General features: G+C 39.4%; 2 protein-coding genes, 1 long non-coding RNA gene and 2 pseudogenes across 4 annotated transcripts in view; 3 read left to right on the plus strand and 2 right to left on the minus strand.

Annotated features, from left to right (window-relative positions):
* Positions 1-214: 214 nt before the first annotated feature.
* On the minus strand, positions 215-26,198 carry LOC146463750 (glycine dehydrogenase (decarboxylating), mitochondrial-like). Its single transcript, XM_085084047.1, has 28 exons — positions 25,818-26,198; positions 25,615-25,693; positions 23,177-23,312; positions 22,535-22,699; positions 21,737-21,814; positions 20,015-20,177; positions 19,388-19,499; positions 18,275-18,365; positions 17,333-17,429; positions 16,661-16,766; positions 16,337-16,392; positions 16,163-16,249; positions 15,979-16,059; positions 15,270-15,455; positions 14,495-14,536; positions 12,533-12,675; positions 11,749-11,824; positions 10,774-10,899; positions 9,953-10,032; positions 9,334-9,403; positions 8,867-8,979; positions 7,870-8,053; positions 6,433-6,508; positions 5,592-5,687; positions 4,501-4,608; positions 3,358-3,422; positions 1,687-1,767; positions 215-1,016 (listed from the first exon to the last, which is right to left on the minus strand). Exons 1-28 carry the CDS (start codon positions 26,058-26,060, stop codon positions 882-884), a joined length of 3,075 nt encoding a protein of 1,024 aa, XP_084940173.1. The 5' UTR covers positions 26,061-26,198; the 3' UTR covers positions 215-881.
* On the plus strand, positions 13,229-14,313 carry LOC146463751 (uncharacterized). The gene is made up of 2 exons (XR_014856857.1): positions 13,229-13,304; positions 13,794-14,313. It is a non-coding gene; the product is annotated as an uncharacterized LOC146463751 (long non-coding RNA).
* Positions 26,199-29,574: 3,376 nt separating the features above from the next.
* Positions 29,575-34,071, minus strand: LOC146463752 (DNA polymerase epsilon subunit 4-like). Its single transcript, XM_085084048.1, has 4 exons — positions 33,858-34,071; positions 31,838-31,922; positions 30,198-30,239; positions 29,575-29,953 (listed from the first exon to the last, which is right to left on the minus strand). The coding sequence occupies exons 1-4, from the start codon at positions 34,032-34,034 to the stop codon at positions 29,940-29,942; spliced, it is 318 nt and encodes a 105-aa protein (XP_084940174.1). The 5' UTR covers positions 34,035-34,071; the 3' UTR covers positions 29,575-29,939.
* Positions 34,072-34,882: 811 nt separating this feature from the next.
* Positions 34,883-72,089, plus strand: part of LOC146463753 (uncharacterized) — a 44,320-nt pseudogene continuing 7,113 nt past the window's right edge. Inside the window, exons 1-5 of the transcript XR_014856863.1 lie at positions 34,883-35,028; positions 36,423-36,510; positions 46,720-47,588; positions 48,813-53,228; positions 63,901-66,060. The product of XR_014856863.1 is annotated as an uncharacterized LOC146463753 (transcript). The remainder of the gene's footprint in view (positions 35,029-36,422; positions 36,511-46,719; positions 47,589-48,812; positions 53,229-63,900; positions 66,061-72,089) is intronic.
* Positions 38,246-41,912, plus strand: LOC146463754 (uncharacterized; annotated as a pseudogene).

Below are 72,089 nucleotides of genomic sequence, written 5' to 3' on the forward strand. Positions count from 1 at the left end.
ACCGTTCCTTTACATTGCGCATGCCTAGAACAAATCGCAACGACCGATTGCGTTTTCGCCGCCACACGAATTGTTTTGCAGAGAGATTTCACTCTGTAGACCGTTATTAAAAGCTTGCGTTTTTCGATGTGCATTCGTGTGAACGAAACAAGAAATAAAACCTTGTATATTCAATAAGTAGCCTCTACATTGACGGACAGTTCAAAATACGAAATACTGACCAGCCTATTTAACATTTATTTCAATTTTAAATTCCTCGTTATAAGTATAAGTACATTTGACATTTCCTCAACACACTCTCTAGAAACAGTTGCAACTTATAGCAATCCACTAATAATAAGGTATTACAGAATTTTGATTGTGCTTCTAAAAAAATGTATACACGGCTTAGGGGGCCTTGTACAGCCAGCCTCGTCTCCGGGCTTGGCAGAGAAGGACCTGGGGACAGAATTGAATAACACGTAGCCAATACAGTAAGAATTATTTATCATTGCACTAGGATACGAGTGGGAGTTCTGTACAGCACAAAAATGTTTACGTTGTCGAATGTTAAATACGTGCTAAAAAAATTATTCCCGTTCCTTGGTATAGTACTATAAATTCCCGTATTTGCTAAGAATATATTTTATGCCCAGTAAGGGTGTACTACCAACTCAAGACAAAACCGCAGCAGTTCTTTTCCTAAAGAGTCACGTGTAACTCGTCCCTGAAAAGCGTTGTGTGACAAAGGCATTGTGACACTGGAGTTAAGAATCACGTTGTCTTCACAAGTGTATTTGGGCTGTCACACATCAGACAGGAGCCCTATAAAGAGCATTGTGTGACACGAAAGCTTGACTTGATACCCATTCTACGGTTGCCAAAAGTATTCAATTTTTGTTTTACGCAAAAGCCTTGGTCTGCTCGTAGTCATAGCTCTCCAATGGCGGGCACGTGCAAACTAACTGCTGGTCGCCATATTTGTCGTCTACTCGGGAACATGTTGGCCAGAATTTTGCAGTTCCTTTCAGCCAGGGCTGGAAAATAAATAAATAAATAAATAGTAACAACTTTACAAATAAACTTTTAAATAATTTGTCAGAGCTCAACATGATATCCACAGCCTGTCCCATTTTGGTAAGTCGTTAAGCTCAGAGCACACTAGCCTCCCACGCAGTCGTTTTTACACGAGTCCCCTAAAAACGACTGCGTGGGAGGCTAAGAGCACACACGTGTACACAGAATATAGATGGGTTTTTCTTTTTTTTTTAGGATTGTATTGTTCATAATTACTTGAAGGACCCGGTGCAAAAGGAACGTAAGTGCTGATTTGGCCTTGGCAACCAAATTTCTCTGAATTCGCTCTAATTTGGCGTGCATACAGACTGGTTCTTGTGTCGGAAACACAGTTCCATGTTTACGTTGTGATTTGAAGGCTCGAATTCGCTCAACAAGCTGATGACTGAAGCCTATATAAAAACTGAACCAACAGTCAAGTGATGTTTGAAATGACTTCTTTTCTTCGACGTTTAAAGCTAAACAAAAGTCCTGCGATAACAATACTGTAGGCTCTACTTTGACTAAGAGCGTTGCTATCATGTTAGAACTTTTGTTCAGCTTTACAGAAGTGGTCCGGGTATTCTGCAATCGTTCCCTCACCAATTGGTACGTACTAAGTCAGACGCTTGTAACAAAGTTAATACTCACAGCAGGGAAGGCCGCAACTTCACGACTGTAAGGCCTGTCCCAAACATCAGCTGAAACTAGATCTTGAGTGTGTGGAGCATTCTGTGAAGAAATCATGATAAAATTACAGCAAACGTCTTTCAGAGAGCATTATTACTAGCCACTTGACAAAAATTCAAAAGCTGCAGATAATCGTTGAGAAGGACTATGTTAGCGCAGTTCTGTCGCGCGAGTAGCGCGCGCGTTCCTTTTTTCCCATAAGGCCTTACGGCCAGGTGCAGTGAGCATGTGCTCAAAGATCAAAACGAAAACGTGTGTGTTCATGAGCTAGGTTTGTTCTTATGGCGTATCTACCGTTTTAACGTTTCTTATTACCGGACAAACACAAGTAAGTTGTCTTGTTCATCAGTTTATTGTCGTTATGTAGTTGCACCGTGTTTATAGGTTTATTTTCCTTTTATTTTGTAGTTTTTGAAACCGTAAACCGTATACCGTATACCGTCCATTCAACGCAACGAAAGTTTGTACGCGTTTCTTATCTGTGTATTAAACATCGCAAAATTCATCTGTGCACCTACAGACTAAACTAACCCAGAGGCGAATGCGCATCTACCTTACTTCCCCCCGTCAGAAATGCACGCTAATGAGATGTCCCCTAATCTTAATTCTCAGTAGACTGCAAGTAGTCCCTTTCTGGTTAGTCGAAATGGTGTGCTCATAGCGCAGCGAGACTGGAGCGAGGAGAAATAAACGAGAAGAGACCGCCTCTCCCCAAGCCCCCTTCCGCTCGTTCGCTCTAGTTTTTTTTTTTTTTTTTTTTTCGCGCTCGGCTATTTCGCGCGACCTCTCGACTATCCAGAAAGGGACTGCTTGCAGTCTAAATTCTCAGTAAAACACACATGCATTTTAACTCTTACCAATAAATAGTGCATGGTCAACTGCAGAGTGTCAACCCTATAAGCCCTAACAGTGATCAGCATCAAATTTCTTCTTGTAATATCAACGCTTATTCAATCCCTGAGGTCATGAGAATTAAGGACATGACCACCCAAGGTGAATTTTCTTGATATTTTAAAAACGTCTCCCCAGTACTTTTACAAAAAAAGTATGGGAACAAGATTGGAGAATTCGTTCTTTGATATTAAATTACAGCAGAGCCGATGTGGTCAGGTAAGGGACGGAAAGGAAATTGTTTGACAGAAGGGTTTAAAATAGCTTTTATGGTACATTCTCATGTCCCCTAGTCACTTGGTGCGCTCAGAAACCATCACAAGGTTTCCGCGGTATTTGCGCAATTCGAAAAAAATGCCGCACAAGATTCACGTTGAAGCGGCAAATGGGGCGCACAAAACTGTGTCAAAGGATAAATCTTTATTTTCTGAAATAAAGTATTCGAAAGCACCACTGACGATAAGATTGATATGACCGCCGTTCTATACTTCAAAATTTATGGCCTTTTACTGTCTATATTGCCTTTTTCTTCTTCATTTTTTCAATACTGTGTTCATATTCTGCACTTTCTTGAGTTGCTTCTGAATGACTGTACAAAGAAGTTCAAATATCTTTTTGGTCCCCTTTTCTTGAAAAAGGGTCCGCTAAAATTACAGAAGGGCCCCACTGGGCCCTCACCAGCCAATTTCTAAAATAAAGGCTATTGATCATTGAATTAATTTCAGGAGGACAAATCCATACCTTGAGTGGGTTATTTGTCTTGTCCATTTTACCTTCTTCAATGTCACGGATTTCTTGTCGGATTGCTGTGAATGTTGTTAAAATGTAACGAAAGAAATCTAAACAAGTGAAATGCAACAAGGCAAGAAAGGCACTACAATATTGTTTTAAAACGTAAACAAAGTGTCCAACATGTACACATGTTATGTACAGTACATATAAAGTGACAAAGGCCAATTTTTACTTGCTACAGTGGCCACCACTGCCCTTAAAATCAATAACCACTTTTTCCAGCATGAGGAATGAATGAGGGTAACCTTTAATGAGGATGCCAACGTCACAAAAGTAGAACTAAAAGGATCATAAAATGGCTTTTAACAGTTCACGTCTAAAAGCAGAGTCATTGACTCTGGTTCCCTTATCGCGGGATCTAATTTGTTCCAGATTTCTGAACTATAATTAATTGACGACCAGTGACACCATTTTCTATCGGCAGTGGATTTCCGGATATAGCATCACAGCCTCGGGGCTATGATTAAGCTTTGGAGAAGCCTGTTCAACAAGGAAAGGAGCCTACAGGAAGCCTTCTATCTCTGATGTTCTCTAACAGGATTCACACAGAAATTGGGAAGAGAAAATTCTATGATTATTCCTTGACTTTTAATCCTTCTCTCACCCCTCCCTCTCACTCAACCTTGCTTTGAAGGTCGGATGATTACCCAGCCTTTTTTTCAGTGGCGGGCCTACATTGATAAGGGGGAGGGGGATGGGCTGAGTTGTTGATGTAATATATCAAACACGAGAAACAGTGTTTCATCGCATATCAAACACCGAGAAGATAGTTGAAAATACGACGCGTAGAGGAGAGTATTTTTGACAACTTCGAGGTTTTTGACATTGTGATAAAACACTGTGTCGAGCGTTTGATATAACTTCTCAAACAAATTGATTTTGAAGGGGAAATTAAGAATGCAAAAACGAGGAGTTTTTCATCAGATATCCAAACACGTCACGGCGCATGATTTCCTTTGTCTTTGGCTTTTGAATTATTTATGAGTCTCAGAAGTATCAATGTAGCAGTGGAATTTGTAGGTCTACAAAAAATTTTCTCAACAGATTTGTCCAAGATTGTACGTGCAGCTCTTTGATTGCCGCGTGACTTACATATGAGTGAATCACAAAGTCTGTCCAATTCAGCTTTACTCTCACTCTCGGTTGGTTCAATCATCAGAGCAGTCTGCACAGGCCAAGATACAGTGGGTGCGTGGAAACCTGTTATAATGAAACCAAAATAATTCAGTATCAAGACTGAAGAGATGTTGTACTTAAAAAGTGATGGAACATGGTTATCTACCCTATTTAAAAACGGTTTGTGTTATTATCTGTGTCGCGGTGATTTTACAGCCAAAGTTTCATTCAGAATAAAGAAAAGATTACAAAACCTGTCTCGTTCGATCTCTCCTCGCTCACGCTTTTTTTTTTTCTCCCGTCTCTCCCGTTTTACCGGTTAAAACCAGTTTTGCTGACGTCACACTTTAATGCTACAAGTCACTCCACTTCCGGTAGACAGCCACGCTATTTCCGGTCCGACATCTGGACAATTCCAACAAAGTTTTGGAAAACTTTATTGCATGCCATACGTCATATTAATGAATAAATAGTACAACTTTTAGGACTTTCGTTCTAATTACATGTACATGTGTTTTCAGAGACATTTCGTCATTTCATTCTTCTCATTGAGGGCAGTACAACAAACCAAAGACTGGCATTTGGGGCAGGTCCAATGTTATTCCAAGCGAGTTCACCAGTTTGCAGATGTATGTGAGCACAGAAGGCATGAGCATATAGGGGAGTCCAGCAGCATGGTCTTTTAACAAAACAAACATATTGCCTCACAAGTTGACTAGAGCTGCCTTAAATTTCGTCATTTAAAAAAAAACTGAACGAAATTGGAATTATGTGATGGAATATTTTAAGCCTGGTGAATAAATGTGAATGATGTATTATTCAGTGAATGACACAGGCATACTCGGAAACAGAAATTCCGCGTGCTCCTATCAGGAGTCGAACCTAAGACTTTCCGATTACTAGTTCGGATGCTCTACCACTGAGCTACAGGAGACTTGTGGGAGCTAAGGCTATTAAACTAGGTTCATGGGACAAACATCCTGTTCGACTCTTGATAGGAACACTCGGATTTCCTTTTACCGAGCATGCCTGTTTCATTCACTGAACAAAATTATAGGTAAATGTACCATAATCTTGCAGTCTCTTAGCAATGTCAATTGCCTCCACTCCGGCAGTCTTTTTGAAATCCTTTGCGTCAACAATAAACTCATGAGCACAGTAACCTTCGGAAAAAAACAAAGAGACAAAGCAGGTTAGAATTTTGTCAAAATAACACAAAAATTGAAGTCAGCTTACTTATAAAAGTTGATGCTGACTTCCAAGAACAACAAGAGAAACATTGATAACAGTTTCTGGAAGACACCTAAACAAACCTTTTGAAGAACTACCTACAATCAAGGATAAGAGGGTTGGGAGAAATTCGCATTTACGATGTCTCCCTATGCACGCGACAGAAACATAGTATGCGCAAATGATAAGTCTCCATTCCCCAACCCCCACCCCTTACAATGCTAAGCCCTTGTAATAAAACTAACTTGTGGATTTCAACATTGCCCAGGGATGGGGTTAGTAAGACGGGCGTTAAACAAAAACATGGCTTCACTGGTCATTCACACTAAATTATCAGCTCCCTCCTCTGCAGAGGCTACATCAGTGGAGAGACGAAGAAAAAAGGAGGGGGAAGGAAGGAAAACGGGGGAAATAAAAAATCGGGGGCGCGCGGGGGACGATGGGATGCTTTAATATTTCTCTCCCCCAGGCTCTACTCGTTTAATTTCCCTCTCCCCAGGCTTTGTTAGATACCTCGACCATCAAAGAAGCCTCTGTGGAGGAGAGAGAAATTATCAGTTAATAGGAGGACATTGTAACATTTTTCCCAATGTACCTTTTGTCCTTGATTGTAGATATTTCTGAGTGTGGCTTGAAGAGTAGAAGTAAGAAGCCTGAGAATATGAACTGAGAACTTACCATCATCTCCAATAAACAGCACATCATAATGGTCCCTCAGCCTGGCTGCCATGTAGTTTGCATTCAAGATGGCAATCTACAAAAAATCAACAAAATACAACTTCTGATTGGTTTTAAACTTGAGGGTCATTTACACAACAAAAAAATCCAAACAGCTTTGATCAGTATCAGTTCTTTGAAGATACAAATCAGCGTTTCCACATTGCCATTCCCCAGTTAACACACACCTCTCAAAATAACCATGCAGTACTTGTGGGGTAATTGCCTATTGACACATTGCTTTTTACATTCACAATGGTCAAATGTAATCAAAGGCTCCTGTAAGCCAACTCATGAATGCAAATGACACATCATGACATTTCAGTAATTGACACATGACATTTCAGTAATTGAAATTAAGACACTACACTACCTTGAAAGCTAAAAGAAATTATATCTTTGCCCAATCATGAAACGAGAAATAACCATTCTTGTCCTAAAATGATTGTAAACTTATTCCCTACACATTGAATCAGGTTATTCTGATGCGTCGATTAAAAAAATTTCCCTTGTTTTTTTTATAGATAAGAAAAGTCCATTAAAGAGGAGGGTTTTACTTTGAGAGTTTAAGATAAAGACATTTTTTTTTTTGGGGGGGGGGGGGGGGGAATCTGTGAGTTAACTAAACCATTTTACGATTTACTAAAACTCTTGCTTTCAATTTTTTTAAAGTGAAGTATGTGAAGACTGATTGTCACTGTGTGTCTGTGTTGAGAGTTTGAATGCCTGAAATCATAAAATGACTCACCAAAACTTGTTTTAGTAAACTATAAAATGATTTAGTAAACTTACAGATGCTCACAAAATTCATTAGCTTTGGGCTCTCAAAATGAAAACCTTATCCAGCGTTCCAGATAAGAAAGGGGTCTCTGGCCAAAACCCAGAGAAGCCTGACTTCCTGACCCAACAAAATGAATGATGAACTTAACAGAAACAACAACAACAACAACTTTATTTGTGTCAAAGTACTTTAGCATACCTGCTAATTGGAGACACAGTAAGTTCCAAATAAATATTAAGTATAATAAAATTCTAGGATACTAGTACTTGTCTCTACAAACTGCAGAGAAAACAGTCAGGTCCACATTCGTTGCTGATTAAGTTCGAGAGATCCATTTGTCTTACTTAGATCTTACTTAAGAGGATTTAGAGAGAACCACACCTATTGATCCCTCAAAATTCTTCATTGGCTCCCTGACTTTGAAAGTTATCTGGAACACTGTTATCTTAAACAGACTTATTATTATTATTATTATTATTATTATTATTATTATTATTATTATTATTATTATTATTATTATTATTATTATTATTATTATTATTATTATTATTATTATTATTATTATTATTATTATTATTATTACAATTGACCACAGTCAACTCTTTGAAACTACTCACCTTTGTTGCATGGGCAAGTCCCTTGGGGCCCATAAGCTTGATGTAGGACCATGAGATGGGCAGAATAGCACTAGAGCCATAAGGAGCCCCTGAAATGACCCCAAATGGATGGGCCCCTTCACTAACAGTGCTCTCTGGTGGGATCACAGGATGGGATGGCAAGAATGGGATCAAGTGTTTTCTCCTGTTGGGCAACAACACAGAGGAATAAATTAAACTTAAGTCAGACTACATTTAGAAGTTACTCTATCATCTTACACATGGATGTTCAAGAAGCAAAACACACAAGTGTAAATGCTTCATGTCCAGCTGGCTGGTTGACACACCATAAAGCCTGGTTTTTACTAGAGATGCAAGTACAGGTGCAAGCATAAGAGTGCTTAAACACTATGAAAACGGCCTCAACGCAAGCATAACCATAAGCACAAGGATCAAAATTTTTCCTTTCCTTGTGCTTGTGTTGTGTTCACTTTCATTTGACATAAAGCTATTATGCTTATGCTTGTTCTTGAGCCTGTGCTTGCAAACTAGTGAAAACCGGGCTAAAATCTAGTTCATACAAGACAAGAGTCGACAAAAGTTGATGACATTTGCAGATTCTTGTTCTCTTTGGACAGTTATGTCATTGTGTCTTGTGCACTGTGGAAGATTTTGAATCTACTCAAATTTCATTAGGGCCAATGAGCATTCTCTTTCTTTGTTTGTTAGCCAAACCTGCAACATGGAATCTTAATCCACTGAATATCTACATGCTGGGCAATGTACAGAGAAAGTGATTGATATCTGATAGTTGACAATGATGATGTTGCTAAGGAAAAATTGTTCAATTACAACAACAAAAGCAAAGTGGGAAATAAAATTGCCAGGCCTCGTGGCTAACCCAAGGCCTTCACTGAGTCCATAACAAGATCAGACATTGACAAAAACAAACTAAACTTTGCGTGATCTCAGCAACAAACAGCATTGTTACTATGGGTAATGATGATACAGTACTTACACTCCAATGGGTCCCATTCCTGGACCCCCTCCCCCGTGGGGAATACAGAAGGTCTTGTGCAGGTTGGTGTGCATTACATCAGCACCATAATCTGCTGGTCGACAAAGTCCAACCTGATGGGGGGGGGAAACAGCAATAAGCAGTAAATCTCTCAGCAATGGACACACCAGATCCAAATTGTCTGATTTTGAGGGGTGTCCCTCTTAGAGGGGAATTGAAGTTAACGACTTGAGTAGAGAAAGGACCAACTCCCCTGCCTATTTACAGAGGTGCAAAATTATTGGAATAACAACGATGACAATGATGATGATGATGATGATGATAAATTAATGATCTTTCACTAGGAGGCAGCCTCAGCCTAGGAAGTTTTTTATTTTATTTTTTTATTATTTTTTTATGATGGTCCTGACAAGTAGAGAGGAGAGAGTACAAAGATAGAGTAAAATGCCATTAAGTTATGAACAAACCTGAGCATTCAAGTTAGCACCATCTAGGTAAACTTGTCCACCATGCTCATGAACCAAATCACAGATATCCCTAGTAAAATTCAATATAAACAGTAACTACACACTACTAAGAAACAGTTACTTCACACTAACTGAGGTACAAATGAAGCAATTAAGAGGAACTTTTTTCTAACTGCCATCTGTAAGTCTGGGCATGTAGTTGTGTGTGAAAACTTAATATATAAGGTACTTTACTTTCTTCTTTGATTTGTACGTCATGGTGCATTGATACATAGGACTGAAGGTGCAGGTTGGGGGGGGGGGAGGGTAGGTTGCTTAAGAAGAATTTGAATTTTTGTGTTTCCTCTGCTGAGTGAAGTCTGATTCAACCAAGATTTTTTAAAAGGTGTGTATTAGAGAAGTTAAAGTGGCTGCTCCAAGACATCCAACTGTACACCAAAAGAAGACCGTAATGGTAAAATGTCTAATAGAGTGTGTTCACAGCGACCATATTGGAGGAGTGATACAATGGAATGATTTTCCTTTGAGAAATAAATGTGATTTTTATGCAAATATCTTTTGTTTGGCTCTTCCAACATGGCTTCCATGAACACACTTTATTGTGAACTGTTATTTATACCTGATTCCCTCCTCAAAGACTCCATTTGTTGATGGATATGTAACCATGATGGCGGCCAGTTCTTTGCTATGTTTCTCAACCTGATGGGACAAGAGTACAATATTATTACACCACCAAGTAACTAGTAATTAACCCTTTAACCCCTAATATCAAAGAACAAATTCTCCTATCTTGTCCCCATACCTTTCTTATAAAAGTACTGGGGAGAAGTTATTAAAACATCAACAAAATTCACCTTGGGTGATCATATCTGTAATTCTCGTAACCTCAGGAGTTGAATAAGCATTGATATTACAAGGAGAAATTCGATGCTGATCATGGTTAAGGGTTCAGTGGATAAGGGACACTAGTGGTCACTTTAGTTATCAGAGTAACATTTGCTTTAGCCAATGGTTTGTGAGTGGTGACATTGCGTTCTCAAACTCATTAATAATTCATCAAGACAAAACATAGAAAATCACTACTGTGACCGTGGTTTGGATATGAGTTCCTAATTACCATAAAATTTTGCCGACTTAAGCCTTAAAGTTCTCCAAGAATTATTGATCATTTGAGAAGCCATATCAAACACTCGAAAGTGTGTTTCATCAGATATCCAAACACCTCAAAGTTGTTAAAAAAAAACTCAGCTGCGCCTCGTTTTTTCAACCTACTTCTCAGTGTTTGGATATCTGATGAAACACGCTTTCTCGTGTTTGATTTGGTACTTCCTAAATTCCAAGACATTTTCCATGTCAACAGTTTGTGTTTCACCCTGCTTAAGGATTACATAGTCCCTCCCACCTTTTTCTACAAGAACAAAGTTCTCCAATACTATGTACCTGCTTTTTCAAGTCAGTCAAACTGACATTTCCATTGCTTTCCACTTTGACAACTTGAACCTGGTAGCCAGCCATCTGAGCACTGGCAGGATTTGTACCATGAGCAGATACAGGAATAAGGCACACCTGGAAAAGATAGGCAATAAAATGGACAGCGTCACTCAGGTTATCTACAGTACTACTAATCCCGATAAGTTAGGGAAGTGGTCTAAACAACTATACTCAAACATGAACTAACTACTACACCACAAACTAGATGGTGGTCCCTGTCTGCACCTCCCCTTCCTCAACCTCAAAAGATGGTGTTTTTATTGCATAGCCACCTCTCTATCCAGCAGTAAAATATAACAAGATTCCAACCTCACTTTTATTGTTTATCTAGCTTTTATCTAGCTTTTGCTATCTAGCTTTTGCTAGCTGAATATTTCTGTATCAACTCAAATTTTAAACCCAATAAAATTTTGCTGGTAAATTATGTTCATGAGATAGATGGTGTCTTCAATAGCACCCTAACCAAGACAAGTATAAACGATGAAGACATTTTTGGTGTCTTTGGTACTACCCTAAAGCCGCCGTTACACGCTGAAACTTTTAGCTGAAACTTGTGTGCAACGGCGCTGCGAAACAAGTTCCAGCAGGCGTTGCACCGTGTAACATGGTCGGTTTCGTGAAACTTTTTCGAACTTCCGTTGCGAGACAAGTTTCACGAAAAGTAGAACCGCTTTCTACTTCTGCAACGGCTCGCAACGGTCGCAGTGGTGAAAAAACAAGAGTTTCACCGTGTAACACCACTTCGTGAAACTGGTCTCGTTCGCCGTTGCACACAAGTTTCAGCTAATAGTTTCAACGTGTAACGGCGGCTTAAAGATCAACTGTCAAAATTCAACAACTGTAACTTTTCCAAACAAATTATTAACATTTTCTAGTTCTATTGCATATTTATGCCCGACACGACTGACAAAAGACTTGTCCCACCTTTCTGTGTTCATTCCCATTGTGTTCATGGTAAGCGCGGATGGCTCTCAGTCCTGTGTATTCACCTTGAGCTCCACTGCAATACACAGAAAACTAGTAATAAGTAAAGTCAACAAGGAAACAAGTTAACACAAATTTAATAAAAGTGTGTAGATATAAATGCTTGGTACAACTGGAAACGCTTTTCCAGGAATGTTTTTGAGGCCATTCAAAAAACTTGCAGCACATGTTTTATCGGGTCTAAAACTCAATAAAACACTGCTGCTCGTGTTTTTAACATTACATAACTGACTAGCCATTCGTACTGAAGTAGTAGCTCTCATAATGCAACACATTGCCGTAGAGGTCCAGCTAGGTATAATAACTAAGTACTTATTTACATACAAGAAACAATCATACAATAAACTTTCATCAGTTGCACAAAAAATAATGAATTTGTCAAATACTTATAAGCACAGTTTTTGGAGTACAGCAGTTCGAGAAGTTCAGAAAAGGAAAAAAATGAGAATCCAAGGCAAGATTTTAAAGAGTCAAAATAACCAAACTTCAGATACCCAACAGCAAATTTAATCTAATTTAACCTATTACAAATTTCCACTTGTTCTTCTAGTTTTCTAAATTTGTGGTCTAAACAAGTGCAAATAAATTTTTGCTTGTGGGCACTGACCATGTTGACTACTGGATCTGTATGTTGTATGCATGGGAATGTTAACCTTGAAATTTGTATTGCAACAGTAAAAATTATTAAAAGAAACAACAAAAGTCAAGCAATCTTTTTTCATACCTGTTGGGCTGGAAACACACAGCATCAAAGCCAGTGATCTCACACAAATCTTTCTCCAGTTCCTGGTAAAGACGGCGGTACCCTTGAGCTTGTTCCACAGGGGCATAAGGATGGATGTCAGCGAACTTGGGCCAGGTGATGGGCTAAAAAGAAAGTAACAAAGCAAGAGCCATATGTAAGGAGTAGTGCACATAAAAATATCCACGTCTTTTTCCCTGATCTACATGTATAAGCCAAAAGATGAGCTATCAATGTGTTGTTAGCACTAATATTTCTTTTATGTACAAGACATCATGTACTCTTTTGGATTTAAATTCACAAATCTATGGGAGCAAGGATGGCGCAGTGGTGAGAGCACTTGCTTCCCACCAATGTGGCCCACGTTCAATTCCTTGACTCGGGGTTATATGTGGGTTGAGTAAACTTTGTTGTTGGTTCTTGCCCTTGATCCAAGATATTTTTCTCTGGGTTCTCTGGTTTTCCTTCATCTCAAAAACTAACAGTTACAAATTCCAATAATTTTGATCAGGATAGTGTCCCCACACTGAAAAGTGCATTTGATAATCTCAACATGGAATAAAGCACTATATAAAATTACAAATTGATTATTAAATTTAATTAACTATAAAGATTTGCGAAAAAACGGAACGACGTTTCGGTGTCATCCTGGCACCATTTTCAAGTAAAGAATGCAACAGAAAAGATAATTTATACGTAAAGTAAAGGTGTGAAATAGAATAAATTAAATTAAAACTAAAAGTAACTGTCCGGTGTTCATTCAGAAGGTGTCATAAAATGGGAGTTTTGTCCGTTAGACAAATAGTTTTGCACGGATGGAGTCTGACTGGGTGTTTAGACTCGGTCTCTTCTTTCTGATCCAAAGCATTTCGAATATTAAACAATCAAGCTTTCCCTGACATTTCTTTAAGATTGTGAAGTTTCTTGTCAGGTCGCCAATTGTGTCGACTTGGTGATTATTCTTTAGGTGTTTCCCGATGGCCGAGAACCGATGTTCATCAATGCGTTGGTGAAGGTGACGGCTGGTATAGCCGACGCAATCTGCATTACACAGATCACATACAAAGTGATACACAACACACTGTTGATTGATAGTCGAATAGTCTTGCCATTCAAAGACCAGAGGTCAGCTGACATGGTAAAGAAACATCTTTCTGACTTAAGCAACAAAATTGACCACATTCTTCAGCCAGTTTTCAGTAGCCGTAAACTTAGTGACGATCTTAAAGTGCAGGAGCCTAAGCCACCCTTGATCAATCAACAGTGTGTTGTGCATCACTTTGTATGTGATCTGTGTGATGCAGATTACGTCGGCTATACCAGCCGTCACCTTCACCAACGCATTGATGAACATCGGTTCTCGGCCATCGGGAAACACCTAAAGAATAATCACCATTGGCGACCTGACAAGAAACTTCACAATCTTAAAGAAATGTCAGGGAAAGCTTGATTGTTTAATATTCGAAATGCTTTGGACCAGAAAGAAGAGACCGAGTCTAAACACCCAGTCAGACTCCATCCGTGCAAAACTATTTGTCTAACGGACAAAACTCCCATTTTATGACACCTTCTGAATGAACACCGGACAGTTACTTTTAGTTTTAATTTAATTTATTCTATTTCACACCTTTACTTTACGTATAAATTATCTTTTCTGTTGCATTCTTTACTTGAAAATGGTGCCAGGATGACACCGAAACGTCGTTCCGTTTTTTCGCTAATCTTTATAGTTAATTGTATTTCTAAATTTAATCTTATTAGAATTATTAAATTTATTATCAAAATTAACTGAAAGATTTTGAAATAATTTCAAAGTTTGGGTAGACAACAAGCCTAGTTTTCAAATCATCAATGTCTGAATTCAAGGACTTTTCGAGACATTTAAATATCAACATAAGAGCTTTTCAACATTATGTACAAACCATGGAACACAGATTGACTTACCATCATTTCAGTGGTGGAATTCAGTTTCATTGTGCATGAACCCTGGAAGTGATAAAATAGCATTAGGTCAAGATTGAGAGCCACAGAAAACCTGACCTTCAATTGTCCTGATTTTCAGACAAATTCTCCAAACTATTACCATAACAAATATAATGAGAACTGTGTGGGGAATATACATGTTGATATATATATATTGAAGCTTAACTCCAGAAAAAACTTTATTTTGCAGGAGATTGATAGCAATCAAATTCGCAGTGATAAGCTTGTCCATTTATAATTTAAAACACTAAATAAATTGATTTAGCGAAAATAATAATTATTAATTGTGGTCGGGATGTACAATTTCGGTTGACTTTAAAAATTTTTGATGTTACACCGTATTGAAAGTAAAATTCTAAGCTTTTGACTCTGCTAGAGTCAGATGACATTTCATGTGACCAGACCAAATCATTGTGAACAAGACTCAAGCAGGGTCAAAAGCTTAGAATTTTACTTTCAGTGTATAGTCAAAAACTTATAAATTCAACCAAAATAAAATTTAAAAATATTGAGGGGTTGTAGCCAGGATGGAACATAGTTAAAATAGTTAAAAAATGATCTCTGGCTAAAATGCATGCATTCACGCTTTTTGCATACATTTTTCTCATCACTTTCTTATCTTTCATTTTACCCGTCGAAGACTGCAGTTTGGGCAGTCGAAAGCTCGTAGTTTTAGTCATTTTAGCCAGAGATCGTTTTTAACGATTTTAACAAAATAAAATTGATGTTTACATACCAATGGGATCATAGAATGGCACAGAGAAATGTCTTTGTTTTCCAACAGCTTCATGTATCGGACAATGTTTGTCTCCGAGTGGTATGTGTTGAATACAGGATGAGTCAAGTAATTGCTCAATCTCTTGAATGAACCTTGTAGAATGCTTTGTTCAGGCACTTTATCCATATTTGCAGCCAAGGAGTCCTAAAGCATGCAACACAACATAAATGTAGTTACACATACCCATCAGAATTTGGGGGACAGGGCGTGGCTTATTCTGAAAGAGTACTGCCCATTCAAGAGTTCAAATAGAGACTGGAGAGGAGTTTTTAAATTTTCATTTAATCAGAAATTGGAGTCCATCACAATGAAGATCACATTAAAATTAGTCAGTTAACCAATCTTGAGGTTCTGTCGTTACATTGCACCCATTTAGAAGGCTTCAAAAATCGGAAAAATTAGAGACGACATGGATTTTGGGGATGCCATCTCAGAATTAGACAATTACATGGAATTTGGGCGACCTTTGACGGGTCATAGCTTGATTACTATGTAATGAAATATAACTTGGTAAACTTACTAATTTTTTGTGTGATCTGTCTGGCTATGGGGTTCATTTCTTCATATGATGAAATTTGAACAATGTGTAAACTAGGGCCAAGTCCTTTTACGAACTTGGGAACAGGTAATTATAGCTGTAAGAGACACGCCTACAATAGGCACTTACAGTTGTACTTTCACAGCCAAACACCCACAAAAGATCAGCCAAGTCTTTCTCTTTTACTGTTTCATCCAATGATACTCCAACCTTTAAAACAAGCAACAGCAAAAATTACTATCAGCAAAATAAGGAAGTAGTGAAAAAAACAGTTTAAAATCACATGGGTAAGCTGTTGTCAAAAATTACATACAGTTTTGTCATCAAAAATCCTCAGGTTGATCTGTCGTTGCTTGGCTCTCTCTAAAATGTCTGAAACATCACCAGTTCCTGATGAAACCTATAAAGATGAACAAGATAGAACAATCATAATCATTATTTGACATTAGAATCCAAAGCGTTTATAAAGAAAGGTTTCATGAGTTACCTTAATTGTGTCAAAGAACATGTCATTTTCCAAGATATGACCAGCACGTTTCAGTCCTAATGGAGTCAAAGAACAGCATGTCATCAGTCTTTAAAGGCAATTTCATCACTCTTCTAATGAATGATTCAATTTCGCTTTCACTTTCAATGAACAATCTTCTCCAGCAGTCACTGATTCTTTTTAAAATTGTTGGTGTAAAAAGGTAGCCCTACTCCTGAAAGGCCGCAATCTAGTCGGGTACCACACGGGGCATTAAACTCAAGACAGAGTGAAAGATCTGCTCTCTGTCATCATCATCTATAAATCGGAATGAATGTCAGTCACCTTCAGCTAACAGAAGAGTTGCATCATGCACACGTCGAGCGATGCTCTTTAAGCCCTTTGGTCCATGGTAGATTGCATACATTGCTGACATATTTGCAAGGAGGGCCTGTGAATAAAACAGTGTAAGTAAAGTTCTTGTAACTTAAATAAAAAAAATAATGATCCCATGAGAACCCCATTGGATCTCCAGCTTTAACAACTACTAATAAATCTCTAAATTATCAAACAATTCACCATCCTGCCCCCCTCCCCAGCTTATTAACTTACATGTAATTGACGGGTTGCCGGGAAAAAAGCCCTAAGTGACTACTGATAAATAGCTAGATTCTCCTTCCAAATGTCATTGTTTTCGCTTGTGAAATTAAAGGAGAATTTGACCTTACATCAAAAGTCACTTAGGGCCTTATTCCACGCGCCCCTTCAGTTTTATTTATTTTATTTTATCAGCTTCACCTATTACATGATACAGAAAAATAAAGAAATAAGTATATCCTGAAACAAGGAATAATAGATGCTAAATTAGGCAGGGATACCACAACAGCGGTAAGCCAATTACAGTGGTCCCAGATTATTATTAACTAGCTAGTAACTATTTTAGCTTTGAAAGTGATCACCCGTCAAAAGAAACAATAGTGAAACGTAATGAGCAATAACAGATATCAATATTGTTACCTGGGCTGTACAGATATTGCTGGTAGCCTTATCTCGTCGAATATGTTGCTCACGCGTCTGAAGTGCCAAGCGATAACAAGACTTGCCTTGAGCATCCCTATGAATATTTGTTTGTAACAAAAAATGATTATAAATCTGTTGGCAAACCTGAAGCCATCATTTTCTACTTAAAACAAATACAGTCAACTCGCTTTATTGCGGACACCCCCGGACCGCGAGTTAGTGTCCTTAATTAATAGTGGGAGTCCATAATAGCGGGAATTTATTTCAGTCAAACTTCTGTAATTTATTTCCCGCCCAGGATTTGGTCGCTGTCCGTATTATCGGGGTGTCCATAATAGCAAGGTGTTCTCAAGGCGAGAGTTGACTGTAAACATTCAATTTTGTAACTCTGTTAGTCAGCAAGGCAATCGGCCTGTCTGTTTGTTTGTCTATCTGACAGACACATGTAGCTTGACTGACATGCAGTCAGTATTGAAGGAGTGGGCCTGGAAAAAAGCCCTAAGTGACTTCTGATAAATTGCTAGATTCTCCTTCCAAATTGACTTGTATTCCCTTGTGAAACAAAAGGAGAATTTGAACTTACATAAAAAGTCATTTAGGGCCTTATTTCATGCACCCTTTCAATTAGTAATATTGAATAACTCCACACCCATGCAGACTCAGAAATTCAAGATTAAACCGACCATTACGTGTTTCATTGGTCAACATCAATCAGTGTAGCAGACCTCTTAGAAAACAAGCATATCTCACTCAAAGGGATCAAAAGTTCACATTCAAAGACTGATTGGCTGATTTCGATTCACTTGTTTGTTGCTGTATTTTTGTTGTCTGTCAGTTTTCACCATAGCAATGATTAACGGCAGCAAAACATGAATTGTTAGATGGGTTTTGAAGTTCCGAGTTCACAAGTTATTGAAAGACGCCACAAAAAAAACTTACCTCGTAACTCCAACCATTCTTCCTGGAAGCATTCTCTTCAAGTTTCCCATGTCACGCACAGCAAAAAAACCAGCATGAGGTCCTCCATAGCCTGGTACAAAAAGTAAATTTACTAATACTGCTATAGGTACTGTACTGTTAAGAAACATTAACTAACATAGAATAAACTAAACACAAGAGATAATTTTTCAACTGGAACTTAAGAAGAGTCAAGTCAAGGAAAATGAGTCTGGCCAAACTGACTGACCTGACTAAAGCAGTCTGCAAATGTTATGACTTGTAAACTGGTGTTACTGGGTGTTTTACATGTAGCTGGATGACTCACTGACTGACTGACTCACTGACAAACTGACTGACAGATGGACTGACTGACCCACTGACTGACTCACTGTCTGACTCACTGACTGACTGGCTGACTGACTGATACAACCTTTGACTACTGACTGAATAACTTAATGACTGACTGGTTCACTGACGCATTGACTTGTAGACAATTGACCGACCGACTGACTCAGACCAACCAACCAACATCTTCTGATGGACTTGGACTTAAATTTACATCCAAGCAATTGATTATCAGTGTTGACTAACTAGCTGACTTGAAAGACTCACTAATTCACTGATTGATTGCTGAATAACTGATGGACAAACTGTCCAATAATGAACACATGTAGATTGATGAGCAAGTAGACAGACAAACAGCTGACAGACTTTCTTACTGTAGCATATATTTTGAACTGGGGATGAAAGATTAAATGGAAGAAAGATCCTTGCAGTGTTAAGTAATAGTACGCAACTAAGCAATTGCAAAAAGAAAGCCTTAAAAAATTCAGGCTTGAACGGGACCAGCTCCCAGTCCGCTTGATAGCTCAGTTGGTAGAGCACTGCACCGGCGTCGCAGAGGTCATGGGTTTGAATCCCATTCAGGCCTGAATTTTTCAGGCTTTCTTTTCGCAACTACTTAAGTTGCATACTAACTGCGAGGATCTTTCTTCCATTTTGACTTTCTTACTAATGATGACTGGCTAGTCAAGCAAAGGATTGATCCAAATACAAATTTCTCTCGAAAAACTAAACTGGGTATCTGGTTTCCATCATGTTCTCATTACTCACCAAGAGGAACTCCAAATCTTTGTGTGCATCCAATGGCCACATCACAGCCAAATTCACCAGGAGGCCGCAGGATTGTCAGAGCGAGAAGATCAGTGGCACACACTGCAAGAGCCTGGATATCAAAAAATAAAACAAAAAAGACTGTTTAATCAAGATTCCATGTTTAACTCTTCTGAGTGTTACAGCAGTACAAGACTGACCAAACGTCAGAAAGTTGATGTTCAAAGGGACAGGGACCATTAGAGGAAAATTTGAACAGTACTTGGGGTGTGGTTATAATTCACTTTTACCCTTAAGAGGTTCAAATTTCTAACCAAAGCAGTAACTTTATTGAGAACATGTGAGAAACTTAATACATCAAATCCTGTTACATAATACCCTATTAATTTTCAAACTGTATGCAGCGCAGGCTAGAAAAATGCCTTTACACAAACGAAATCTCGTTGAGTTCTGCAACACTCTGCAGACTGGCATCACGGTACGTATGAATATTCCCTGGAACTGCACCTTCTGGTAAAATACCAAAAACAATAAGGGATATACTTCCTGGAAAGAAACATTGCTTCTATAGAGACCCCTTCCCTAAGTAATTTCTAACAGAGTCTAGTCCTTTGTTGAGAATTTTACCTTAGCATCATGAGCTTTCTCCACCAGTTCAGAAAAATCAACGATGTTGCCGTTTGTGTCTGGGTACTGGAACAACACTCCACTGACATCCTCATTTGAGAAGTCAAAGGATTCTCTGTCGCCAACAATTACTTCCAATCCATCGCCATCAGGACCCAAAGTGCTGGAACAAAAAATACAATACAGTTGGAATAGGAGGAAGACAAAAAAAACTTTTGACAAATAATTGGGAAAAAATAATAACCAAAATAGGCTTGTAAGAGGAGATACAAAATCAATCTGAAAAAGAAAATGGAACGAAACTATGAATTACTGAACATCTTGTCAAAATTTCTGTCCTTACAACTTAACAAAAACACAACTCATGTCCCGTCCATTTTCAGGGCAGACAGGCTGAGGACTCTGGGACTTTCAAACCTGAGGGGAGTCCCCACAGTTCCATATGTTACAACAAAAATGGAGAGCAATGTCAATTGTTTTCTTTCTAGAGTGTAGGATAATCCTTACAGTTTTGAAGTAGTATGTCTGGGCTCTGATCCCTTCCAAATCTGATGTTGAAGGCTGACCACAGTTTACAACAGAGATTTCAATTCAAACTAAACCTTCCTAGATAAGGGATTAGTTTTTAAAGAAACTGTGGTGCTGTGTCTGTGGGGAAGTGCAAACAGATATTTGGTCTTATCATCAGAGTTGTGAGGTAACACCTCTAAACATCAAGAATGCAGCATCTCTTCAAAGCTTTAGAAAAGATTTAAAAGAATATCTGCTATCATCTGAAGCCTGAGAGTGATTTCTTGACTTCCTGCATAGTTATTTATTCTATCTATTTATTTTTTTCTTCTTCTTTTTCATTACTTATTTGTTTATTTTACTTACCTATGTTTGCTTATTTCCATATACGCTCTCTAACTAAAATCTTTTTGTTAAGTAAGAGATCAGGGCCCAGTTGTTCAAAGCCCGATTAAGCTAATCCTGGATTAACGCAAACTTTGACTCAAGTTTAATTGCTAATATATATCAACAAAGATTCTTCCAAAAGATTTTCGGCCCTCAGTTTTGACCTAGACTTTTCTTTACCTTTAGCTTGAAATTAGCCTTCAAACCCATTTTAACGACGATGAAAGCCTCGATTAACTTTTAATCGTGGATTAGTGTTAATCGGCTTTTGAACAACCCGGCCCAGGCCCCAGTTGTTCAAAGGCCGGATAACTTTATCCGCTGGATAAGGCACTATTTAGGGTCTAAAATAAACTTCACGTTCAACGTTGTCCAAGGTTTTCGTACACTTCCAAACTTTACTGTGGTTAGAGTGTGCATATTCACTTGTACAAGAGAAAACACTGAAATCTTTGCACAGATTGAAACTGTCGAATAGTGACTTATCCACAGGATAAAGTTATCCGGCCTTTGAACAACTGGAGCCAGGTGTGTAAACACTTTTTAACCTCATGGGTTTTTGTTTTCACATCTCCACATTCCTTTCTCCCCAATTCCTGTTCTTTGTGTTTAATTAATATGCAGAAATAAATAAACTTGCAACTTGAAACTTGAAACTTGTAATATGTCCACTGTAAAGAGATTTTTTGAGTTGACGTTTTGAGCATTAGCCCTTTATCAGAGCCAATGATAAAGGCCAATGCTAAAGATGTCAGCTCTCAAATGTCTTACAGTGGCTATACCTTATCAGCTCTGTTAACAAAACAAAATATTTAGTAAACCTACCTTGCTCTAGTCTCCACAACAGAGATTATCTGTGGGTGACAGTTCTTGTCCACAAAGAATTTTGGTTTCTTGTTGTACCTGTGATATTTCACAAAGAAATAGCATAAATCTCAATAGCTAAAAACCTCATCCACGTGATTGATAACAAAGGGAAAATAATGACACTACACTACACAAATTAAAAGAAAATTAAGAATTTTACTTTTTGTTTTACATGAATGTCATCTTCCAGAAGTTTTGAAAAGGTGGTCAATGGAAAACTTGTCAACGAGTGCTCTTAGTGAAATGACACTGAATCACGGGTTTTATGGCCCTAAAAAGGTTCAGATGATGCAAAAGAGAGAAGGGAGAAGAGGGAAAAAGACTACAAAATCATTTGTCTTTAATAATAATAATAATCTTTATTGAAGAAGTCTATGTCACCAATAAGTGATTTACAAGAGTCCTCATTTGGCAAAATTGGAGATAAGAAAAAAAACATTTGTTTTCAATTTTTCCAGCTGATGATCGCTTAGTTTTTGTACCATCAGTGATCACTGCCGATGGTAATCACCAAATCAGCCCTTAATCCCTAATAACAAAGAACAAATTCTCCTATCTTGTCCCCATACTTTTCTTATCAAAGTACTGAGGAGACATTATTCAAATATCAAAAAAAATTCACCTTGAGTGATCATATCCTTAATTCTCATGACCTCAGGGATTGAATAAGCATTCATATTACAAGGAGAAATTTGATTCTGATTACTGTTAGGCTTTAATGGTTAAAGGGAAGGAAATAAATCATTCTTAACCCACCTGTAGCAGAGTGCCATGGCCTCTGCAGCAGATGTAGCTTCATCCAAAAGTGACGAATTGGCAATATCCAGACCTGTCAGATCACTGACCATTGTCTGAAAATTCAGAAGAGACTCCAGTCGCCCCTGCGCCAGCTCAGGTTGGTAAGGGGTATAGGGCGTGGTCCTGCAAAGATGAAAGAGAAAATAGAACGATGTAAGGATGTGAGTGAAGAGTTATTTCAAGCCAGTTAAAGATGTTGCGCTCTTGTGCACAAAACTTTAATATGTCAATCAAGTTTGGATGGGAGTGGGGTGCTGGAACTCTGAAACCCTTACCCTGATCCAGACCAAGTTCAGCTGCATTTTGCAACCCTATATTAGACTAAAGACCAAAATTCCCTATCCTATCCCAAACTTGCTATTTTCCAGAAACGTCAATATCACAAACCCAGGGTTTTCAAAATGAAAAAACGTACCAGCAATTTATCAGTTTCCTGGAAAATGATACCCTATCCAACTTAGACTACAAATCTGATTTCCAAATCCTATTTCAGACCTTATTGCTTAAAAACGATACTTTTCACAGCAGTACATACCGATACAGCTTATATAGGAGTACACTCCCTCCTCCCTCTGGAAAAAACCTAATCAAAGCACTTACCATCCAGGATTTTCCAAAATATTTCTTAATATTGTTGTAGGTACATGGCAGTTATGGTAACCCATGCCAATGTATGACCTCCAAACTTGATTGTGTTTAGCTATTTGTCGTAGCCTCTCCAAAAGATCAGTTTCACCTGAGAAATAAATTAAATTGCATTGTTACTGTAGTATTCAACTTAAATTCAAGAGTCCCTGCATACCACTAGAAACTAGGACTGACCTTGGAAATGGTTTTAAAAAAAAACTCGGCTGCATTTTGTTTTTTCAACTAAGATCTACAATCCTGGCCAACTAAGTTAGGGACACTTGGCCTCTTAACGTTTTTTTCCATTTAACTTTGCTTCAACAGAATCCACATCTGCTATATGATGCTTGTTGATGTAATGCCCCCAGTGCAACGTATTGAATGTTGAGCATTACAGTTGAACCTCTACTAACAGACACCTCCCATAGGCAGACACCGCTCTGAGCAGACACTTGGTCAAATTTGCAGCTACAAACGAACACTACATTAAATTTTTTAACCTCTCATAAACAGAAACTTTTTCTGGTCCCAAGGGTGTCCCCTTACGGGAAGTTCGACTGTACAGTTGAACCTCTCCACAACGGCCACCTTGGGGACAGAAGAAAGTGGCCGTTATGGGGAGGTAGGGGTGTAATATGACACCTTTTTTTCGGGAAGTACAACATGTTTATTGTGCTAAGTTCATGCCTATAACGGCAATCCAATCTTAAATAATATGTATAGATAAAATACACAATAAAACGTAAATAATGTTTTGAATCAAAATGTTAACGAGACGAAACGAGCAAGGTTCGCAACATTTGATATATTATTGTAGACAATTTATGCTTACTACAGCATATAAATGGAACACAATCAAAATACGTATATCGTTAAAATGGATACAGAAACGTAATGCATATGTTCCGAAAATAAATGTCGATTACTGCATCAGTTTATAAAACAAGGTTTTTTTAAAAAAGAACTGTACTGGCCGTTGTCGAGAGGTTATTTTGGCAGTTGGGGAAGCACTTTGGTGGCCGTTGGCCTTGTAGAGAGGTGGCCGTTGTAGAGAGGTTTAAACAAGAACTAATGTATGGACTGTCAGCCGGGACAAAAAAATGTGGCCGTTGTAGAGAGGTGGCCGTTAGTGGAGAGATGGCCGTTAGTGGAGGTTCGACTGTATTTGTCTTTGTTTATCAACATTGTAAGAGGGGAAGGGGGAGAATGGAACCATGTCTAGATCCACCCACTAAGGCCTTCATCCCAAACATTTTGTCTAGGATTGTAAGTGTTTAGAAAAAGGAAGAAGCAAAATGCTATGTGACCAAAATGAATCTGATGTGAAATTTAAGTGACATTAAGACCATCCCAATAAAATGTTTTGTTTAATTTCCCATCGCCCTGTCTCTTGTGATGGTGGGTCGGTTGGTCGGGCAAAAAAAAATAAAAAGGAATGAAGGAGTCTGGGTTCCAGAGAAGGCCGGGCTGCTAAGTAAGAAAGCCTGGTTACAACGTTAACTCGAAAACATGGTATTTTTGTTTGTTATTTGTCATCTACAATGGCAGACAGTAATTCGTGTGCACTGTACTTGTGATCAGATTATGAAAAGAGAAGAGAGTCGTGTGCTTGTAAATTAAAGCTTCTTTGACTAGTGAATCTGGATTTTTAAAAAAAAAGAATGGGCCGGTCAGGTGATGGGAAAACATTTTATTGGGATGGCCTAATTGGATTGGAAAGTTCACGATTTCAAATGTTCCAAAAGCGGTACAACACAACATAACAATGTGGCTGTTTCTAACAGTTATTGAAATTTAATAAGTCACGTCAGAAATAAAACTGATCAACTGAAAAAAAATCCAAGCATAACAAACAACAGCATAAAAATGCTTAAATATTAACCAATTCAAAATAGCTTTTGAGGGAAAAAATACGTTGCGTGACAACTGCAACCTGGTGTGACAGTCACATGACACCATACGTTGTAAATTGTATACAAATTAAATGTGCCCTGATTTGGGAAACTGCTAAAGTAAAAGGAATTTCTTCGTCTATTGATCGATGAAACAAAACCGGGACATCCTTTAAGGATTACAATTAATTTGACTTTTCTCCAAATGAAATTTACAAGCAATATCGTGCTGTTTGCATCGTTGCTTTCGACATCAAGAGTTCTGTTTCCGTTGAGTAATTTCCCGCCAGCAAAACACGAGGAATGCTTGCTCTTGGACTTCGTAACGCCAATAATCAACCGAAATTTAACATGAATTTACTTTAGCCGAGATTTGAGTGGTATTCCTGAAGTACTTCCATATTTCAGGTACTCCTGACTGACGATTTATTTACAACTTTATAGCTTTGCAAACATCAAAAGCGAAAGCGGAAACGTGCATGTGGTTTACCAGATTTTAATGCATTAATAAAAACTTACTTAGTGCTTCGTCAATCTCAAGATCCTTCGAAAACTTGATTGCAGTTGGCAACGTCTTGTCGATCAACTCATCAATACCCTGAAAATAACGTGCTACTAATATTTAGTTGCCATTCTATCAATTTCAGCATGTACAAAGGTATAAAGGTACAAACAAAACAACGCAACACAACACAGTACGAGGCGATATGGAGGATATTTACCTGCAGGTTGAGAGTTCGTAACATTTCCTTTTCTTCCACTGCGTTCGGACCGATGTGCCGACGTGTAAAGGCATCGCGTGCAGGAGCGATCTGTTCTAAACTAAATTCCTCGGTCGAATTCGAAGAATATCGCGCTAGCGTAATAGAAGCGGCGAGAGATCTTGATTGCGTTGGTAAATCAATTGTCCTCCATAACTTCCTTGAGTATACCTGGCGGCCGGCGCGAAAAGCTGTTCGATACATTGTTGATGTGACAATCTGCGAAACAGAACTTAAATTCGAATAGAACAGTGATTTTTGCGAACTACCGACTCCGTTCCTTGGGTAGTTCTGGTCAAAAGGACCTATTACGCCACCTCGATTTCAATTTATGGGGGCCATTGACAAATAAGGAAGCTATCTGCAAATATGGAAACTACCGCGGCATGGCGTGCCGCGAGACGCATGTAAACAAAAGAACGCAGGGAAAAGAGGGCAAAAATCCCCCGTGGAATGCTACGTGACAGCAAATCTGGGAATAAAAGTCATTAGCAGTTTTATTATTTCAATTTCGTGACAAAATATACAGTGCTATTTGAGATTGTGCGAAATAGAACACTTCGCGCGAGTTCTGTTCCCGGGTGTTGTGTCGCGCGAGTTTTTGCGAATCCCAAAGCTCACGCTTTCTAAAATCAATCATTACAAGTAATGATTACTTAAAAGTTTAGTCTGCAATATGTTTTTTTAGTTATTTTTATGTTTCACAAAACTTTATATGGGGAGGGAGAATGGGACCGACACAAACAATGTCTGCAAAGGAGGCTAAAAACTTTAAAGAAAGTTCAATAATTTATAAGCACAAGCATAAAAGGGAAATTGTGTTAGCACGAGCACAAGAAAATAATTTTTTTCTTTTTATAAACTTCTGCTTTATTTTAGAGGTGTGAGAAAAGCACCAGCATAGAAATTCAGTGGCAAGAGAGATTGGGATAAAAATAGAGTAAAAAAAAATAATAAAATAATAATAATAATAATAATAATAATAACAACAACAACAACAACAACAACAACAACAACAACAACAATAAAAACCTGCCTGCTTGTAAAAGCTAAGTCTTTAACCAGGGCCTGGTTGTTCAAAAGCCAATTAACGTTAATCCACGATTAAAAGTTAACCATTCATTTCACTCATTAAAAATGTTTTTAATAACTGATTTTAAGCCAACGGTAAAGCAAAATCTATGTCAAAACTAAGGGACAAAAACTCTTTTGGAAGAATCTGAATTGATTAGTAAATTATTAAACTTGAATCAAACTTCAATTTAACCAAGGGTTAGCTTGCTGTACTTGATAATGAGGATGATTATGTTGATGTCTCTATGTTAATGTTAAAAATAGGCAGTCTCAGACTGCATGTGTCTACTGCAGTACTGGTATAGAAATGTGATATAAAAGAATTGAAGAAAAGGGAAATAAGACTGAAATGAAAACGAAGAGGGAGGAGTGGAAATAGGATAGAGATAAAAAAATGGTTGTAAAAATGTTGCACAGAATACTGGTGAGTGGAGATTAAGCTGGTATCGTTTACCACAAACATTTTGTATGAAGAGAACTGTAACTTTATTCTAACATAAACAATATATTATATAATCTTACAACGTGAACCACAACTTTGTACTGAAAGCAATGCAGCAAAGTTCTAAACATAAAGTACTGAAAGCAAAGTCCTAATCTGAAACGTAGGCATAAAATGCAACAGAAACTGTTAATTAATCTATACTGAACTTATGAATGGCAAGTATCATTCTTTAACTCTTTGACTCCTGTCGTGTTTCCATAGTTTTCGCATAAATTAACTTTTTCCAAGAGCGGTTTAACTTAATAAAATGCGCAGTAGATAAACAAATGTCGTTGGCTTCCAAAATTAACTGCATATTAAACTATGAAGAATGATTAAACAAATTTTTTTTTGGCGTAAAATAATATGGTTACCTATTAATCATTTGCCGAAAAACACAGTTGAACGCAAAAATTGCCACGATTCACGGCATGTTGATGAAGACCTTTGGCATATCAAATTTCAACCCGCTTATGCAAATTGTCCTCGATTACGCATTTGCAGCATTTGTCGCTTCTCAAACGCATATATGAATTGACAAAGACACAAAAATCAACAAAAAGCGTTTCCAACAAAACATTTTATTGAAATAAACAATGCATTTGCTATTAGAGGCAGAAAACTTCAGTTTTTTTGCGTGCGTGCAAAGACGCATGTAAAATTTGAAGACACTCTGTGTTTGTTCAAAGCGATCACTCGCAGTAAATTCGGGCACGTTTGCGATGAAAATTACAGAAGTTACAGAATTCTGGTTCAAATCATCACTTAAACTATTTGTAAAAAGCAAATCAACATCGGAAAACATCATTTACCGTATTGTCGCCATTGTCCTGATCCGGAAATACAACCGCTTAGATCTCGGTCAGTCGAGGATTAGCGTCGGCTTTCGATAGGATTCCATTTGGGATTCCTGTGGCATTTACACTCTTACACTCTTACACTCTTTCACTCTTTCACTCTTTCACTCAACCCGATGACATAGTATCTACGCTTCTCTAGAAGCCGTAGACACAAAAATTACTAATTATTATTAACCAAACTCTAGCTATTATTACTATTACGTCCTTTTCAAGTAAATACTAACTATCTGTGAATGCATGTGTATACCTATTTATTCTATTTATGGACTTGGTTTGACTAGTAACCTGTTTTGCTTAATTTAGTTTAAGTTATACAACCCGCCTCAATTAGCTTTGTTATATGCGGGTTGTACATTTTTCTAATTTGTCAAATTTTAAATTATTGAAATAAAATGAATGAAAATGATTGATTGAAATGATAATCAGGCTTTGAACAATTGGGCCCAGGAGAACAGCCTTGCAACAAGGCTGGTTGAATCGCTGGCATTGATCATAGCTTCAACAGGATAGACAATATCACCCTTTGATGATTTAAATTAAAGGAAAGGAACTTTTAGTTCTTCTTAATAATAACACCCTTCCTTTATTAGCCAGAAATTACTCATTTTATCACAAAGTTTTGCCAATTGAAAAATGTAAGATGCCAAATCTGAGCCTATTATCTCAGTTCTCAAGGGCACCAGCAAACAAAACATTCTTCCAGGCATCTGAGATAGCCATGCTGTACCAAAAAATACAACATTGTCCAAGACACACAGACCTCTCCATAAGATAACATCCCTCCAGCATTAAAAATATTTCATGAAAATATATTAATGGTACCTTATTTACAAATTCCAAACTGACAGAGAGCATGGAGAACTCATACAAAGGTGGGAAGCAATCTGTATGACGTAGAGATACCTGGGCCACACTGGAATGAAAGTGAATTTTACTGTATGTTGCAGGTACTGCAGCAGCATATGGGAACAGGCTTAGTGAGCAAGTAGCATATACTTAACAATTAGATTATTATGAGCTCAAGATTTCTATCGCGTGATGGTTCATGAGGGTGCAGCCCGAATCAGCTATCATGTATAGAAATCAAGAGCGAATAATCTAATTGTGTTACTAGCCGTTCAAATTTAAACAAGTAAGTTATCTATATCCTCATCACAGACACTTCGAAAACGCGAGGAAGCAGCCCCCATTTTGTTGAAAACCGCTACTCACTATCTATCACAGAATAGATAGAGAATAGAGTAGCCAATCAGAGAACGGCATTTGTGATAGAACACTAGTAGATTTATACTAATGTAACATATAGGCTCAGTGACCTAGCAGCATGTAAGAACTAGGTTTAGCGACGACACTTCATTTAAAAGTGATAAAAGTAATCATCTTTCCTGCCACCAAAGGAGCTCAGTTACTTTTGAGCAATCCAGCCCAGTGTATTTAGTGTCAGCAGTTCTTTCTCTAGGAGAAACATTTTCTCACAAATTCAACATAGTTGAAGAAGTGAAGCATTCACCTCAAATTTTGTCACTAAAAAAGTCTTCTATATACAAGGAATATTGAATGTCTGTAAACCTTGTCTGCCTAATACATCAGCAACCAGAAGTAGACTTCCTTATGTGAAGATAAACTGACAGAAGCTGTTGTGGTTCAATATTTGTCCATTGTGGTTTAGTCCAAAGTGCCTAGAAACAAAGAAATCAAGGAATGTTCAGCGAGTAAAGCAAGGGGACACAACACCAGGCTAGCACCAGGGTAATATTTTCAAATCAGAGATGGCACCATCTTGGACAGCAAACTTAACTCATAACGGAGAACTTGCCTGCAACAAATATGGTGAAGAATGGCTTGAGTTTCCTACATGTGTCTCAAATTTATTCATCCATTTTCCTGTTTAAAAAAAGACACAAAATTGTCCACACCACTCACCCTCTAAAAATGCCATTTCTTCATTTTCATCAATGGTTGTATCTGAAAACAAAAAAAGCCACAAAACTACTGCATCAATCAAACTCCTAAATATAATTTTTACATATCATTCTCCATGTTTAATCATGATCATTCTGCCAACAAATGTCCCCAGGGCAGTTTCAAACCATCATCAGCCACTAACACAAACAGCAAGCAGAAATCAATGTGTTAAAAGCAATTTCTTCCGAGCTTGCTCCAGAGTAAAAGCTGAAGAACAACAACTTTATAAACCAACCCGCCACCTGCCACCTAACTGTCCTCCTGTGCTTGAAATTACTGATCAGAAGGAATCTCAAAACTTGACACAAGTTTATGTACATTAGTTTACGAGATTAGTTGATAAGACTGCAATTAAGAAAACAAATCCCCCACTAAATTTTATTATTTCCCCCACCAACTTTAAAAATATAGTCTGACAACCCTGTGAATCCTTCAGCAACACCAGCGACGAGATTCTGCACCCAGCCCAGTCAAAATCGTTTTGAGTAGAAGGCAACTACCAGACACAAAGTATTCATTATTGAGACATGATATTAATTTTTGGTGTAAAACAGGCAGCAGATATTTCGTTAAAGGCGGCAAAATTGCAGGCTACCTGACATTTTGACTAGGCTGTACACCTGACAAATCCTTAGACAACCATAAGGCTCTTTAGGAAATGCTTTTCCTGTGGCAAAAGCCTCATATTTGCACAGCAGGCGAGCTAGATCTTTCCCTTGCTGAGTTTCATGTGGGCATTGAGGCTATCACTCAACAAAACAAGAATTCCAAAACAAGTTTCCATTATTTAGATCATGTTAATTGTGATATAAGACTGATAATTAGTGAGTCGACGACATCTTTTTATGGTCTATACTCCCCAGGGGGGATACTCGGGTATAAACGTGACGGGGGGGTCCGACGTATTTTTTTGGGTCTAAAATTTTCAACTCCTGGATTTTTTTGGGTTGAAGATTTAACCGTGTATTTTTGGGGTCTAAAAAATCTGTGCAAATTTTTTGGGGTTCGAATTTCCGCCAGGGTAATAGTTCTTACGCAATTCAAGCCAAAGTTTCCGCATGATCCGAAAGCATGATTTCAATATTATATTATCTTGTATGTTTTTGGGTGCACAATATAAGGTCCATGTATTTTTTTGGGTGCAAAATATTAGGCTCCGTCAGTCCCCCCCCCCCCCTTCCGTCAAATTTATACCCGAGTTCCCCCCCCCCCTGGACTATACTCCATGGACCATAAAAATAATAACTTCATAAACTGTTCAAAACTCAAGTGGAACCATGAGCCACAGGCTCACTTAACCACTAAAGAGTATAGAGAAGAGAAACTACTTAACTAAAATTTAAGAGTAGAGAAACCACAGAAGAGTATAGACCCTAGAAAACTGCCGTCAATTTGTTTTTTACAATAAAATCGAAGACGTTTGAGCCGAATTGACTTTATTTTCTGTTGAGAAAGTGCACAAGTTACATCTGACGTCATTTTTATTGTCTGTACTCTTATAGACAATAGCTATGAGCCAATCAGTGCACTGAAATTTTGACAGTTATTGTAAAAGCTAGTTTGGCTGTGTGATCAATCAAGCCTATATTTTCACTTACCCAAATCCCTTTTTTGTATCGTTTTTCTCTTGCCTAAAACAGTTCTTTTGTATGCCTCCTTTGCAAAATATTCAACAAATAGCTCCTAGAATAAAGATGAAGAACAATGAATTTATTACACTTAATTAATAAGCCCATATAAAGTAAAAATTTAGTAACTTAAAAGCCACTTTTGCTTTAATAACCTGTGAATTCTAAACTCAAAACATACTAATGAACAAAAATAATTTACTCCAGTCTAACATCACAATATTATGTTACCAGACAGTTTAGGAAACAAAACAGTTTGGTTTAATTGGGTTCAAAAGTCATCTCCATAGGATGAAATTGATAGAAGACAATTTATAATTATGCCTGACAAAAGTGAAAATTTAAAATTAATTGAAAATTAATTGAAGGGCTGGGAGTACAACCGGCTTAAGTGCTTTTGGATAGTTTTTTGTTGTTGTTGTTGTTGTTGTTGTTGTTTTAGCTCAGATTCACTAGAGTTTTTGCATGTGGCCTTGAATTCCTTCAGAAATCGTTGCTCCAATGTTTCAAATGCTGCTTTGCACTTCGTTCTGTAACAAAAATGTCAAGAACTGCACCTAACCCTGGATTTGGGTACTTCATATAAACCAGGCCTTTTTGTCTTTTTCATATGACTTTATGTTTGACAGAATTATGTGTGTTTTAGTGAGAGTTAAGGTTAGGGGACACCTTGTGATGTCTATCATACGATTCATGAATCTCATTAATGTGCATTTCTGGTCATATCTCGGAAATCTTGCCCATAATCATAGGTTTTTATTGCAAATGAAGCGCAAAGCAGTGGATAAAACATTGGAGCAACATTTCCTGAAGGAATTCAAGGCCACATGCAAGAACTGTATATGCCGAACATGGCCAATCCACCACCATTATCACAAAAACAACCTCATTACCACTGTTTGATAAGGGCCACCTATCGCTCTCTGCTATAGTTCTAGCCTTCTTAATATGTTTTGTACAGGCACCCAACATAACAGGAGTACTTGGCAGAAAGACCAAAGGGCTTCTGTGAACTTAGCTTCGAATCCTTGTCTGTATGCAACAAAATAGACCCTTCTCCAAAATGGCGGCCGAAAATTCAAATAAGTTAAAATAATTAAAAACATACACAAGCACTAGAAAGAGCACTTTTACTTTAGTAACCCTGCAAAGTCTCAGCATATCAGGCGTAATATCAGCTGAGCAAATGTAAGTTGAAAAATGAAAAATTTACAGATGTTTGTATGACTGGGGGTATGTCGTATACCCCCAGTCATACAAACGTCTGCAAATTTGTCAAATTTCATCTTATATATCCTAAGCTGATATAACACATAATATGCTGAAACTTTGCAAGGTTACTAAAGTAAAGGTGCTCTTTCCAGTGCTGGTATCTTTTTTTTCATTCAGTTCAATTTTAACTCATCCAAATCTGTTGCCGCCATTTTGGAGAAGGGTCTATTGCTGGTTGCAAGTACATTTTGGGAGCTCTAGAAAAGGTTGGCGCACAGCCCCCAACATTAATCATACGTGCACCCCTGTCATACTAACACTCTTACCAGTCTGCAGAGCATGGAAAGTGCACGCACAAGTTTCAGAAAATTCCTCTTATTATAATTATATTTTTATAAAATGCCTTTACACACGTAAGATCTGCCATAATCTGCAGACTGGCTCTCTTCCACAAACAGTGAGCCTGAATAGAGTTTGGGTCTGAAAATGTATACATAAATTAATGTATAGGGCTGTGAAAAAATCTTTAGACCCTCACAATCATGCATAGCACTATAATTTTTCAAGCTTAAAATTATAAGCTAGCAACTGATGAGCTAATTGCTTGATTGTTGAACGTGAAGACATTCCTGCCTCATAAACAGGCAGCTATTACGGATAGCTTTAAGATTAAGTAAATGAAATGTGAATCATATTAATTTAAATCTGCAAAGGGTGAAGAACTGTACTGAGAATTAACTGCCATGTTTGTTTAAAATTGTTATAATTGAACACTTACTGCGGCTTTGGTTAAAAGGAATACCGACTCCCGGTTGGCCAAATGTAGATCAGGATCAATCTTCATCATATTTCGAATTCTAGTCTGTGGAAACTGTGTTAACCTTCCTGCTGAAGTTTCTTCATTTTGCAAGCTTCCTTCCACAGAGTCCGCTGTTTGTTCTTCTGTGTCCGCCATCTTGAATCTGAAACTGGCGGGAAACTGGCGGAAAAGAAAATACTGGTGCCCAGTCTGCGCGGTTTGGTTTCTTTCTTTTCCACTTCCGCCGAAAGTTGAAATATTGAATTTGAATAAACTACTTCCACGGAAATCAAAATTAAAAGAAAAAGAAATAAAAACAATGGAAAGACAAAGCTTTCATGTATCCTTCATCAGCTCTAGAGTGCGTTTCTCAAAATTTATTCGACTCTCCAAGAAAACAAATTAATAAAAATATCTTTTGCAATCTGTTGTTCGTTATTACTCGGGCCGTGAGTCGCCGAGTTAAGTTCTCGGTCGCGTTCTTTTTTATTTATTATTATTATTATTATTATTATTATTATTATTATTATTATTATTATTATTATTATTATTATTATTATTATTATTATTATTATTATTATTACGGACGCGATCACGGTATCTCACACTATTCTGACAAAATATGACGAAATCCGAAATTTCAGTTTTAACCGCGAGTTCTCGATATTCTTGGGCAGCCGCTCTTAAAGGATTTTAAAAAGCAAAAGGAAGAGAACGCGAGAACGCGGAAAGTCTGTACATGTAAACTAAACAAAGACCATTGTTGACACTGAATGTGTTTTTACCCTAGCAATTCAATAGCATCTTCAAATTATTATGCTGTAATTTCATTTATGCGTGAAGGAGCCTCGTTATTGGAACTTATCGTTCTGTAAGTTCTCTCCTGTCACAGGTTTCTACATGTTTTTTTTCTCCTCTTGCGAAGTTTATAAATAAAAATAAAAATGAATAAAAAAAAAAATTCGTCACTGCCCTATTATGTTTGGCATTTCCCTCAGTACGAAGGGTGTAACCGATATGTGTAACAGGTCAGCCCACATTTCTTCCACAAAATTTCAGTCGGCGTTCGTGAACGGTCATTTCGTTTGAGCTCGAACTATCCCTGGAGGTATTGCTGACATTTTTTACAAGTTTTGAGGCTGTTTTTGAGGTAATCTTACCATGCGGTTCATAGTTTTGCATGAAAGCTACTGGACGCCAGATAGGGTAATTCAATCTTTGATTCTTGTCGTTTCATCAAATTATTGAAGGGGGATGTTTAATAGACCTTTATAGTGTGCTTGGTGCATGCCTAAATCTATAAAATTGCTAGCGCTCTGCACCGACTGTGGCCAAACAACGCAGGGTGGCTCCATGAAATCAACTGTAGTCATTTTGTCTCAGTCTGGGAATTGCGTGAGCTGTTTCCGCCTGTTTGGAATCCACGACATCTAATGCCTGAAATGTCTTCTTGTTAACCATCTTGTCTGATTAGTGATAGAAAGTATTCAGAAGGAATTTTTTATGTAGTAAGAGTCGAGAGTCACTGAGGCATTTCCTGTCTCACTAAAAGCTCTCTTTGTTCTTTATTCGAGAGGGGGAGGCGGCGGGGGGGGGGGGGGGGGGGGGGGGGAGGAACTGCCAAGATATAACTAGTGCTACTTGCCAAAGGTTTAGAAAACTTTCTAAGGAAGTATAATTTCGATTAAAAATGATAAATTTCCCCTCATGAATTTGCATCCATCCTCAGATGTAATAATTCTGAAGATTAGTAGCCTGAGAAGAGACTTGCATAAGGAAAGCGCAAAAGTTCGGCCGGGATTGGAGCAAAATCGAGTGAGTTCATTGAGTGTGTGGGTGGAAATTTTTCGTTCAAGCCTGTTCACAGGGTACAAGAGTTATTAAGCTTTCTTTCATATTTTTCCCCCTTTTTACTCTTGAATGTGAATGTCATAAAATAATAAACTTTATATTTTCCGTAAACGTACGAAGAGCACCCTCGTGATCGCAAATATATTGATCTCCTCCCCCTGGACGATCTGACGCATCAGATAAACACTTCGCTGCTGAGCCCACGACCTTACACGACCTCAGATGATTTAGTTTCAGTTCCAGAACAAACAAACGAGGTACAGTACGTGTTGGAATGTAGATCACCTTAGTTGTCCTGACCATAAAGGCGAAGAGACTGCTAATGTAGTTCTCCCTTTCCACATTTTTCCTTAGTGGGGGTGGGGGAGGGGGGAGAGGAGAGGAGAGAGAAAATATGCACTGTCTTCTTCAGTCTTAGAAAACTCGAACTGGGTTCACGTACTGTATAACTATTACTAGTTCTATCTCGACCCTGAGTCAAGTAGTTTTACATTTGAGTTTTGCAAATTGTTTGCGCTACTGCTATCACTACGTTGCTATTTTACCCAGTCCATACCCCTCACAGATCAAGGAGCTGAAACAATACCTGAGAGAGTCACGCCACATTTGTGTAGTGTGGGAATGTAAATCTCAAGAGTTTTAATAGACACTTGATGCAATGCGCTTGAGGGAATCATTTCGCTTGCGTTTCAGTTATCCTGTACACCAGTCAACGCATCTCTACCGAACATCTTTCAGAGCTGCATGGAGCTACTCAACTGAAGCTACCATTAGCGAACCAGTAAGTACCGTGGAGGCCTTTCTAAAGGCTAGTGGGCGCAAAATTATTCATTCGACCTTTGATCTGTGCGTTGGCTCACAGAAAGATCACAGTGCTCCATCATTGGCATTGGTAAAGAGTAAGCCTTCTTTCCTTTTCCCATTGCATGTCAATAATTATTCCTTTCTCCACGAACGAAGTCGTGAATTGAACAGGTGAATGAAATGATATTTCGGATTGTGTCTAAATTAAACTTCACTCGAATAGTTCCTTTCCATACACGAAGCAACCCAAAAATGTGTACGTTCTTTTGGTGGTTTTACGTGGTTCCCAATCGACAAAAAAGAGACCGTTTCCAGATTTTTCGAAGGCTTTTAAGCCATTTTAAAACATGGCACAAGTTGAGTGTAAGTGGCAATAAGCAAATCAATTCTGTTATTGAAGCGAATAGGCTCCACTTCTCCTAGATCGACAAACCGTTACAAGAAGAAAATTGGCCACGCGTTCCAACGATGGAATTTGGCTAGCACTGTCGCTTGCCTTCTCGCTTTTACTGGACATTGGATTTTTGGGTTCCGAATCCTCACCGCTGTTCGGTGAATCGTGATATAAATCTCCGTCTTCCTCTTCTGTTTCGTCCACTTTTAGACCTCGGGAAATTAGAAATAAGTCAACGAAGATGTCATACATTTACAGTAACGTTAGCCGTGTTTATCCCCTGCATCCCTCCCACCGCAAACAAGAAGAAGGCGACATAAACCGTGAAAAGGTCTCTTATTTTAGAATATTGATTGGATTAAAACAGCTTAAACACTTCCCATTTGCGCTAGCGCCGGTTGGACTTTGAACAGGAGCAATAACCAGGGATGGAGACCGTAACGAGATGCCATTTTGACTTGTGGGCTTGTCCCCATGTGTTGTACCAAAAAATCTATTTTTAGAGAAAATTGCGCCATACGCGCGTGCGCGCACGCGTGTAAATGGCCAGGATCGCGCGTGGAGAAATTGAATTTTTGTTCTAACCGTTCAAAATGGCGTCCAAATTTTAAAATTCTGCCAGGGAATATCTCCGCTGTGCCCACATTTCAGGAATTAGACTCTCACAAGAAAAGGTAAAAATACTGAAAGAAGACCGGGAAAGATGGAATAAGCTAATCTCGTACCCTGATCTCAGTCGGTTCGGGAATGTCGAAGTGACCGTGGGAGATCTGGGTACGAGATTAGGAATAAGCGGCCTATTGATCACATGATTTCAGAAAGGCGCCAAAGCGGTGGCTCTGCGTGTGTTGCTACAGTTGAATGAATGAAAAAAGCTTACACTTTGCGAATATGTACTCAGATACGTAAGGACTTTTTTAACTTAAGTGAATTTTTCCTCAGCTGCTTTCCGTGTCACTTTGGCCAGTATGATATGGTTCAAATAGTACCCGATAAATTATTTGTTGTTGGAGAAAGTCTAAACAGTTGTGGAAAGTTATGACGCTGCAAAGTTGTTACGCAGTTTTTGCAACGTCCATATTGAACTCTGTATGCTTTCACTGTTTCCTTGCTCATGTTGAACTGGAAAAAGACCTTTTTGCTGCTTGCAATCAAGTTCCGTGGCCATGCAAAAGAAGAAGCAAAACAACAACCGGCTACTTGGATGGACTTTCTAACCAGGAAAAAAAATACGCTAAAAAATTATACCTTCTCACATTCGTAAAACCGCAGCTGGTTTCTTGGGCTTACTATATTTTGCGAAACGAAACAATACGAAATGAAAACAAATGAAGGGTAAAATAATGATATCAGGTGAGATCATTGTTCGGCGCGCGTTGTGATGTAAACTAGACTGCAAGCAGTCTCTTTCTGTTTAGTCGAGAGGATGCGCTCACAGCGCAGCGAGACTGGAGCGAGGAGAAATAAACGAGAAGAGACTAGGGGGAGGCGGGAAGAAAAGGAACCGCGCCCTTAACTGTAACCAATGCGTTCGAATTTTCCGTCCCACCAACAACGGAAAATTCCGATTGGTCCATAAACAATAGCTACTGTGAGACAAAGGTTTGATATGTAATTGACTTCTTCAGACGTTTGGATGTCAACATTTCAGATCACTAGCCCTCCAAAATCTTGAATTCAGGATTTTAGCAGTCGTTGACTCTAACTCCAAGTCATAACTCTACTGAAATAACTCTATTGCTTGTTAACCTCGTGAGAGAGTGTAGCAGCAATTTTTTCGTAAATTTAAGCGATCAACTCGGCGGCTTAGTTCTCAAAGAGGAACAGAAGCTAGCAGTAGAACGGTCTTGTCGGGAAAAGATGTAATGGCCGTTCTTCCCACTGGTTTCGAGAAATCCATTATATATCAAAGCTTCGTAATAGCGAAAAACTTTGCCAACACGGCTTCGATCGTGGTTGTTGTTCCGCCTCGTAGTATTATTATTCTTAATTACACTTCGGGCGTTTGTGTGGTCGATTTCTTTTACTCTTGGCCCCGAAGAAAAATTCAAATGCACCACAACTTCTAGAGATTTTTGGCTTTTCAAAGAAGCTCGGATCAATGCCCAAGTTCGGCGATTCTTCCTCTTCGCTCCTGACGTTCTGATCATTAAATAACAATGGTCACTTCGCTAGCCTTTTCACAGCTTCTCGGTGATCTGTCGATTCTTCCCCTCGCTCGCTTTCTCCAGCTTTCCGTCTCTTTTCTGTTGCCCATCCAGGAGACTTTGTAAGTCTTTTAAGGAAGGTGCCTACTAATATCGAAGTATTTCTGTGCGGTTAGATGTTAAAAGAAAACTGTTTGGAGAAGAACATGCAGACACAGCTCATAGTTACCATGAGATCGGGATGACACAATATCGGCTTGGTGACTACACCTCTGCTCTACAGTCAGACCAGCACGCGTTAGATCTTAGAAGAAAACTATTTGGAGAAGAACATACAGACACAGCTCATAGTTACCATGAGATCGGGATGACACAATATCAGCTTGGTGACTACACCTCTTCTCTCCAGTCACACCAGCAGGCGTTAGATGTTAAAAGAAAACTGTTTGGAGAAGAACATGCAGACACAGCTCATAGTTACCATGAGATCGGGATGACACAATATCGACTTGGTGACTACACCTCTGCTCTACAGTCAGACCAGCACGCGTTAGATCTTAGAAGAAAACTATTTGGAGAAGAACATGCAGACACAGCTCATAGTTACCATGAGATCGGGATGACACAATATCAGCTTGGTGACTACACCTCTTCTCTCCAGTCACACCAGCAGGCGTTAGATGTTAAAAGAAAACTGTTTGGAGAAGAACATGCAGACACAGCTCATAGTTACCATTTGCTCGGGATCTCACAATATCAGCTTGGTGATTACACCTCTGCTTTTCAGTCACGTCAGCACGCATTCGATGTTAGAAGAAAACTGTTTGGAGAATAACATGCAGACACAGCTGCTAGGTACCATTCACTCGGGATCACAAAATATCAGCTTGGTGACAACACCTCTTCCCTGCAGTCACACCAGCACGCGTTAGATGTTAGAAGAAAACTATTTGTAGAAGAACCTTCAAAAACAGCTCATAGTTACCGTGAGATCGGGATCACACAATATCAGCTTGGTGACTACAACTCTGCTCTCCAGTCACACCAGCACGCGTCAGATGTTAGAAGAAAACTGGTTGGAGAGGAACATGCAGACACAACTCATAGTTACCATTTACTCAGGATCACACAATACCAGCTTGGTGACTACACCTCTGCCCTGCACTCACACCAGCACGCGTTACATGTTAGAAGAAAACTATTTGGAGAAGAACCTTCAAAAACAGCTCATAGTTACGGTGAGATCGGGATCACACAATATCAGCTTGGTGACTACACCTCTTCCCTGCAGTCACATTAGCACGCGTTAGATGTTAGAATAAAAGTGTTTGGAGAAGAACATACAGACACAGCTTATAGTTACCATTCACTTGGGATCACACAATATCAGCTTGGTGACTGTTTGGAGAAGAACATACAGACACAGCTTATAGTTACCATTCACTTGGGATCACACAATATCAGCTTGGTGACTACACCTCTGCCCTCCAGTCACACCAGCACGCGTTTGATGTTAGAAGAAAACTATTTGGAGAAGAACATACAAAAACAGCTCATCGTTACCGTGACATCGGAATGACACAGTATCAGCTTTTACTAGAACGAGACTAGAACCAGATAACGGAGATGGGAAGATTCTTGTAGATCTGGAAGAGGTCAATGGTGTGCACTGCATGATTAATGAGTCCTTTAGGTTAACCGCTTATTCTGAATCACTAATAGATGTGTTATTTACTAACACCCAAGAGATGTTCAATAAATGTGGTTTCTATCAGCTTTGGTTAAGTGACCGTTACCTCATTTACGGCGAAATTGTAGAACAAGTGTGCAAACACAAAGTACGTATCATCGATTCTAGATATACTAACGACACTGACTTTGAACTGTTAAGCCAAGAGCTACTCGATGCACCCTGGCATGTAAAGTAAAAAAGTAGTAAAATAATATAGGGATCATTCCATTAAAGCATCAATAAAGGCCATTAAATAAAGTTATTGTATAATAAAAAGTTGGCGAACTCAGGATAGCTCGGTTAGGTGGGTGGACACAGGCTCTTCTGTCACAGTCCTTCGTGTAAACAGACGTAAAAGTTCTAGGGACGGTTTGACTAAAAAGCTGTTGTTGTACATAATTGTATATAAGGAACAATTGAAAACTTTCAACTGAGTTTAAGTTAAGTAAGCAGCAAAATTAGAAAGACTTCTACGATAAGGAAGTACTTTTGAATGCCTGCAATTAATATTGATTTACATACTAAAATTCTTGTTCTAAATACTCACCCAGAATTAAAGCTGTTCAATTGTATGCCCAGGTTTTCAAATGGCGTTCATCGGATGGTTGTCACATTTAGGTCTGAGTCTTTGTACTCTGGGAGAGAAAACCATTCGTAATTGAGGGAAATGAAGGGAGGTTTCTTCCCGGCCCTGTGGTGTTTTTTCAACTGGGTCCGACTTTTATCGTGCTTCAAAACGTACAAATAACATTCAAGTGTGCTAAAAATTTGATACGATTATTGTCTATTTTCGCTTTTAAATTTCCCGCGCGCCGCCATTTTGGATTTTGTGACGTCATACGGTTGCCATTATTGTCAGTGAACGGAAGTTCTTTTGTGTGAAACAATTGAACTACCGTATTACGTCATGAAATCCAACTTGGTGGCGCCCATGAAATTTAAAAGGGAAAATGAGCAATAAGCAAATCCTGTTTTGTCCAACACAGAAACATTATTTCCATGTTTTCCAACAAAATGTAAATTAAGATTGTAGTTTCAACAATTTAACGTTAACTTATTTCATCAGTGGAGGTTTCCTTTAAGATTAATAATGAAGTTGTTGGTTTTCTGTACAGTCCGGGTCACACCGCCTTTTAGTGTACATACGTTTAGAGAAACTGCCTGGTAAAAACGTGAAACCATGACACAGAGGTTTGACTTTTGGAGTTCCAATTCGAACTGGAATCCGAGGGCCACAGGTTTGTCAGTCGTCAGACTGTTAAGTGTCACCCTCGTTAAACAAAGTTGGTTTAAACACAACGACTCAGCTTTCACAAAGAAAAGAGCAGAGACGACTTCGGGATCAACCTGTGATTCTCCTTCCCTCTCCTCTGATCGCAGAGAAGTGGGACCCCTTCATACGTCAATTGTGTCTACTCATTCTCATAATTTAATTCCCCTTTTCTTCCATTTATGCGCCTCCAAGACAACAGTCATCCACCAAACATTCAAGCCGGCCAACCTGAATGTGTATCAAATATGAGTATTTCAAGGAAGATTAAAATTCCTGCATGCAAACGTAACATAAAAGGCCATTACTGGCATTGCCGAGGAGTAGGCCTTGTTTGCTTTTTCCACTGGATGTCCACAGATTATTATTAAAACCGAGATTAAGAAATCGTCGTTGAGGTCTAAGCCCAGGGATTTTCCCGAGATGCCACTGCTTATTTAAACAACATTTATGTTGTATTTTATTTTATTGTATTTTATTTGCTTCGCCAACAGAAAATACGTTACAATAATGATCAACAACTTACAGAATACATTAACAACAAAATATGGCAGGGAACCCGCAACAGCGCAAGCCAATTACTGCGGACCCAGTACATTAGAAAAATTTAAAATAAAAAGACAGGAAGGGAAAAGTTCAAACTAGAAGCAGACCACGGAGATTTTCGGAACCGGTTTCGCTTCTGGAGGCAATCAGTGGCAAGTCTGGTTAATTGCTTAAAGGGCAACCTTCAGTTCCAGTGGACTCCAAAACTGTCGTATATTTTGCATTGGTCTGTCATTCGTATGCGCGCGGTCTTCGCACGAAAGGTCTGGAGCGAGTGTATAATCACAGAGTGGGATTGGGGGGAGACGCTTAGCGGCGTTCGATCGATTTAAAATATACAACTGTTTTGTGGTCTACAATTCCAGTTGCCAGTGGAGAATCTCACACTGTCGTATTTGCAGCCAAGTGCTCATTGGCTCCCGTGCTCGTCAAACTCTTTCTCTGTCGGGATTTTTTATTATTTTTAGCATCCTTGTAGTGCCTTCAAATCACTTTGACTGGGATCCGTCGCGTCGAAGCACTCTAAAATTACTCTCCAATAACTTTTGTTCTTGCTAGTGCTATTGTAGCCCTTATTCTCAGTGTCCCAAAATCGAAAGCTGAATACTGCAATGACAAAATTTCTTCCTTAATCTAAAATTTGTTGACCGTACTTTACTTTAATGTTAATTATGAAATGGGCGATTATGTATGCAGTGCTTGAACATACAATCTTGGTAACCAATGTGAAGTCAAAACAATAACCGGACTTGCAAAGCAACGGTTAGTTGTAGACTTCATGAGCTGCGGCCGGCTACCCCATGTTCTAATGATGCCGTTAAGACCAAGCTTAGCTAAGCACTGTAGCCGTGATTTCTGGAGTCCTCGTTTAAAGCTCGATTCAGTCTACAACCAGATCTATGTAAATAATCGGCCCTAAAGGCTGGTTTGCAAGAACGACGCAAGCATAATATAAGCACAAGAAACCAACGTGTAAACCGGGGGTGACGCAAGTATAAGCGCAAGCATAAACGTAAGCACAAGAAAAGGAAATCCTTGTGCTTGTTGCGTCGCCCGTGTAAAACGGGATAACACAAGCTTAATCACGAGAGAAGATCAAGCAACAACATCTCCTCGTCACTGAATACTTCCTCGGCGTCCTCCATCTTGGATTTAACATTTTGGCGCCAAAATTTTAATTCACTGCGCCTGCGTATGTCACCTCGTGCATATGCTTATCTCACGTGTAAACTAGCCTTAAGGCTGCTAAAATCAGTGTGAAGATTGTAAACCATGTTGCATTGAACAAATGTACTTTGAACCCGCGTACTCCTGTATTGGAGGTTTCTTCCGCGCCAGCGATTCGCGAAAGTTTGTTTTTATTATTATTTTGTTTTTACACACCGTCGCGTCCATCGCAAATGACAATTATAAATTCTCCGCTGACATAAATAGTTTGGAATTTTCAGTTTCGATACGCCAGGAAACCCCACTACTGTGAAGGTTCTAGCTATTGCGTAAATTGCCTGAAGGAGTCACGCTGCATTTCGCAACATTATTTGTCGGCATCGTCGGAATGTAACTCATAAGAGTTTGCAAGTCATTTGCTTTGAGGTGGGGTAATAAACCGCCGTTTATAGTGTCCCCCAACAACTTTGGAGTTTTGCATCTTTTAATGAGGAAAAGTGGGGCTTCATGGCTCCAAGACAGAACTTGCAGTTCCCGCCCTGTCGTCTTCGAACGTCGCCTGACTTTCGAGAAACTGAAATGCTGTCGAAGCGAAGTTTCAAGCAGAGGAAAGCCTTTGAGCTTCGCGCACGATTCGCCGTCAAAAATTTTAGTCCTAAGCACCCATTTGTATGAACTCCTGAAGGAGTAGGTGTTTCTTTTTATGTAATTACGGTCAACTCTCGCCTTGCGGACACCTTGCTATTATGGACACCCCGATAATACGGACAGCAGCTAAATCCCCGGCAAAAATAAATTACAGACATTTGACTGAAATAAATTCCTGCTATTACAGACTCTCGCTATTAAGGACACTAACTCGTGGTGCCGAGGATGTTCGCAATAAAGGGAGTTGACTGTACACTGTTTTTAAAAATAAAACGGAAGCTCTTGTAAATAAGTGCTTACATGCGCACATAATTTAGTCTTTATCTTGCAAACTCAGTTAGACTGAATTTTGAATCTAATTGCTCATCCGTCGGGAGCTGCGTTATTAGGACACGTTTTGAAACTGTTTAAGAACGGTATGTTATTATTGAAATTAATGCAAAGGACTGAAAGACAAGTTCAACTGAAAAGTTGTTCTTACTGAGTTAGTTGTAGCCGAGACCCAGTAATGACGATGACCCGAATTCTTTGCAGCAAACTGTGAATGACACGGACAAATTTGATTTGAATAATATTGCTTATTTTACTAGGCTCTCAGTGTGTGTTGTTTCATTATATATTACCAAAAGGTAAGATCTACCCACCCCTCCCTTGTACAACGTGTATAAGCATGCGCACATCTGGGTGCCGTTTAAGTGGTTTCACTTGTCTGAAATCACTTAAAGATTGAAGCAGGGTATCTCAGTACCCACTCATCTGAGATGGTGATGGACTTTTTACTAGTTTTTTGATAAAGGAAAAGATTTTCTGGTGTTGATCTGAAATAGAAAGGGAAGTTTGACTCATTTTTGTCGGTTTGATATTGGCTTCATTCGGAATTATGAATAATTAAAATGTGTGTGTGTTGAGTTTTGGGCAAGAGCCTCTTAACTAAATCCATCCTGACCACACAACGTTAAGTCATATCACTAGAGACCAAAATGAGATAAAAAGGTGCTCTTGCAAGGACATTTTTGCACGTCCGATAATCCGCATTGATGACACTAAACAAGAGCCGCCGAGCTAATTTTAGCTGACTGGCTTTCTGCTATTTCTATTTATTTACTGACTGTGTTGTATTCTGAATTGTTTCGGGGCTTTGGGTCGTGACTGTTGATCTGACTCAGAACAAAACAGCCGAGACATTCTCTACACCTAACCAAGTGGGTCTTTTTTAGCAAGCAGACGAAATTTGGAGAATATTAGTGTATTTTAAAATAGTGGGAAAATGAATCCAGTGAGCAAATAAAAACAATCAAAAGATTACAGTATATTTCAATCTATACTTTGAGTCTCAAGCACAATTCCGGGTGGTTATGCATCACTTCCACTTAGAGCTATTATCCTCTCAGACATTTGACAGCTTTATGGATTTTTTTCAAATCGGCTGCCTTTCCACTTAGAACTCTCTTTCTTTTACGCACGCCATGCGTGCCACACAGAGCCGACAAGCTGTGAGAAAATGCTGATTGGTTTTGTATTGATCACGTTAATCTTGAATTCGCAAAAACATCTTAGTCTTCAGTTTGTTATGTAAATTGTTTTCACTAACATTTGGTTGAAATTTATGACGTGGACTAAAAGCGAGGAAAGTTATGATTTGTTAAAATACGCAGTGGACCCTGTCATGGTTTTCTACGGCATCTTCGTAAGGGCGAAGACACGTCTTGGCAACAGCACAGTAAATGAACAGGATTATGGCAACTTGATAGGTTACCATAGTAACAGTATAACAAGTTAAAAACAGGTGGCTAAGAACCCCTCCTTATAGTTTTTTTAAACTTTGAAAAACTTGCAGCTGATCACGATGCCATAGATAAATGGGGGTCACCTAGCTTGTTTTTAAATTGTAACTACCTAAACTAGAAAAGGTTTTTTTAATCAGGTTATGCTTTTCATGGCAAGCTATTAAGTCCAGAAAGTGACCAGGACTTGCTTTCCAATGATCAGGTGTTCGTTTGATACCATTATCGTTTTATCAATTGATAAAAAGTGGTAGTGTTCATCTCTCAAAATATAAATGCTGGAAACTGCTGTGAGAGACCTTAAAGTAACAACAATTAATATAATTCGAAAAGATCTTGGAATTCATACCTAAACTAGACCAATTTTGAATCAACTTGGCCACAGATATTCAACATTTGTTGGCGACTGACAAGAAGGGTAGAAAGGCCAATTTTCTGGCGATTCAAAATGCTAAAGAAGTGAGTATTTACCTCAATTTATTCTCTCATTGGTTTCAGTTAATTCAAGTCCAGTTGGATCCGTATCATTTGTAACACATGTTGATACGAGATGGCGTTGAGGCCTTATCGAGACGAAGAATTAAATTACTTCAAGTTTTCATCCCTCGTTTTAAATGAATTCCCCAAAGCGTTACGTCAGACTTTCAAAACCATGTGGGACAACACCTTTGGACATCGCCCAGGATTCCAACTCTGGGATGACTCCCTTGCTGTGAGAAATCTGTTTGTGTCCACAGAGGGTGGTACAACCAGAGTTCCTAAAAACCTGTCTTACAATGAATGGGATTGCACCGCCTTATTCCAGGCTACTATCTTTGCGCAGTCCTTCGCGTTACCAGATAGCTCAGGTCACCGCAGAACACTCAGTGATTTGTATGTAAAGCCTCGTGGTGTACCTTCCGGAAGTTTTCATGTATCCGTGTTGAGCAAGGTTGGAAACAATGCTGAAACCTTTGCACTTGCGATTGATCAACTTCGACTGCTGAGAAATGCACTTTGCCATTCGCCAGGCTCAGAGATGGACAAAATAACATTTGATCAACGTGTGCAAATAGCTAAAGATACGTTCATAGCTCTTGGAGTTACGACGGCTGTGATTGATGCCGTTGGAAGTTTGACCGAGTTGGACTTTCCAACAAATGAAGTCCATAAATTGGAACAAGGTATCAGAGAGGAGACTCGAAAGTACATCATGTTTCTTGAGGGCATAACTGCAGACATCGACGATTTAAAAGCATTGGCAGCTGCCATTAAGCTGAATCTGGAAGGCGACACAGCAAATAAAAGAGACATCGCAATGTTGGAACAAAGGATTAACGAGCTAAGATCGGAGCAACATCAACGCGATGCTCAGTTGACGACTTCAGGTAAGGACCTTCCAGTCTCATAATATAGGCGTCAGAGGTAATAAAAACCTTCAAGGAATATTTTGATGGAAAACTTAACACTTAGTCTAAGCTCGTTCCCAACCTTGTAATTTTTTAGGGGAAAATCCCTGAAAACCAGGCTGGACAGTTACACCTTACTTTGATTACCTGTATATTACAGAAACCTCCTTGTCACAAACAGTGAACTCTCGTCTAGCGACCAAAACACAAATACAGTAAAAACCCGCGTATAAGAAACTGGGTCTTAAGAGCCTGTTAGGTTAAAATTTTCATTTTAAGCTCCCTCCACATAAAAACCTAGTAAGGCTAAAATTTTAAGTGAGGTTCTTATCAGTGGAGTTGCTGTAAAAGTGTATAGGTAGATTTTCTTGGTATCAACTTTGAAATGACATTTCAGAGAGAGGACTGACTATAAGTTTGTTTGAGCATATGTTTTGTTAAGGACATACCTGCACTGTACTGCCTTTAGGTATTACGGTATAAATGACTTATTGTATTATGAGATGATATTTATAACATTTAAATGAAATTCATATGAAAATATAAGAACCTATTTGATGAACTTGGTAGCCTAAACTTGCTTTAAGTACCATTTATATAAGAACCTGTTTAGGCTAAATTTAAAAATCCTGGTTCTTATACATGGGTTTTTACTGTATACACTTCCTCTGTTCTTTGCCTCTTACAGACGAGCGCAGCATATACGCCTAAAGACCCTGGAAACGGATTTGGTCACCCTTATTATTGAAGCAGGACATTGTAACTATGACATCATTTGACTATAATAATCAGAACCCTTCATTTTTCTATTTTTCATGCTAATCATAGCTTTCGTTATTTCCTCCATATTCTGATCGAAAATTTGAGTTGGAAAAGGAAAACGAAATGCCTTCTGGTAGTCGTAGTCAAATGAGGCCACCATGAAACTTTTACCCTTTACTGAACCTGAAATAACAGGAATGACGTTAAAATCTTTCTCCTATTGGGGATGCTGTTTTTGCTCAGGTTAAGAACAGAATTGGCGAAATATCTTTGGTTTACTTTATTCATTACATGACTAATGCCAGAAATTAACCCTAGTTTACTCCAAAGGTCGCGGACCATTAAATCAGTAAAGAGAGCGGTGCAAGGAGGCCACAGGGAGAGAGAAAGAGAGAGGCCGCGTTTTAAACAAAACTGACATACATTTTTTTGTCTTTAAAGGTGCGAAAGCATCGCTGACAAGATCCTGCCTTCCTCCAATGGTTCCTAACTTCACTGGCCGCCAAACAGAGTGTCAGGAGATCATCGGTCACGTTACTTCCGAATCGACCAGAATCGTGTCGGTCTGGGGTTCACCGGGATTCGGAAAAACGTCGGTTGCAATTGCAGTGGGACATGGTCTCAAATCTGAAGGACTGCCCGTCTATTTTCTCTCACTGCGAGGACTTCAGTCAAAAAAAGATATCACATCAAAGCTTCTTAGCCTTGTCAGGCAATTTGCCACAAATGATCAAGCATCGGTTCAGCGTCTATCCCTGGATGACGAGCTTTGCCAACGTGTTGGCGAAATTTTAGATCCCTTGATAGTTATTCTTGATAATGCCGATGACGTATTAGAAAGTGGATTACCGAAAGTGAAAGAAGACGTCATTCAACTTCTGGAAGAAATTCTTCGGCGAAATGAAAAGGTGACATTCATTGTAACAACAAGAGAGTCCTTCCAATTCATGAACTTGAATTTTCAAGGACTTGAGTCTGTAAGAATACGACCTTTGAATGAAGCTTCTTCTCAATCCCTAGTTCACGCATTGCTTCCAGCTGTTAACACCTCCAACTGCAGACGAATTACGCAAATTTGTGGACATGTACCTTTGACCATAAGGTTGTTATGTTCCTTAATTTCCGGAGACAGTGATCAACCAAGTCAGTTTCTTAAAGATTTTATGAAATCTTCAACAGAAAGCATCTTGAAGATGTTAGACAACCCAGATTATCCGACCAATCAGCGACTGCAATTTCTTTTTGACTCCTCTTTCCACAGACTCTCTGCAAAAGAAAAAGAGGCGCTAGTTTCCTTATGCATTCTTCCTTCAAATTTCACTATCGAGGTCGCTGCAGCTGTTTTAGGAGAGACAAGAATTTTCGATGCCAAGAAGATATTACAAAGCCTCCTGAGGAAATCCCTTCTCGATTCAACTGCAAACCTCGGGTCATTCTCAATGCACAAGCTAATTCAATCATTTGCAAGAGAAAAGGGGGAACAAGAAATGAAAGAAACGGTTTTAAACTCAAAATCCCGCTTCAATGCGTTTTACGTTTCCCTCTTCGAGAAGCTGAACGACCAATTTCTTACTGGTCACTCCATGGAAGCATTTATAGCATTCTACGAAGATAAACATATTATTCTTACAAGCATTTTAGAGGGTATTTTGGATCCCAGGACAGCTTCGAGTGTTTTTCAAGTCTTGGTTAAGGCGGAGATCTTTTTAGTCTCGTTATTTTGGAGTGGTACTGAGCAAAACAACTTTGACGATATTTTCAACAAAGCTTTACAGGCTGCAGATAACCTTGGCGAACGTGTGTACTACAGGCAATTACTTATTTCCAGTTGTTTTAGAAATGTAGTGAATGAGGCTGCTAGCGGAAATATACAGCGGCTTTCTCACGCGAAAAACATGCAAGTCTCGTCCAGTTCAGTTTCCGTGGAAGAAGGCAAACGTTTGTGCTACTTAGGAATCTGCCAAATTGTAACCGGAAAAACAGAAGATGGAATTCACTGTTTACTTGAGGCATTTCCTTTAATGCACGGAACTCCGCAGCAAATCATCCTTAGAGCTGTCATTTTCCAGATCCTTGCTTCTTTCTACAAATTTAAAACGAACGTGTCAAACTCCACTAAGTTTTTCAGAATGGCACAGAATGAATGCAGAATGGCTGGAGACACACAGTTACTTGTTATTCCGCCACTGGAAAAACAAGGAAAAGCAAAGACTGAAAATGAAACGAACCCTCAAAGAGACACCAGCGTTCTTCTTAATCAGCCACTTAAACTAGAAGTCATCTTTCTTGTCAGCAAAGCAGCAAAGAATTTTATTGATACTGATACAAGGCAGTATTTAAGTAATACTGTTTTTCAAATACTAAAAGAAGTGGAAACGGAGATCCTAGTCTCTCCGGGTTTGTTCAATTTCCATCGCATTGTTGCCACCTTGATAACCTTGATAGGGGACTTCATCTGCATTGAAGACCAAGTGAAACTGTACAAAGAAAGAATCAATTTTCATCAAACAGCTCTCAAGCAATGTAATTACAGCGAAGGTAATTCCAGCAAACATAAGGAAGCCTCTATCTCCCGTTATCAAGTACATAGTGAAGCACTTGCTAAGTGTTACTTGGATCTTGGTACGGTTCACCAAAGCAATGAAAACTATCAGGAGGCTCTTGAAGCAAATATGCGTTCGTTAGAAATAACACTAGGGCTTTTTGGAAAAGAACACAGAAGCACAGCAAACAGTTACCATTCACTCGGGATCACACAATACCACCTCGGTGACTACACCTCTGCTCTCCAGTCACACAAGCACGCGTTAGATGTTAGAAGAAAACTATTAGGAGAAGAACATGCAAGTACAGCTGATAGTTACCATGGGATCGGAGTCACACAATATCTGCTTGGTGACTACACCTCTGCTCTACAGTCACACCAGCACGCGTTAGATGTTAGAAGAAAACTGTTTGGAGAAGAACATGCAGACACAGCTCAAAGTTACCATGAGATCGGGATGACACAATATCAGCTTGGTGACTACACCTCTTCTCTCCAGTCACACCAGCAGGCGTTAGATGTTAAAAGAAAACTGTTTGGAGAAGAACATGTAGACACAGCTAATAGTTACCATTCACTCGGGATCACACAGAGTAAGCTTGGTGACCACACCTCTGCTCTCCAGTCACACAAGCACGCGTTGGATGTTAGAAGAAAACTATTAGGAGAAGAACATGCAATTACAGCTGATAGTTACCATGGGATCGGAGTCACACAATATCTGCTTGGTGACTACACCTCTGCTCTACAGTCAGACCAGCAGGCGTTAGATGTTAGAAGAAAACTGTTTGGAGAAGAACATGCAAACACAGCTGATAGTTACCATTCACTCTCGATGACACAATATCTGCTTGGTGACTACACTTCTGCTCTCCAGTCAGACCAGCACGCGTTAGATGTAAGAAGAAAACTGTTTGGAGAAGAACATACAAGCACAGCTAATAGTTACCATTCACTCGGGATGACACAATATCAGCTTGGTGACTACACCTCTGCTCTCCAGTCACACCAGCACGCGTTAGATGTTAGAAGAAAACTATTAGGAGAAGAACATGCAAGTACAACTGATAGTTACCATGGGATCGGAGTCACACAATATTTGCTTGGTGACTACACCTCTGCTCTACAGTCATACCAGAACGCGTTAGATGTTAGAAGAAAACTGTTTGGAGAAGAACATGCAGACACAGGTCATAGTTACCGTGAGATCGGGATCACACAATATCAGCTTGGTGACTACACCTCTGCCCTCCAGTCACACCAGCACGCGTTAGATGTTAGAAGAAAACTGTTTGGAGAAGAACATGCAGAGACCGCTAAAAGTTACAATGAGATCGGAATCACACAATTTCGGCTTGGTGACTACACCTCTGCTCTACAGTCACACCAGCACGCGTTAGATCTTAGAAGAAAACTATTTGGAGAAGAGCATGCAGACACTGCTCATAGTTACCATGAGATCGGGATGACACAATATTAGCTTGGTGACTACACCTCTTCTCTCCAGTCACACCAGCAGGCGTTAGATGTTAAAAGAAAACTGTTTGGAGAAGAACATGCAGACACAGCTCATAGTTACCATTTTCTCGGGATCTCACAATATCGGCTTGGTGACTACACCTCTTCCCTGCAGTCACACCAGCACGCGTTAGATGTTAGAAGAAAACTATTTGGAGAAGAACATGCAGAAACAGCTGTTAGTTACTATGAGATCGGGATCACACAATATCAGCTTGGTGACTACACCTCTGCTATCCAGTCACACCAGCATGCGTTAGATGTTAGAAGAAAACTGTTTGGAGAATAACATGCAGACACAGCTGCTAGGTACCATTCACTCGGGATCACAAAATATCAGCTTGGTGACAACACCTCTTCCCTGCAGTCACACCAGCACGCGTTAGATGTTAGAAGAAAACTATTTGTAGAAGAACCTTCAAAAACAGCTCATAGTTACCGTGAGATCGGGATCACACAATATCAGCTTGGTGACTACAACTCTGCTCTCCAGTCAGACCAGCAGGCGTTAGATGTTAGAAGAAAACTGTTTGGAGAGGAACATACAGACACAACTCATAGTTATCATTTACTCAGGATCACACAATACCAGCTTGGTGACTACACCTCTGCCCTGCAGTCACACCAGCACGCGTTACATGTTAGAAGAAAACTATTTGGAGAAGAACCTTCAAAAACAGCTCATAGTTACGGTGAGATCGGGATCACACAATATCAGCTTGGTGACTACACCTCTTCCCTGCAGTCACATTAGCACGCGTTAGATGTTAGACGAAAACTGTTTGGAGAAGAACATACAGACACAGCTTATAGTTACCATTCACTTGGGATCACACAATATCAGCTTGGTGACTGTTTGGAGAAGAACATACAGACACAGCTTATAGTTACCATTCACTTGGGATCACACAATATCAGCTTGGTGACTACACCTCTGCCCTCCAGTCACACCAGCACGCGTTTGATGTTAGAAGAAAACTATTTGGAGAAGGACATGCAAAAACAGCTCATGGTTACCGTGACATCGGAATGACACAGTATCAGCTTTTACTAGAACGAGACTAGAACCAGATAACGGAGATGGGAAGATTCTTGTAGATCTGGAAGAGGTCAATGGTGTGCACTGCATGATTAATGAGTCCTTTAGGTTAACTGCTTATTCTGAATCACTAATAGATGTGTTATTTACTAACACCCAAGAGATGTTCAATAAATGTGGTTTCTATCAGCTTTGGTTAAGTGACCGTTACCTCATTTACGGCGAAAATGTAGAACAAGTGTGCAAACACAAAGTACGTATCATCGATTCTAGATATACTAACGACACTGACTTTGAACTGTTAAGCCAAGAGCTACTCGATGCACCCTGGCATGTAAAGTAAAAAAGTAGTAAAATAATATAGGGATCATTCCATTAAAGCATGGATAAAGGCCATTAAATAAAGTTATTGTATAATAAAAAGTTGGCGAACTCAGGATAGCTCGGTTAGGTGGGTGGACACAGGCTCTTCTGTCACAGTCCTTCGTGTAAACAGACGTAAAAGTTCTAGGGACGGTTTGACTAAAAAGCTGTTGTTGTACATAATTGTATATAAGGAACAATTGAAAACTTTCAACTGAGTTTAAGTTAAGTAAGCAGCAAAATTAGAAAGACTTCTACGATAAGGAAGTACTTTTGAATGCCTGCAATTAATATTGATTTACATACTAAAATTCTTGTTCTAAATACTCACCCAGAATTAAAGCTGTTCAATTGTATGCCCAGGTTTTCAAATGGCGTTCATCGGATGGTTGTCACATTTAGGTCTGAGTCTTTGTACTCTGGGAGAGAAAACCATTCGTAATTGAGGGAAATGAAGGGAGGTTTCTTCCCGGCCCTGTGGTGTTTTTTCAACTGGGTCCGACTTTTATCGTGCTTCAAAACGTACAAATAACATTCAAGTGTGCTAAAAATTTGATACGATTATTGTCTATTTTCGCTTTTAAATTTCCCGCGCGCCGCCATTTTGGATTTTGTGACGTCATACGGTTGCCATTATTGTCAGTGAACGGAAGTTCTTTTGTGTGAAACAATTGAACTACCGTATTACGTCATGAAATCCAACTTGGTGGCGCCCATGAAATTTAAAAGGGAAAATGAGCAATAAGCAAATCCTGTTTTGTCCAACACAGAAACATTATTTCCATGTTTTCCAACAAAATGTAAATTAAGATTGTAGTTTCAACAATTTAACGTTAACTTATTTCATCAGTGGAGGTTTCCTTTAAGATTAATAATGAAGTTGTTGGTTTTCTGTACAGTCCGGGTCACACCGCCTTTTAGTGTACATACGTTTAGAGAAACTGCCTGGTAAAAACGTGAAACCATGACACAGAGGTTTGACTTTTGGAGTTCCAATTCGAACTGGAATCCGAGGGCCACAGGTTTGTCAGTCGTCAGACTGTTAAGTGTCACCCTCGTTAAACAAAGTTGGTTTAAACACAACGACTCAGCTTTCACAAAGAAAAGAGCAGAGACGACTTCGGGATCAACCTGTGATTCTCCTTCCCTCTCCTCTGATCGCAGAGAAGTGGGACCCCTTCATACGTCAATTGTGTCTACTCATTCTCATAATTTAATTCCCCTTTTCTTCCATTTATGCGCCTCCAAGACAACAGTCATCCACCAAACATTCAAGCCGGCCAACCTGAATGTGTATCAAATATGAGTATTTCAAGGAAGATTAAAATTCCTGCATGCAAACGTAACATAAAAGGCCATTACTGGCATTGCCGAGGAGTAGGCCTTGTTTGCTTTTTCCACTGGATGTCCACAGATTATTATTAAAACCGAGATTAAGAAATCGTCGTTGAGGTCTAAGCCCAGGGATTTTCCCGAGATGCCACTGCTTATTTAAACAACATTTATGTTGTATTTTATTTTATTGTATTTTATTTGCTTCGCCAACAGAAAATACGTTACAATAATGATCAACAACTTACAGAATACATTAACAACAAAATATGGCAGGGAACCCGCAACAGCGCAAGCCAATTACTGCGGACCCAGTACATTAGAAAAATTTAAAATAAAAAGACAGGAAGGGAAAAGTTCAAACTAGAAGCAGACCACGGAGATTTTCGGAACCGGTTTCGCTTCTGGAGGCAATCAGTGGCAAGTCTGGTTAATTGCTTAAAGGGCAACCTTCAGTTCCAGTGGACTCCAAAACTGTCGTATATTTTGCATTGGTCTGTCATTCGTATGCGCGCGGTCTTCGCACGAAAGGTCTGGAGCGAGTGTATAATCACAGAGTGGGATTGGGGGGAGACGCTTAGCGGCGTTCGATCGATTTAAAATATACAACTGTTTTGTGGTCTACAATTCCAGTTGCCAGTGGAGAATCTCACACTGTCGTATTTGCAGCCAAGTGCTCATTGGCTCCCGTGCTCGTCAAACTCTTTCTCTGTCGGGATTTTTTATTATTTTTAGCATCCTTGTAGTGCCTTCAAATCACTTTGACTGGGATCCGTCGCGTCGAAGCACTCTAAAATTACTCTCCAATAACTTTTGTTCTTGCTAGTGCTATTGTAGCCCTTATTCTCAGTGTCCCAAAATCGAAAGCTGAATACTGCAATGACAAAATTTCTTCCTTAATCTAAAATTTGTTGACCGTACTTTACTTTAATGTTAATTATGAAATGGGCGATTATGTATGCAGTGCTTGAACATACAATCTTGGTAACCAATGTGAAGTCAAAACAATAACCGGACTTGCAAAGCAACGGTTAGTTGTAGACTTCATGAGCTGCGGCCGGCTACCCCATGTTCTAATGATGCCGTTAAGACCAAGCTTAGCTAAGCACTGTAGCCGTGATTTCTGGAGTCCTCGTTTAAAGCTCGATTCAGTCTACAACCAGATCTATGTAAATAATCGGCCCTAAAGGCTGGTTTGCAAGAACGACGCAAGCATAATATAAGCACAAGAAACCAACGTGTAAACCGGGGGTGACGCAAGTATAAGCGCAAGCATAAACGTAAGCACAAGAAAAGGAAATCCTTGTGCTTGTTGCGTCGCCCGTGTAAAACGGGATAACACAAGCTTAATCACGAGAGAAGATCAAGCAACAACATCTCCTCGTCACTGAATACTTCCTCGGCGTCCTCCATCTTGGATTTAACATTTTGGCGCCAAAATTTTAATTCACTGCGCCTGCGTATGTCACCTCGTGCATATGCTTATCTCACGTGTAAACTAGCCTTAAGGCTGCTAAAATCAGTGTGAAGATTGTAAACCATGTTGCATTGAACAAATGTACTTTGAACCCGCGTACTCCTGTATTGGAGGTTTCTTCCGCGCCAGCGATTCGCGAAAGTTTGTTTTTATTATTATTTTGTTTTTACACACCGTCGCGTCCATCGCAAATGACAATTATAAATTCTCCGCTGACATAAATAGTTTGGAATTTTCAGTTTCGATACGCCAGGAAACCCCACTACTGTGAAGGTTCTAGCTATTGCGTAAATTGCCTGAAGGAGTCACGCTGCATTTCGCAACATTATTTGTCGGCATCGTCGGAATGTAACTCATAAGAGTTTGCAAGTCATTTGCTTTGAGGTGGGGTAATAAACCGCCGTTTATAGTGTCCCCCAACAACTTTGGAGTTTTGCATCTTTTAATGAGGAAAAGTGGGGCTTCATGGCTCCAAGACAGAACTTGCAGCTCCCGCCCTGTCGTCTTCGAACGTCGCCTGACTTTCGAGAAACTGAAATGCTGTCGAAGCGAAGTTTCAAGCAGAGGAAAGCCTTTGAGCTTCGCGCACGATTCGCCGTCAAAAATTTTAGTCCTAAGCACCCATTTGTATGAACTCCTGAAGGAGTAGGTGTTTCTTTTTATGTAATTACGGTCAACTCTCGCCTTGCGGACACCTTGCTATTATGGACACCCCGATAATACGGACAGCAGCTAAATCCCCGGCAAAAATAAATTACAGACATTTGACTGAAATAAATTCCTGCTATTACAGACTCTCGCTATTAAGGACACTAACTCGTGGTGCCGAGGATGTTCGCAATAAAGGGAGTTGACTGTACACTGTTTTTAAAAATAAAACGGAAGCTCTTGTAAATAAGTGCTTACATGCGCACATAATTTAGTCTTTATCTTGCAAACTCAGTTAGACTGAATTTTGAATCTAATTGCTCATCCGTCGGGAGCTGCGTTATTAGGACACGTTTTGAAACTGTTTAAGAACGGTATGTTATTATTGAAATTAATGCAAAGGACTGAAAGACAAGTTCAACTGAAAAGTTGTTCTTACTGAGTTAGTTGTAGCCGAGACCCAGTAATGACGATGACCCGAATTCTTTGCAGCAAACTGTGAATGACACGGACAAATTTGATTTGAATAATATTGCTTATTTTACTAGGCTCTCAGTGTGTGTTGTTTCATTATATATTACCAAAAGGTAAGATCTACCCACCCCTCCCTTGTACAACGTGTATAAGCATGCGCACATCTGGGTGCCGTTTAAGTGGTTTCACTTGTCTGAAATCACTTAAAGATTGAAGCAGGGTATCTCAGTACCCACTCATCTGAGATGGTGATGGACTTTTTACTAGTTTTTTGATAAAGGAAAAGATTTTCTGGTGTTGATCTGAAATAGAAAGGGAAGTTTGACTCATTTTTGTCGGTTTGATATTGGCTTCATTCGGAATTATGAATAATTAAAATGTGTGTGTGTTGAGTTTTGGGCAAGAGCCTCTTAACTAAATCCATCCTGACCACACAACGTTAAGTCATATCACTAGAGACCAAAATGAGATAAAAAGGTGCTCTTGCAAGGACATTTTTGCACGTCCGATAATCCGCATTGATGACACTAAACAAGAGCCGCCGAGCTAATTTTAGCTGACTGGCTTTCTGCTATTTCTATTTATTTACTGACTGTGTTGTATTCTGAATTGTTTCGGGGCTTTGGGTCGTGACTGTTGATCTGACTCAGAACAAAACAGCCGAGACATTCTCTACACCTAACCAAGTGGGTCTTTTTTAGCAAGCAGACGAAATTTGGAGAATATTAGTGTATTTTAAAATAGTGGGAAAATGAATCCAGTGAGCAAATAAAAACAATCAAAAGATTACAGTATATTTCAATCTATACTTTGAGTCTCAAGCACAATTCCGGGTGGTTATGCATCACTTCCACTTAGAGCTATTATCCTCTCAGACATTTGACAGCTTTATGGATTTTTTTCAAATCGGCTGCCTTTCCACTTAGAACTCTCTTTCTTTTACGCACGCCATGCGTGCCACACAGAGCCGACAAGCTGTGAGAAAATGCTGATTGGTTTTGTATTGATCACGTTAATCTTGAATTCGCAAAAACATCTTAGTCTTCAGTTTGTTATGTAAATTGTTTTCACTAACATTTGGTTGAAATTTATGACGTGGACTAAAAGCGAGGAAAGTTATGATTTGTTAAAATACGCAGTGGACCCTGTCATGGTTTTCTACGGCATCTTCGTAAGGGCGAAGACACGTCTTGGCAACAGCACAGTAAATGAACAGGATTATGGCAACTTGATAGGTTACCATAGTAACAGTATAACAAGTTAAAAACAGGTGGCTAAGAACCCCTCCTTATAGTTTTTTTAAACTTTGAAAAACTTGCAGCTGATCACGATGCCATAGATAAATGGGGGTCACCTAGCTTGTTTTTAAATTGTAACTACCTAAACTAGAAAAGGTTTTTTTAATCAGGTTATGCTTTTCATGGCAAGCTATTAAGTCCAGAAAGTGACCAGGACTTGCTTTCCAATGATCAGGTGTTCGTTTGATACCATTATCGTTTTATCAATTGATAAAAAGTGGTAGTGTTCATCTCTCAAAATATAAATGCTGGAAACTGCTGTGAGAGACCTTAAAGTAACAACAATTAATATAATTCGAAAAGATCTTGGAATTCATACCTAAACTAGACCAATTTTGAATCAACTTGGCCACAGATATTCAACATTTGTTGGCGACTGACAAGAAGGGTAGAAAGGCCAATTTTCTGGCGATTCAAAATGCTAAAGAAGTGAGTATTTACCTCAATTTATTCTCTCATTGGTTTCAGTTAATTCAAGTCCAGTTGGATCCGTATCATTTGTAACACATGTTGATACGAGATGGCGTTGAGGCCTTATCGAGACGAAGAATTAAATTACTTCAAGTTTTCATCCCTCGTTTTAAATGAATTCCCCAAAGCGTTACGTCAGACTTTCAAAACCATGTGGGACAACACCTTTGGACATCGCCCAGGATTCCAACTCTGGGATGACTCCCTTGCTGTGAGAAATCTGTTTGTGTCCACAGAGGGTGGTACAACCAGAGTTCCTAAAAACCTGTCTTACAATGAATGGGATTGCACCGCCTTATTCCAGGCTACTATCTTTGCGCAGTCCTTCGCGTTACCAGATAGCTCAGGTCACCGCAGAACACTCAGTGATTTGTATGTAAAGCCTCGTGGTGTACCTTCCGGAAGTTTTCATGTATCCGTGTTGAGCAAGGTTGGAAACAATGCTGAAACCTTTGCACTTGCGATTGATCAACTTCGACTGCTGAGAAATGCACTTTGCCATTCGCCAGGCTCAGAGATGGACAAAATAACATTTGATCAACGTGTGCAAATAGCTAAAGATACGTTCATAGCTCTTGGAGTTACGACGGCTGTGATTGATGCCGTTGGAAGTTTGACCGAGTTGGACTTTCCAACAAATGAAGTCCATAAATTGGAACAAGGTATCAGAGAGGAGACTCGAAAGTACATCATGTTTCTTGAGGGCATAACTGCAGACATCGACGATTTAAAAGCATTGGCAGCTGCCATTAAGCTGAATCTGGAAGGCGACACAGCAAATAAAAGAGACATCGCAATGTTGGAACAAAGGATTAACGAGCTAAGATCGGAGCAACATCAACGCGATGCTCAGTTGACGACTTCAGGTAAGGACCTTCCAGTCTCATAATATAGGCGTCAGAGGTAATAAAAACCTTCAAGGAATATTTTGATGGAAAACTTAACACTTAGTCTAAGCTCGTTCCCAACCTTGTAATTTTTTAGGGGAAAATCCCTGAAAACCAGGCTGGACAGTTACACCTTACTTTGATTACCTGTATATTACAGAAACCTCCTTGTCACAAACAGTGAACTCTCGTCTAGCGACCAAAACACAAATACAGTAAAAACCCGCGTATAAGAAACTGGGTCTTAAGAGCCTGTTAGGTTAAAATTTTCATTTTAAGCTCCCTCCACATAAAAACCTAGTAAGGCTAAAATTTTAAGTGAGGTTCTTATCAGTGGAGTTGCTGTAAAAGTGTATAGGTAGATTTTCTTGGTATCAACTTTGAAATGACATTTCAGAGAGAGGACTGACTATAAGTTTGTTTGAGCATATGTTTTGTTAAGGACATACCTGCACTGTACTGCCTTTAGGTATTACGGTATAAATGACTTATTGTATTATGAGATGATATTTATAACATTTAAATGAAATTCATATGAAAATATAAGAACCTATTTGATGAACTTGGTAGCCTAAACTTGCTTTAAGTACCATTTATATAAGAACCTGTTTAGGCTAAATTTAAAAATCCTGGTTCTTATACATGGGTTTTTACTGTATACACTTCCTCTGTTCTTTGCCTCTTACAGACGAGCGCAGCATATACGCCTAAAGACCCTGGAAACGGATTTGGTCACCCTTATTATTGAAGCAGGACATTGTAACTATGACATCATTTGACTATAATAATCAGAACCCTTCATTTTTCTATTTTTCATGCTAATCATAGCTTTCGTTATTTCCTCCATATTCTGATCGAAAATTTGAGTTGGAAAAGGAAAACGAAATGCCTTCTGGTAGTCGTAGTCAAATGAGGCCACCATGAAACTTTTACCCTTTACTGAACCTGAAATAACAGGAATGACGTTAAAATCTTTCTCCTATTGGGGATGCTGTTTTTGCTCAGGTTAAGAACAGAATTGGCGAAATATCTTTGGTTTACTTTATTCATTACATGACTAATGCCAGAAATTAACCCTAGTTTACTCCAAAGGTCGCGGACCATTAAATCAGTAAAGAGAGCGGTGCAAGGAGGCCACAGGGAGAGAGAAAGAGAGAGGCCGCGTTTTAAACAAAACTGACATACATTTTTTTGTCTTTAAAGGTGCGAAAGCATCGCTGACAAGATCCTGCCTTCCTCCAATGGTTCCTAACTTCACTGGCCGCCAAACAGAGTGTCAGGAGATCATCGGTCACGTTACTTCCGAATCGACCAGAATCGTGTCGGTCTGGGGTTCACCGGGATTCGGAAAAACGTCGGTTGCAATTGCAGTGGGACATGGTCTCAAATCTGAAGGACTGCCCGTCTATTTTCTCTCACTGCGAGGACTTCAGTCAAAAAAAGATATCACATCAAAGCTTCTTAGCCTTGTCAGGCAATTTGCCACAAATGATCAAGCATCGGTTCAGCGTCTATCCCTGGATGACGAGCTTTGCCAACGTGTTGGCGAAATTTTAGATCCCTTGATAGTTATTCTTGATAATGCCGATGACGTATTAGAAAGTGGATTACCGAAAGTGAAAGAAGACGTCATTCAACTTCTGGAAGAAATTCTTCGGCGAAATGAAAAGGTGACATTCATTGTAACAACAAGAGAGTCCTTCCAATTCATGAACTTGAATTTTCAAGGACTTGAGTCTGTAAGAATACGACCTTTGAATGAAGCTTCTTCTCAATCCCTAGTTCACGCATTGCTTCCAGCTGTTAACACCTCCAACTGCAGACGAATTACGCAAATTTGTGGACATGTACCTTTGACTATAAGGTTGTTATGTTCCTTAATTTCCGGAGACAGTGATCAACCAAGTCAGTTTCTTAAAGATTTTATGAAATCTTCAACAGAAAGCATCTTGAAGATGTTAGACAACCCAGATTATCCGACCAATCAGCGACTGCAATTTCTTTTTGACTCCTCTTTCCACAGACTCTCTGCAAAAGAAAAAGAGGCGCTAGTTTCCTTATGCATTCTTCCTTCAAATTTCACTATCGAGGTCGCTGCAGCTGTTTTAGGAGAGACAAGAATTTTCGATGCCAAGAAGATATTACAAAGCCTCCTGAGGAAATCCCTTCTCGATTCAACTGCAAACCTCGGGTCATTCTCAATGCACAAGCTAATTCAATCATTTGCAAGAGAAAAGGGGGAACAAGAAATGAAAGAAACGGTTTTAAACTCAAAATCCCGCTTCAATGCGTTTTACGTTTCCCTCTTCGAGAAGCTGAACGACCAATTTCTTACTGGTCACTCCATGGAAGCATTTATAGCATTCTACGAAGATAAACATATTATTCTTACAAGCATTTTAGAGGGTATTTTGGATCCCAGGACAGCTTCGAGTGTTTTTCAAGTCTTGGTTAAGGCGGAGATCTTTTTAGTCTCGTTATTTTGGAGTGGTACTGAGCAAAACAACTTTGACGATATTTTCAACAAAGCTTTACAGGCTGCAGATAACCTTGGCGAACGTGTGTACTACAGGCAATTACTTATTTCCAGTTGTTTTAGAAATGTAGTGAATGAGGCTGCTAGCGGAAATATACAGCGGCTTTCTCACGCGAAAAACATGCAAGTCTCGTCCAGTTCAGTTTCCGTGGAAGAAGGCAAACGTTTGTGCTACTTAGGAATCTGCCAAATTGTAACCGGAAAAACAGAAGATGGAATTCACTGTTTACTTGAGGCATTTCCTTTAATGCACGGAACTCCGCAGCAAATCATCCTTAGAGCTGTCATTTTCCAGATCCTTGCTTCTTTCTACAAATTTAAAACGAACGTGTCAAACTCCACTAAGTTTTTCAGAATGGCACAGAATGAATGCAGAATGGCTGGAGACACACAGTTACTTGTTATTCCGCCACTGGAAAAACAAGGAAAAGCAAAGACTGAAAATGAAACGAACCCTCAAAGAGACACCAGCGTTCTTCTTAATCAGCCACTTAAACTAGAAGTCATCTTTCTTGTCAGCAAAGCAGCAAAGAATTTTATTGATACTGATACAAGGCAGTATTTAAGTAATACTGTTTTTCAAATACTAAAAGAAGTGGAAACGGAGATCCTAGTCTCTCCGGGTTTGTTCAATTTCCATCGCATTGTTGCCACCTTGATAACCTTGATAGGGGACTTCATCTGCATTGAAGACCAAGTGAAACTGTACAAAGAAAGAATCAATTTTCATCAAACAGCTCTCAAGCAATGTAATTACAGCGAAGGTAATTCCAGCAAACATAAGGAAGCCTCTATCTCCCGTTATCAAGTACATAGTGAAGCACTTGCTAAGTGTTACTTGGATCTTGGTACGGTTCACCAAAGCAATGAAAACTATCAGGAGGCTCTTGAAGCAAATATGCGTTCGTTAGAAATAACACTAGGGCTTTTTGGAAAAGAACACAGAAGCACAGCAAACAGTTACCATTCACTCGGGATCACACAATACCACCTCGGTGACTACACCTCTGCTCTCCAGTCACACAAGCACGCGTTAGATGTTAGAAGAAAACTATTAGGAGAAGAACATGCAAGTACAGCTGATAGTTACCATGGGATCGGAGTCACACAATATCTGCTTGGTGACTACACCTCTGCTCTACAGTCACACCAGCACGCGTTAGATGTTAGAAGAAAACTGTTTGGAGAAGAACATGCAGACACAGCTCAAAGTTACCATGAGATCGGGATGACACAATATCAGCTTGGTGACTACACCTCTTCTCTCCAGTCACACCAGCAGGCGTTAGATGTTAAAAGAAAACTGTTTGGAGAAGAACATGTAGACACAGCTAATAGTTACCATTCACTCGGGATCACACAGAGTAAGCTTGGTGACCACACCTCTGCTCTCCAGTCACACAAGCACGCGTTGGATGTTAGAAGAAAACTATTAGGAGAAGAACATGCAATTACAGCTGATAGTTACCATGGGATCGGAGTCACACAATATCTGCTTGGTGACTACACCTCTGCTCTACAGTCAGACCAGCAGGCGTTAGATGTTAGAAGAAAACTGTTTGGAGAAGAACATGCAAACACAGCTGATAGTTACCATTCACTCTCGATGACACAATATCTGCTTGGTGACTACACTTCTGCTCTCCAGTCAGACCAGCACGCGTTAGATGTAAGAAGAAAACTGTTTGGAGAAGAACATACAAGCACAGCTAATAGTTACCATTCACTCGGGATGACACAATATCAGCTTGGTGACTACACCTCTGCTCTCCAGTCACACCAGCACGCGTTAGATGTTAGAAGAAAACTATTAGGAGAAGAACATGCAAGTACAACTGATAGTTACCATGGGATCGGAGTCACACAATATTTGCTTGGTGACTACACCTCTGCTCTACAGTCATACCAGAACGCGTTAGATGTTAGAAGAAAACTGTTTGGAGAAGAACATGCAGACACAGGTCATAGTTACCGTGAGATCGGGATCACACAATATCAGCTTGGTGACTACACCTCTGCCCTCCAGTCACACCAGCACGCGTTAGATGTTAGAAGAAAACTGTTTGGAGAAGAACATGCAGAGACCGCTAAAAGTTACAATGAGATCGGAATCACACAATTTCGGCTTGGTGACTACACCTCTGCTCTACAGTCACACCAGCACGCGTTAGATCTTAGAAGAAAACTATTTGGAGAAGAGCATGCAGACACTGCTCATAGTTACCATGAGATCGGGATGACACAATATTAGCTTGGTGACTACACCTCTTCTCTCCAGTCACACCAGCAGGCGTTAGATGTTAAAAGAAAACTGTTTGGAGAAGAACATGCAGACACAGCTCATAGTTACCATTTTCTCGGGATCTCACAATATCGGCTTGGTGACTACACCTCTTCCCTGCAGTCACACCAGCACGCGTTAGATGTTAGAAGAAAACTATTTGGAGAAGAACATGCAGAAACAGCTGTTAGTTACTATGAGATCGGGATCACACAATATCAGCTTGGTGACTACACCTCTGCTATCCAGTCACACCAGCATGCGTTAGATGTTAGAAGAAAACTGTTTGGAGAATAACATGCAGACACAGCTGCTAGGTACCATTCACTCGGGATCACAAAATATCAGCTTGGTGACAACACCTCTTCCCTGCAGTCACACCAGCACGCGTTAGATGTTAGAAGAAAACTATTTGTAGAAGAACCTTCAAAAACAGCTCATAGTTACCGTGAGATCGGGATCACACAATATCAGCTTGGTGACTACAACTCTGCTCTCCAGTCAGACCAGCAGGCGTTAGATGTTAGAAGAAAACTGTTTGGAGAGGAACATACAGACACAACTCATAGTTATCATTTACTCAGGATCACACAATACCAGCTTGGTGACTACACCTCTGCCCTGCAGTCACACCAGCACGCGTTACATGTTAGAAGAAAACTATTTGGAGAAGAACCTTCAAAAACAGCTCATAGTTACGGTGAGATCGGGATCACACAATATCAGCTTGGTGACTACACCTCTTCCCTGCAGTCACATTAGCACGCGTTAGATGTTAGACGAAAACTGTTTGGAGAAGAACATACAGACACAGCTTATAGTTACCATTCACTTGGGATCACACAATATCAGCTTGGTGACTGTTTGGAGAAGAACATACAGACACAGCTTATAGTTACCATTCACTTGGGATCACACAATATCAGCTTGGTGACTACACCTCTGCCCTCCAGTCACACCAGCACGCGTTTGATGTTAGAAGAAAACTATTTGGAGAAGGACATGCAAAAACAGCTCATGGTTACCGTGACATCGGAATGACACAGTATCAGCTTTTACTAGAACGAGACTAGAACCAGATAACGGAGATGGGAAGATTCTTGTAGATCTGGAAGAGGTCAATGGTGTGCACTGCATGATTAATGAGTCCTTTAGGTTAACTGCTTATTCTGAATCACTAATAGATGTGTTATTTACTAACACCCAAGAGATGTTCAATAAATGTGGTGTCTATCAGCTTTGGTTAAGTGACCGTTACCTCATTTACGGCGAAAATGTAGAACAAGTGTGCAAACACAAAGTACGTATCATCGATTCTAGATATACTAACGACACTGACTTTGAACTGTTAAGCCAAGAGCTACTCGATGCACCCTGGCATGTAAAGTAAAAAAGTAGTAAAATAATATAGGGATCATTCCATTAAAGCATGGATAAAGGCCATTAAATAAAGTTATTGTATAATAAAAAGTTGGCGAACTCAGGATAGCTCGGTTAGGTGGGTGGACACAGGCTCTTCTGTCACAGTCCTTCGTGTAAACAGACGTAAAAGTTCTAGGGACGGTTTGACTAAAAAGCTGTTGTTGTACATAGTTGTATATAAGGAACAATTGAAAACTTTCAACTGAGTTTAAGTTAAGTAAGCAGCAAAATTAGAAAGACTTCTACGATAAGGAAGTACTTTTTGAATGGCTGCAATTAATATTGATTTACATACTAAAATTCTTGTTCTAAATACTCACCCAGAATTAAAGCTGTTCAATTGTATGCCCAGGTTTTCAAATGGCGTTCATCGGATGGTTGTCACATTTAGGTCTGAGTCTTTGTACTCTGGGAGAGAAAACCATTCGTAATTGAGGGAAATGAAGGGAGGTTTCTTCCCGGCCCTGTGGTGTTTTGTCAACTGGGTCCGACTTTTATCGTGCTTCAAAACGTAGAAATAACATTCAAGTGTGCTAAAAATTTGATACGATTATTGTCTATTTTCGCTTTTAAATTTCCCGCGCGCCGCCATTTTGGATTTTGTGACGTCATACGGTTGCCATTATTGTCAGTGAACGGAAGTTCTTTTGTGTGAAACAATTGAACTACCGTATTACGTCATGAAATCCAACTTGGTGGCGCCCATGAAATTTAAAAGGGAAAATGAGCAATAAGCAAATCCTGTTTTGTCCAACACAGAAACATTATTTCCATGTTTTCCAACAAAATGTAAATTAAGATTGTAGTTTCAACAATTTAACGTTAACTTATTTCATCAGTGGAGGTTTCCTTTAAGATTAATAATAAAGTTGTTGGTTTTCTGTACAGTCCGGGTCACACCGCCTTTTAGTGTACATACGTTTAGAGAAACTGCCTGGTAAAAACGTGAAACCATGACACAGAGGTTTGACTTTTGGAGTTCCAATTCGAACTGGAATCCGAGGGCTACAGGTTTGTCAGTTGTCGGATTGTTAAGTGTCACCCTCGTTAAACAAATTTGGTTTGAACACTACGACTCAGCTTTCACAAAGAAAAGAGCAGAGACGGCTTCTGGATCAACCTGTGATTTTCCTTCCCTCTCCTCTGATCGCAGAGAAGTGGGACCCCTTCATACGTCATTCTTGTCTACTCATCTTCATAATTTCCCCTTTTCTTCCATTTATGCGCCTCCAAGACAACAGTCAACAACCAAACATTCAAGCCGGCCGACTTGAATATGTATCAAATCTGAGTATTTCCCAGAAGATTGAAATTCCTGCATGCAAACGTAACATAAAAGGCCATTACTGGCATTGCCGAGGGGTAGGCCTTGTTTGCTTTTTCCACTGGATGTCCACAGATTATTATTAAAACCGAGATTAAGAAATCGTCGTTGAGGTCTAAGCCCAGGGATTTTCCTGAGATGCCACTGCTTATTTAAACAATATTTATGTTTTATTTTATTTCATTGTATTTTATTAGCTTCACCAACAGAAAATACGTAACAATAACGATTAACAACTTACGGAATACAATAAGAACACAATATGGCAGGGAACCCGCAACAGTGCAAGCCAATTATTGCGGACCCAGTACATTAGGAAAATTTAAAAAAAAACAGACAGGAAGGGAAAAGTTCAAACTAGAAGCAGACCACGGAGATTTTCGGAACCGGTTTCGCTTCTGGAAGCAATCAGTGGCAAGTCTGGTTAATTGCTTAAAGGGCAACCTTCAGTTCCAGTGGACTGCAAAACTGTCGTATATTTTGCATTGGTTTGTCATTCGTATGCGCGCGGTCTGTCTGGAGCGAGTGTATAATCACAGAGTGGGACTGGGGGGACACGCTTAGCGGCTTTTCATCGATTTGCAAAATACGACTATTTTGTGGTCTACAATTCCAGTTGCCAGTGGAGAGTCTCACACTGTCGTATTTGCAGCCAAGTGCTCATTGGCTCCCTTGCTCGTCAAACTCTTTCTCTGTCGGGATTTTTTTTAAATTTTCTTACCTTATTACTCTCCAATAACTTTTGGTCTTGCTAGTGCTATTGTAGCCCTTATTCTCAGTGTCCCAAAATAGAAAGCTGAATACTGCAAAGAAAAAATTTCTTCCTTAATCTTAAATTTGTTGACCGTACTTTACTTCAATGTTAATCATGAAATGCACGAAAATGTATGCAGTGCATGAACATACAATCTTGGTAACCAAGGTGAAGTCAAAACAATAACCGGACTTGCAAAGCAACGGTTAGTTGTAGACTTCATGAGCTGCGACCGGCTACCCCATGTTCTAATGAAGACGATAAGACCAAGCTTAGCTAAGAACAGTAGCCGTGATTTCTGGAGTCCTCGTTTAAAGCTCGATTCAGTCTCCAATCATATCTATGTAAATAATTGGCTCTAAAGGCTGGTTTACAAGAACGACGCAAGCATAAGCACAAGAAACCAACGTGTAAACCGGGAATGACGCAAGTATAAGCCCAAGCATAAACGTAAGCACAAGAAAAGAAAATCATTCCTTTTACTTGTGCTTGCACTTATGTTTGCGTCGTTGCGTCGACCGTGTAAAACGGGATAACACAAGCTTAATCGCAAGAGAAGAACAAGCAACAACATCTCCTCGTCACTGAATAGTTCCTCGGCGTCCTCCATCTTGGATTTAACATTTTGGCGCCAAAATTTTAATTCACTGCGCCTGCGTATGTCACCTCGTGCATATGCTTATCTCACGTGTAAACTAGCCTTAAGGCTGCTAAAATCAGTGTGAAGATTGTAAACCATGTTGGATTGAACAAATGTACTTTGAACCCGCGTACTCCTGTATTGGAGGTTTCTTCCGCGCCAGCGATTCGCGAAAGTTTGTTTTTATTATTATTTTGTTTTTACACACCGTCGCGTCCATCGCAAATGACAATTATAAATTCTCCGCTGACATAAATAGTTTGGAATTTTCAGTTTTGATACGCCGGGAAACCCCACTACTGTGAAGGTTCTAACTATTGCGTAAATTGCCTGAGGGAGTCACGCTGCATTTCGCAGCATTATTTGTCGTATTGTCGGAATGTAACTCATAAGAGTTTGCAAGTAATTTGCTTTGAGGAGGAGTAATAAACCGCCGTTTATAGTGTCCCCCAACAACTTTCTCAAGACTGAAGCCGTTCATTCAGGTATTGTATGTTGAATGTATAGCTTAAAGGCTTATGACGGTACAACTTGCTAGTTTTAGTATAGAATTATTTAGAAAACTCCCTGGCGTAGTCCTTGACTAAGCCGCTAAATTGATCTTTGATCAGTGCCGCTGGATACTCGAATATTTGAAATTGAATCTTACTCAGTGTTTTTGCGGCATAAAGAAGGTTTCCAGGGCTGTCACCAAAGGTTGAGTTGGAGTTTTGCATCCGATTTAATGAGGAAACATTGGGCTTCGTGGCTCCAAGACAGAACTTACAGCTTCCGCCCTGTCGTCTTCGAACGTCGCCTGACCTTCGAGGAACTGAAATGCTGTCGAGGCGAAGTTTCAAGCAGAGGAAAGCTTTTGAGCTTCGCGCGCGATTCGCCGTCAAAAATTTAGAGTCCTAAGCACCCAATTGTATGAACTCCTGAAAGAGTAGGTGTTTCTTTTTATGTAATTACGGTCAACTCTCGCCTTGCGGACACCTCGCTATTATGGACATCCCGATAATACCGACAGCAGCTAAATCCCCGGCAAAAATAAATTACAGACATTTGACTGAAATAAATTCCTGCTATTACAGACTCTCGCTATTAAGGACACTAACTCGTGGTGCCGAGGATGTTCGCAATAAAGGGAGTTGACTGTACACTGTTGCTCAAAATAAAACGGAAGCTCTTGTAAATAAGTGCTTACATGCGCACATAATTTAGTCTTTATCTTGCAAACTCAGTTAGACTGACTTTTGAATCTAATTGCTCATCCGTCGGGAGCTGCGTTATAAGGACACGTTTTGAAACTGTTTAACAACGGTATGTTATTATTGAAATTAATGCAAAGGACTGAAAGACAAGTTCAACTAGAAGGTTGTTTTCAAGATTACTGAGTTAGTTTTAGCCGGGACCCAGTAATGACGATGACAAGGATTCTTTGCAGCAAACTGTGAATGGCACGGACAAATTTGATTTGAATAATCTGGCGTATTTTACTAGGCTCTCAGTGTGTGTTGTTTCATTATATGGCATTACCATGCATCGCACTCCCATCGGATATCTGGGTGCCATTCAGGTGGTTTCACCTGGCTGAAATCACTTAAAGATTGAAGCAGGGTATCTCAGTACCCACTTATCTGAAATGGTGATGGACTTTTTACTAGTTTTTTGATAAAGGAAAATATTTTCTGGTGTTGATCTGAAATACAGAGGGAACTTTGACTCATGTTTGTCGGTTTGATATTGGCTACATTCGGGACTATGAATAATTAAAATGTGCGTGTGTTGAGTTTAATATGAGCAAGAGCCTCTTAACTAAATCCATTCTGACCACCCAACGTTAAATCATATCACTAGAGACCAAAATAAGATGAAAAGGTGCTCTTGTAAGGACATTTTTGCACGTCCGATAATCTGCATTGATGACACTAAAAAAGAGCCGCAGAGCTAATTTTAGCTGACTGACTTTCTGCTATTTCTATTTATTTAATGACTGTGTTGTATTCTGAATTGTTTCGGGGCTTTGGGTCGTGACTGTTGATCTGACGCAGAACAAAACAGCCGAGACGTTCTCTACACCTAATTAACCAACTGGGTCTTTTTTAGCAAGCAGACGAAATTTGGAGAATTTTAGTGTATTTTAAAAGAGTGGGAAAATGAATTCAGTGGGCAAATAAAAACAATCAAAAGATTACAGTATATTTCAATCTATACTTTGAGTCTCAAGCACAATTCCGGGTGGTTATGCATCACTTCCACTTAGAGCTATTATCCTCTCAGACATTTGACAGCTTTGTGGACTTTTTTCAAATCGGCTGCCTTTTCACTTAGAGCTCTCTTTGTTTTACGCACGCCATGCGTGCCACACAGAGCCGACATGCTGTGAGAAAATGCTGATTGGCTTTTATTAATCACGTTAATCTTGAATTCGCAAAAAGATCTTAGTCTTCAGTTTGTGATGTAAATTGATTTCACTAACATTTGGTTGAAATTTATAACGTGGACTAAAAGCGAGGAAAGTTATGATTTGTTAAAATACGCAATGGACCTTGTCATGGTTTTCTACGCCATCTTCGTAAGGGCGCAAACACGTCTCGGCAACAGCACAGTAGATGAATGGGATTATGGCAACTTGATAGGTTACCATAGCAACAGTATAACATGTTAAAAACAGGTGGCTAAGAACCCCTCCTTACAGTTTTTTTAAACTTTCAAAAACTTGCAGCT

This window comes from Pavona decussata, unplaced genomic scaffold, assembly GCF_977016875.1.
Source record: "Pavona decussata unplaced genomic scaffold, jaPavDecu1.1 SCAFFOLD_175, whole genome shotgun sequence".
NCBI lineage: Eukaryota > Metazoa > Cnidaria > Anthozoa > Scleractinia > Agariciidae > Pavona > Pavona decussata.

Coding starts and splice junctions, on each gene's coding strand:
- LOC146463750 (XM_085084047.1), bottom strand. CDS start 26,060: ATGTATCGAACAGCTTTTCGCGCCGGCCGCCAGGTATACTCAAGGAAG. Junction 12,676..14,494: donor ATTCCACCACTGAAATGATG/GTAAGTCAATCT, acceptor CTTTCTTTTTAG/CCCATCACCTGGCCCAAGTT. Junction 9,404..9,952: donor GTCTTTGAGGAGGGAATCAG/GTATAAATAACA, acceptor GAATTTTACTAG/GGATATCTGTGATTTGGTTC.
- LOC146463752 (XM_085084048.1), bottom strand. CDS start 34,034: ATGGCGGACACAGAAGAACAAACAGCGGACTCTGTGGAAGGAAGCTTG. Junction 31,923..33,857: donor TCCTTTTAACCAAAGCCGCA/GTAAGTGTTCAA, acceptor TCTTTATTCTAG/GAGCTATTTGTTGAATATTT. Junction 30,240..31,837: donor GATACAAAAAAGGGATTTGG/GTAAGTGAAAAT, acceptor TTTTGTTTTCAG/ATACAACCATTGATGAAAAT.